The sequence below is a fragment of the Camellia sinensis genome, unplaced genomic scaffold (assembly GCF_055761805.1).
Source record: "Camellia sinensis isolate YWXY unplaced genomic scaffold, ASM5576180v1 Unanchor11, whole genome shotgun sequence".
NCBI classification, from domain to species: Eukaryota; Viridiplantae; Streptophyta; class Magnoliopsida; order Ericales; family Theaceae; genus Camellia; species Camellia sinensis.
In genome coordinates, this window is record NW_028128989.1 from 6,880,526 (window position 1) to 6,952,614 (window position 72,089).

At 36.2% G+C, this 72,089-nt stretch overlaps 4 protein-coding genes and 1 long non-coding RNA gene across 8 annotated transcripts in view; 2 read left to right on the forward strand and 3 right to left on the reverse strand.

The window, feature by feature from the left end:
• Window positions 1–5,846: 5,846 nt before the first annotated feature.
• LOC145814493 (uncharacterized) lies at window positions 5,847–7,414 on the reverse strand. Its single transcript, XM_082911325.1, has 3 exons — window positions 7,407–7,414; window positions 6,109–7,327; window positions 5,847–6,023 (listed from the first exon to the last, which is right to left on the reverse strand). Exons 1-3 carry the CDS (start codon window positions 7,412–7,414, stop codon window positions 5,847–5,849), a joined length of 1,404 nt encoding a protein of 467 aa, XP_082767451.1.
• Window positions 7,415–9,616: 2,202 nt separating this feature from the next.
• On the forward strand, window positions 9,617–18,992 carry LOC114299799 (uncharacterized). The gene is made up of 7 exons (XM_082911375.1): window positions 9,617–9,962; window positions 10,277–10,378; window positions 10,617–10,731; window positions 13,102–13,217; window positions 17,027–17,215; window positions 17,756–17,898; window positions 18,614–18,992. Exons 1-7 carry the CDS (start codon window positions 9,841–9,843, stop codon window positions 18,793–18,795), a joined length of 969 nt encoding a protein of 322 aa, XP_082767501.1. The 5' UTR covers window positions 9,617–9,840; the 3' UTR covers window positions 18,796–18,992.
• A 6,326-nt stretch (window positions 18,993–25,318) lies between these two features.
• LOC145814518 (uncharacterized) lies at window positions 25,319–26,328 on the forward strand. The gene is made up of 2 exons (XR_014357862.1): window positions 25,319–25,668; window positions 25,750–26,328. It is a non-coding gene; the product is annotated as an uncharacterized LOC145814518 (long non-coding RNA).
• Window positions 26,133–38,821, reverse strand: LOC145814517 (histone acetyltransferase MCC1-like). 3 transcript variants are annotated; one of them, XM_082911377.1, is made up of 8 exons: window positions 38,526–38,821; window positions 35,588–35,667; window positions 34,529–34,734; window positions 34,288–34,432; window positions 34,020–34,119; window positions 33,712–33,940; window positions 26,414–26,580; window positions 26,133–26,236 (listed from the first exon to the last, which is right to left on the reverse strand). In XM_082911377.1, exons 3-8 carry the CDS (start codon window positions 34,672–34,674, stop codon window positions 26,211–26,213), a joined length of 813 nt encoding a protein of 270 aa, XP_082767503.1. In that variant the 5' UTR covers window positions 34,675–34,734; window positions 35,588–35,667; window positions 38,526–38,821; the 3' UTR covers window positions 26,133–26,210. The 3 variants fall into 3 exon arrangements, with proteins under 3 accessions (XP_082767503.1, XP_082767502.1, XP_082767504.1); XM_082911376.1 differs by having other exon boundaries at window positions 34,529–34,758; window positions 38,526–38,814; XM_082911378.1 differs by lacking the exon at window positions 38,526–38,821 and adding an exon at window positions 36,074–36,406 and having other exon boundaries at window positions 34,529–34,758; window positions 35,588–35,975.
• A 15,844-nt stretch (window positions 38,822–54,665) lies between these two features.
• LOC114299800 (syntaxin-22) overlaps window positions 54,666–72,089 on the reverse strand; it is a 19,072-nt gene continuing 1,648 nt past the window's right edge. Inside the window, exons 3-7 of one of the 2 annotated variants that reach the window (XM_082911379.1) lie at window positions 71,970–72,089; window positions 71,671–71,745; window positions 71,350–71,507; window positions 71,122–71,222; window positions 54,666–55,101 (exon numbers count right to left, since the gene is read on the reverse strand). The exon at window positions 71,970–72,089 is cut by the window's right edge and continues 20 nt beyond it. In XM_082911379.1, coding sequence (XP_082767505.1) covers window positions 55,036–55,101; window positions 71,122–71,222; window positions 71,350–71,507; window positions 71,671–71,745; window positions 71,970–72,089 — 520 coding nt within the window. In that variant the 3' untranslated portion in view covers window positions 54,666–55,035. The remainder of the gene's footprint in view (window positions 55,102–71,121; window positions 71,223–71,349; window positions 71,508–71,670; window positions 71,746–71,969) is intronic. The other variant, XM_082911380.1, reaches the window with a different exon arrangement.

The window sequence follows — 72,089 nt, forward strand, 5'->3', positions numbered from 1 at the left end:
CCTATTTCAAGCACAACAAAATATCCATGATATGTTTTTTAATTAATAAAAGAATGTCATTCTTTTTTCTTTTTTCCCTCTCTATGATTTCTCTACACCCTCTCCTCTCTCCCACTACCCCCACTCATCCATTTCCCAGCCCTTACATATATTACCTCAATAAAGGAAAGAAAAGTTCTTGCCATTTTTTTTCTCTCCTTTTCTAAATATATATATATATATATATATGCTTGTTAGAGTAAGGCATCGTTTGGCAAGTGACTTTTTTTTGTCAAAAAGTCATTAAAAAAATTAAAAAGCCAACAACTAATACCAAAAAGGCAAAAATTTTATTTTCTCTCTACTTGTCATCTCAAACATATTAATTTTTTTTACATCATATTTGAGCTAAAAAATCAAAAAATTACTAAAAAAATCTATTCCCAAATGAGGCATAAGAATGAAGAGAAGACAAACGAAAGGAAAAAGAAAATAAAGGAAAGAGGGAGTAACTAACTTCACATTTTTGCTATTCCGTGAATGCAACTTCAATGAAAACATTTTGAACAAACCTTGGAAAGAGATTCCTGACCGATGTGAATAGGGACGGATCCAGGATTATGACTTTGGGGGGGCCAAAGTACGTTTAACCTCTAACAAATAAAATTTGAAGTTCAATACCAATTTCTACTAACATGGAAAAAATCAATAATGTTACGATAAAATATTGAACTATATATTCCTTGTCAACATAGTTGAGTACCAAAAGATGATTATACAATTGAGAATATTTTTTTGCCCATCTTCACTTACAAAAAGTAGTAATTATTTCTACATGCATTTATATACTAAAATTAGGCATCTTCAATTGAACTCGACGCTCTCTCATAATATCAAAAGCATGGATGATAGAATCTACATCAAACCCTCGATCAATGTCTTTTTCAGTGTACGTAATCAAGTAACTAGCCAGAAAACCATCTTCTATCCTATTGCGCAATTTAGACTTAATGAGTTTCATAGCTGAAAATGCACGTTCTGATGTAGCAGTTGAAACAGGTAAAGTCAACACAAGGTGGATCAATCTATCAATAAGAGGATAACTTGTCAACTTTTTGTTTTTGCCAACAATTGACATAACTCAGAAATGGTTGACAGCTTCTGAAACTCGGGAAGTATGGAAATATCAAGCTTATAGTTTTCCAACTGATATTTCAAATGCAATATTTCTTGCTCGGAGAAATCCATGGGATAAAATTTATTTGCAAGTTTGCAAATATCCTCAATTTTGAATGATCTATAACCATCCTTAGGATCCAAAGCTGAACTAAGAACAAGCAATTCTATTACATCTTTCTTAAACCTATTGTTTAATTCTTGTAACTGGGAATCAACTGTAACCATAAAAATATCAACTCGAACATGATGTTCCATGGTGAGTTGATCTCTTTCAGAATGAGACCGACCTCGGTCTCCTTTATAAGGACAACTCATATCAAGAATCTATATACCATGATCATTAGAAAATAATTTAATTTTCTCCAACAATGGAACCCATCCATCTTCTCTAAATTTTTAAATAAGTATCTTCGTTGTAGACACCAAATGCATTGCATTTAATATATCTTGAGATTTACTTACAAAGCTTGGCAAAGATCATCAGTAATCTCCATGATATCCCTCATAAGATATAAGATGAAGACAAACTCAAAAGATATAATGGAATCATAAACTCCATCTGCCTCAGCTCGTTGATTCGATTTGCTTCTATCATTAATTATGTTTCTTAGGACTGCAGAAGTAGCACTGAACATGTTTATCAAACCACAAATTGAGGGGGCTACTCTATATAATTTTGAAATTATCTAAAAAAAATTTAGGGGTGCGAACTCCTATAATTTTAAATTATTTTAAAATTTCTAGTATAATATATGATATTTTTCAAATTTTTGAGGGTGAGGCCGCCCCTCCCCCCCCCCCAGATCATCCTTAGATGTGAAGTATGGATCAGAATTTGTTCTTTTCTTTTATTTTTTTCTTCACAATTTTTTTTTTTTCCTGGCCATCTCTTTTTCTTCTTCTATTCCTCCCTTTCGTTCTTACTAGAGTAGAAATGTACGTAGGCAAAAAAAAAAAAAGAAAGGCAAAATGGTGGGAATTTTTCCCTTAATTTCTTAAGGTAAATAAAAAAATTTTAACATTTAAAGTGTCAAAGTCAAAATATATATATATATATATATATATATATATATATATATATGTGTGTATAATAATTAAGGAGTCAATGTAGAAGAGTAATTTTTATACTATTTTTTTGGATTGCTTTTGAGTCTAGATTGCGTAAAATGTTACGATGTAGCAATTTTTGTAAAAATTAGACAGCCGTTGGCAGTGGTGGGGCCACAGTTAGAGGGGGGTCACGTGTGCCCCTGAATTTTGGAATAAAATTTTTTTTTTGTATAAATATAAAGAAAATATTTTAAACAAAAAAAAATTACAAAATATTATTTAGAGTGAAATATTAATGACATTTTTTTAATTATGAGAATAATAATGGTTGTTTTTTTATTGAAAATAAAGATATTACGATAAGTCATATTATTATCTATGAAAATTTCAATACAATCGTGATGCCTATCATTATTGACATACAATTATAATTAATCTCAATAAAAATTTAGAATTTATTTAATTGTTAGGTACATTTGACATGTAGGGTTTATCCTCTATGTGTTTCTTTACTATTGGTTGGTGATATTATATGTCAATGATGACGTGATATTACTATTATATTGAATTTTTATTGAAATTTTGTATAAAAAATTATTTTATCATTATATAATTTATTTTAAACTTATATCCATGACTCTTTTTTTTATATATATTGTCCATGATATACTAATTACAAATATATATATATATATATATATTTTTCTTGAAACCAATCGTAAAAATTTATATGAAATATTTTGTAAAAATTTTCAATATTATAATTAATATGTGCCCCTCTGATTTAATTTCTTGACACTCCCATTAGCAGTTGGTGATTGGAGCTATATTGGAAAGAAGAACAAACACTCAAAAGGATCAAAGTACAAAATAGATAAATTTGTAAGAGACAAAGTGGGAATTCGCTAATACTTTAGGGGTAAAAATGTAATTTAACCCAATTAATAAATATCAAAAAAATGTTTTGCTCGAGAGCTTCTATATACACACACCTAATCCCCTCTTTACACATCCTTCTCAAAACACACACCAAAAAAATTAATTCCTAATTAATTTCCTCACTACACACACGGTGAGTTCCAAATGTACCCTCATACACACACACACACACACACCCGACCCCAAATACACACACCTATTGAATCTGAAGCACATCTTCAACCTTGAAGCATTCCATCACCGCTGAAGCACCTATTGAAGCATTGAAGCACATCTGCAAACACATTGAAGCATTCCATCTCCTTACCGTGTGCAACCCAGGTGTGCAAATATATTGAAGCATTTCATCCACGAAGCTGCATCCCATTGAAGCATTCCATCAGATTTTCAATCCTCATTAGATGAATTTACTTTTGAATCATCATTCCTATTCAATCCTCATTTTCATTTGTAATGTAGAGTTTTTCAGTTGGAATGTAGAGTTTGTGATTTGGAACCGTTCTTCGGAACTGGTTATCCGAAACATAACAATGTATTCGGACGTAGGAATCCGAAAAAATTCAATATTTTCATCAGTAGATTTCCGAAATTTTTACATTCATTCGATAGTCAACTTCCGAAAAAATTGAATTTGGACAACAGTCAACCTCCGAAATTATGTTTATGTTTCGGACAACAACTTCCGAACAAAATAGGTATTTTCGGTTGTGAACTTCCGAACAAGTTTTTTTTTTTTTTTTTCCCCTTCTTAATTAAAACACTTAATTATAACACTTATTATAATTTAAAACACTTATTATTTACACACACACACTCATTACACACACTCTCATTAATTTTACACACACTCTCATTATAATTTAAAACACTTATTATTTACACACACACTCATTACACACATTCTCATTAATTTTACACACACTCTCTCATTATAATTTAAAACACTTATTATTTACACACACACTCATTACACACACTCTCATTAATTTTACACACACACTCATTACACACACACTTATAATTTAAAACACTCTCATTAATTTTACACACATTCTCTTTATTTACACACACTCTGTTTATTTACACACACACTTAGTATTTTTTGCAGATAATATGGATTCTGAATATCAACAACGTGTCCCACCTACTGCTTCAAATAGACGACGTCGTGAATTGGATGTAGACCATGAACGGGGACAAGGGCGTGGGCGAGGACGAGGTCAAGGTCGTGGTCGAGGTCGTGATCCAGTTTCGGTAGAATATGATATTCCCAGTGCCAGTCAAAGTGGGGGCCAAAGCCAAAGACGAGTTGAAGGTTATGATATGCCTGACATTGCTGTGGAGGATACCTCTTTACCTGATTCTCCTCCTGTCCAGGAAGAGTACCTTACTCATGCTTTTCCAAGTGGACCGACTGATCCGTCAATACTGCGGAGTTTCAATAGTCATGTGGCTGAAGCTATTTGGCACGGGGAGGTAAACATTCCTCAGTAAAACTGAAATTCATTTGTATATGAGTGTTTTTTTTTTTTTTTTTGTGTGTGTTTACTCATCCTGGGATAATTTTAACACTTCCATTTATCTTACCCTTTATGTACTTTAATGCAAAAACACTTTATGTTTACAGGTTATTTGGGATCCATACCACAGCTGCAGAGACCGACATCCATGTAACCCGGTTACGTTCTACCATGGATTCTTAAAGTGCTTAGACGTTGTCGAACCCTATCATCCAGATAGAGTTTTGAGGCAGTTTGGCAGGGTTCAAACCATCTCAGATGCACCGCTAGCTCCCAGTCGTGTTGCGCGAGGCAACATATCTGCACGATATACAGTCATGTACAGATACTTGGATAGGATCTGGGAGGCTTGGGATAACCACGTGTTATCTGAGCAACGGAGGAGCACACCAGTTCGTCAGCCTTGGCAATGTGTACCGGGTTACATGGATTGGTATAAGAATATCACGCACCTATATGTCGAGCACACTGATGAACCGCGTGTCCATAACCATCAGGATTTCAGCGAACATGCGGATGTAATCTATTATCCTCTCTTATGCATATGTAACCTACTTTTTTTTCTGATATGTTCCCTAAAATGTGATATTCTTTTCAAATGCAGCGTATTGCACATGCACTGCAGATTTCACATCCTATTATTGATGCTGGTTATCAGGAGGGGATTCGCCATCCTTATCGACTTTACCAGGCTATCGAGAGTATGACACATGTTCTTGAAGGTCAGCACATTGACGAAGCTGGACCTAGTTCTGCTGGACCTAGTTCTGCTGGAGGTCGCTTTCCATCTTCGACATTGACATACAGTCGTAGGCCTAGGCGTAGGCATACAGTTGATTCATGACATGTTATTTTGTTACATGTTATTTTGTTAGTTGATGAATATTTTTTGGTGTTTTTTGTAAGATGACATTGTTGTAATGGTAACAGTGGTTAATATTTTCTTATTAGAATGGAATGGCAACAATGGTATTGTAATGACATTGTAATGATATTTTATTATTAGAATGGAATGGTAACAATGGTCATTGATTTTCTAAATGATATTTTCTTATTACAATGGAATGGTAACAATGGTCGATAATATTCAATCCACATTGCAAAACATAACACATCAACATAAAAAACACATCCATTAATTTCTTCCATAATTCTAACATTGTCAAATGCATACACGTGTCATGCGACAACAACAACATCAAAAGTCTCTCGAGTAGCTACATTATCATGAATAATGTCCTTGAAATCTTGAATGCGACGCACATATGCATCATCCCAGTCGACAGCGCAAGGGTGACGGTATTTTCTCCAATTAGTGGCAATAGGAGGAACTGGATGGCCTGGCTGCAACAAAACCTGCATCAAATATCAATTGACTTAGTGGTCATACCTCATAACTTCTTGTACATGCACAAACCCAATTGATAAGTTTCTATTATACCTGGATGAAATGATTTCCGTTGACAAACCCAATGGCAATCTCACGTCTATCAAGTTGAGGTACTGGCACTGTTCTAAGAGGTAAAAAGGTGAGACATTGCTGTAAAGACAAGTGGTGTAACACAAGATTGTAGCACGATGCAACAAGATGCCCCATGTCTGGCATAGTCATCCAATGTGAGTATCCAGGACTGTCTTCAAAGTATGACAATATGCTTGTCAATTCTTCAAACCTTTCATAGGACCCATAAAGTGTAATGTATTCCTCTTTGTGTGTGTGCAGCTCACCCAATAGGTCACGCCTAACTTGAGCCCAATCATCTTCTGTATGACCAATTGAAGCAGCTATAGCCCTGAAACCACAATTCCCATCTGCAGCTACATCCTTGACAAACTTAATGTATGGTTTCAACCCAACAGGGAAAGCATCAGCATATGCACCAGGTTTTATTGTTCTAGTAATGTATGCCTTCCCTTTCGGATTCACCTTCTCATTTCCCTTAACAGGTCGCTTCTTCTTGGTTTGCAGAGTAGAAGCTAATGTAGTGATTTGAGTGTCTCTAGGTGAGAAGGAATCATGTCCAGATTGCACTAACTCAAATGCACACGGGTCACGACGGGTAGAAACATTGATCTTCTTATGATCCCGAGGACGTGTTTTGGGCTTCACCTCCAGCTCAACAAGAAAAGTGCTTCCTGGATATACAATCTCTTTCAACTTCTTCAAAAGCTCCAACCGCATGGTTCTATCACTTTCATTAAACTTGTTCACAAACAACTCTACTTCTGCATGACAAGTCACCTCTGTTTTCTCTTCTTTCTTGCATATGGAGATATGAAGTTGCCTCCACTGTGAGTGTATGGTAGCAAGTGGTATAGGACGATCTTGTCTGATGTAGTCAGCAATCTCATGGGCGCAAGGTAAACCATGAGTGTGGCGAATGACGCATCCACAAGCTTCAACATCAATACCAATGGAATTGGCTCTCTTACTCTCGACAAACAAATACTCCAATGCAAAGATAGACACATTACCCCGTAGCTCCTTGAATTGAGAAGGTTTAAATTGATGTTGCACAACAGTTAGACTTTTCTCAAATGAAGCCTTGATATCAGTGTGTTGCAACTCAAGCAGACTGTGTATTTTCTCAAATGATGCCTGAAATGAGACTTGACATGAACCCAATTGTCTTTTAAGTTTTGCATGTGCACTCTCAGCCCTGTTCAATTCAATGTAAGTCAAGTTAAAATCAAGCACATGGCACTTATTAATAACACATTGAAGAAAAGTAATCTTACCGGTTCATTGTAACATTGCCACAATGCATACACGTGTCTGTCCATGCCGCCACAAATTTGTCCTTGTAAGGAACCAACCAAGTATCCATGACGTATTTGACTGCATCAGGATAACTACTGAATTCCTTAAGTAATGATTTAAGACGCTTCTCGTATTGAATTTCAGAAGATTAATACACTACAGAGTTCCACTCATGGTTGAACTTCTCCCATTTTTGCTGTGTCTCAAACATTTTCTTGCATTTGGTCAACACATTCTTACTGATATGCCAACGACATAATAAATGTCTGGCACTCGGGAATATCTTCTGTATGGTATTCATCAAGGCTAGCTCTCTGTCAGTAACAATAACTGTTGGCACAACAAACCCATCCATGACATCACGCAATGTAGCTAACACCCATGCATAGTTATCGACCCTCTCATACTGTAAGTATGCAAAAGCTACAGAGAATGTCATTTCAGTTGATGTCACTCCCACAATTTCAAGAAGAGGAAGCCGATATCTGTTGGTTTTATATGTGCAATCCATAATTAATATACATGGGAAAGACCGAAATAAGTCCAAACTGGTAGGATGTGCCCAAAACAAGTCTGTCACAGTCATCGTGGACTCTTCAGACCGATGGCGCTCAATGTAATTATACTTGGCCAATTCACCCAATAAGTGTTGCATCTGTGATCTTCCAGCTCTCTGTACCACCCTGTTTCGATGGCGTACATTGTAAATGGTTTTAAGTGTGCTTACATTGAGGGCATCTCGCTGTTTCAAGGTTACTAGGATTTCTTTTGACCGAGCCATGCTCTTTGACATATCCATTAACAATGCTTTCTCATCCTTTGATAGCCTCCCCGCATATGAATGTCCCTCAAGGTGCTCCGCAGGTGGATGATTATGCAATCCGCATACTACGGCCGATGTCTATTCATCATGTGTGGTAAACCTGTGAGCCCTCATATCAAAAGGACAACCACACTTCTTTGTACCGGTTATTCTTGATGTATTGTTGCCATCATGTTTTAACTTCTTTGTTGCTCTATATTGGCCACTTCTCTCACAAGCAAGATACATCCTGGGTCTTTTTTTCCCTCCACCATAGTCTGATGTTTTGATTACAATGACCAAACCATTTCTCTTTCCAACTTCACGTACCCAGTTGAGCAATTCATCCTTACTTTTGAATACCTACAAAGTTAAATAAATATTATCAAACATTTACATTTGGTGAGCAATTTGAAACATAATCGTTATAATTTCGTAGACTAAACCTGTTCAGTTGTGAATTGAGTGGTGTAATCTAACACAAAATCCGCGCAAACCTGACTTCCTTGAGTTGACACATATTCCTGCATGTTTTGTATAACATTACAAATTTTTAATGGCATTATAAAGATTAATTTGCAATTTGAAACTGTAAATTTGGTATGCAGTTTGCAAATTTGGAATATAAAATGGAAAAAAAAAATTTACTTCTTTCAGAAGTAGTTGTCCAAATTTTTTTTAAAATTTCGGAAGTTGAATGTTATAAAAGTTAACTTTGTTCGGACAACAACTTTCGAATTTAAATACGTTGTTCGGACAACAACTTCCGAAATTTATTACTTTGTTCGGACATCAACTTCCGAAAATACATAATTATTTTGGCAGTAGATTTCCGAATCAAATAACACAATTCGGCTCTGGTTATCCGAACGACGCTGGGAAAAAAAAATTTTAAACTCACATTTCCTTCGCTCTGCTTCACATGAACACTTATTTGCTGATTTTCAGAAGGTAAATCCTTCATAACAATGATGTTTTCCCTACGAATAACGAAGGTTGATGAACTTGGAAATGCCAAAGCCCTTTGGTTTCACTTCTAGCTCAATGAACATCATATACAGAAATTGATAGAAGAAGTGAAACCAATTTGGACAACCTTCGTCATTCACAAATTGATAGAAGAAGTGAAACCAATGGTGTCACTAGTTACACACACGATGCAACAGATAGAAACTATGAATGATTACACACGCTCCCTGGAAGAAGCTATGAATGAGCGTCTACAAGCTACACACACGATGCAACAGATGTGAACTCTGAGGTATGCATTGAGATATTTTTAATTAATAATGGTGTTTAAAACAGTAATTTCATTTAGGGATAAAATTGTAACAAAATTAAATATCATTAAGCGTGTGTATTGAGGGGTTAGGCGTGTGTATATAGAAGCTCCCGTTTTGCTCGTTCCTCTCCTGACCTGAGAAAATCTTGTCTAACTCGTATTTTGTCTTTGGATTGTCCTCTCTCTTTCATATCCTCCTTGTTTTGGTGCCAACTGCGAAGCCCATCGAATCCATAGTAGAGAGAGAGAGAGAGAGAGATAGTAGGGTTGGGTTGGACTGGATTGGAGGTGGATTAATTGAATTGTGCGAAAACAAAACAAAACAGGCATGTGGTTGGAGATCATTTGTGGTCTGGTAATCTACATATTGTGCCGTTGTTTCTTCTACGATGACGACACTCTCGATGTCGAAACCACCGATTCCAATGCCCTTTTCGCCGTTGCCACTAGGTCTACTTCCGATTCTTTCTTTCTTTCTTTCTTTTACTTCCCTTGTTATTAATCCTCTTTTCCTTTTCTTCTTTACTTTTTTTGCAATTTTGATCTTCTGTTTGGTTGCTAAGAAAATTCTGCAGAAAATATTTCATGTCATAATTAACAAACAGTAGAGGTCAAATCAAATCAAATAATAGTAGAGGTTGCGTTTTTATTTGAAACAACTTGTAATGAGATTCCATTTCTTTTAATTTACTGTTATGTTCTTTTCCTTCTTTCTTCGCTTCGCACTTCAATAATTTGTTGATTCGATTTAATTCTAACTGTAGACTCGAAAAGCTTTATGGTGGAAAAGTCTATGTTGGGCTTCGAATTCCAGACGCTGATACTGGTTCGCCACAAAATATTGATATGGTCCTCGTCACCAAGGGGTAGGTCTCAACTATGTATTCCAAAAATGTGATTGCTTATGGATAAAATGTTGGAGAAAGAGGGGAGTTATTGAAAAAGACCAATGTGATTCTTTAGCTTACTAAACTAGTTTGCCTTGCCTTGAGTTGAGTTGAGTTGATCTTTGCATTTCAATGGCATAAAACATTATTATTTTGATTGTTTTCGCTAGATTTTCCTTTGTCATAATTGGGTGCATGCTTGCATTTCTTTTAACAGAGAAGCAGTGGTGATTTCTGTTCAGAATCTCTCAGGTTTTGTATCGATTGATACCGATGGAAGTTGGGTTTCCACAGGTGGAAAAAACAACAAAACTGAGCGTCATCCAGATCCTGTATGTCTGAGTTCAAATTTCTGCTTTTGCAGTGATATAATTTGGCTTTCTTTTAGCATGTTTAGGTGTCTATCACTGCTGATTTTTATTCTTCTTCTAATAATCGACATGTGACAATCATATATGATTTTGGGATACAAATTATAAAATTAAACCACCTTTATAAAATTCTTGTGTGGAGTCCTCTCCACAACATGAGAAACTTCACATGAGGAAGGTGGAGATCCCTATTAGCCACAGTATTCTATCTGCACTAAACACATTTGTCCTTTACTTTTTGGGGGGAAGAGTGGCACACTGTGTCATATTGTTGTTTTATATTTAATTTCCTAACTTGGTCAATTAGTGTGTCTTCTTTGCTTCAGTAGCGTGTTGTAAGTGTTTGCATTTGGAAAAGACTACGACGCCACCAAGACAGAATTATTTCGAGGGTCAGCATTAATTTATTACCTTTTTGCACTAATTATGGATGGATCTATTAGGAAATAAAGTATCCCTTTGTAGATGTTGTTTGCAGATGATTTAATTTTAGTTGATGAAACAAGAGTGAACTTAAGTTAGAATTGTGGATAAATATTAAACTGATATGGAATGCGGAAGACCTAGTAGAACAAAATGGCAAAAAATGATTTATAGATATGACCCTGCTTGAATGGAACACGAAACTTAGTTTGCTTTGGTTGGGTTTGGTGATTTAAGGATTTTAGGTCAAATATGACTAAAATGGGGTGTAATTTAATTAGTATTAAAAATATGGAAGAAGGTAGAATAAAACTTGATGGGAAGAGATAATCTACTAAAGAGTTACCATTTTTGATATATTAGGTCAACTATTCATAAAGAATGAGAGGTTGGGAAGGATTTGTCCCTCAAAATTAGGACTGAATGATGAAGTGGAGGAGTGCATCATGAATTTGTGTGAACATAGGATTCTTATTAAGTTGAAAAGAAAGATTCATAGTACTACTATTAGACAATTAAATAAAAAATTTAATAACAATATGTTTAAAAAATGAGTGTAGCTAAAAACAAATTTTGAGATGGATGAGTTGTGCTAAAATAAGAGATAGAATTAGAGAAAAAATGCATTAGGGAAAAGTTAGAAGTGGGAAAATTAAAGATAAATAAGGGAAAGTCGTTTGCAATGATTTAGTCTTGTGCAATATAAGGTAACTAACGTGTATTTAAGGAGGATGATTTGATAGATGTCAAGGGTGATAAAAGAAATAGAGGATTGCTATGGAGAAACATGGGCTGAGTCCATAGAAAGGACATGATTGTCTTAGATTTAATTTAACTAAGGATGTGACTTCTAATCGAACTAATTGGAGGAGATGAATTTATGTAGCTGAGCAAAGGTTTTAATTTACAGCACTGCTGCCATAGCAGTGGTGATGGTGTAGTTTCGTGTCTAACAGATGTTGTGTGGAGGCAACGAAAATCATAGCTATGAATTGTTTCTTCTCCAATCAACTTCGCAAAATCATACTGATACATTTTTTTTTTCCCCTGCAGAATTGCATTCATTCAGATTTAAGAGGGTTTTAGCAGTTTTTGTTTTTATAAATTTAGAATAAACTTAAAATAGAGTGTCTAGAGATATAGGCGCTGTTTGGGAAGTTGGGTTTTGGATTTATTTTTTTATTTTTTTTTTTCACTAAAAGACAAATTGGTTACAAAACCAAAAAAAATAAATCCAAACAAAATATCACATCAAACCCCATAATCATTTCACTTTTTCTCTCACAAACATCACATCCAATCACAAAAAAACCCAACTATCTTCCCAAACACAAAAAAAAATTCTGTAATAATATCCTACAACTAAAAAAACCCACTTCTCAAACACCCACATAATATAGTGGGTGTTGGAGAAAAAAGTAACAAGGGGTATGTTGATGTGATAAAGGACGTGTATGATAGGATTCTAACTTTAATCATTTGAACAGTTATTTTGAACTGCCATCCCTACACCTTAATGTTATTTTCTACACTCTAACCATTATTCAGTAAGCATCAAGCCACTTGTTTTGAACTTTGAAGTATGCTTGAGATGATAATTCTCTATCACTTATGTTATTTGTAGACAATTAACTCTTGCTATGCTTACTGAAGTGTAAATTATGATCAAATGAAATAACTCAAGTGAGGACTGAGGAGAGAAAAAATTGAATACTTGAGTACGTTCCCTACTCCGTTTACCACCTTTTCCAGGAACCTATCAACTTGTAATGTTAACAATGGTTCCAATCATTTGTGATAGATTCAAGATTTATAGCTGAAAAATTCACACATAAGTAGGATGATGTATTTTGTCTGCTCTTGTAACATTTTTACCTCACACTACATTTGGGAATTTATGTATCTCAGGTGGCAGAAGTTAAGCGGCAAGTTGCTATTCTTGAATCCTATCTTGAACAAAGGGGAGCCGCTCTTCCAGCGGAATATATGTCTTATAAAGTTGTCTGTCCCAACCCAAATTTCCGGTGTGCATCAAACTCTTCCCTTGGATGTGTTTGTACCAAAAACTATTGTTTATTGATTCTACTCAAATTATAGGGTTCTGATTTCTTCAATTTTCTTGATTACTTAATGGATTTATACTTGCTCATCCTGAACTTGTAGTTTGTGCATTATTGCTGCATTCTTCTCTTTAAGAGTTAATGATTTCATTGCCCTAAAATTGTATCAGTAACACTAAATTCTGATTTACTTGTTAATCAAAAAGCGCCAGAGTGCTTTTTTTTTCTTCTAAGTTTTGCTTAGAGAACACCATGAAGATGTGGCTTTTGGGATTGAGGACATTTTTATATTGATAAAATTGGTGATAAATCCAATTTAGATTTAAGACATTAGGTCTACACTTTGTGAGAAATCCTGTAGGATATTTTGTTTCCAATTTTACCCTTTGACTTCTTTTTTTATCAGTTTGACTCTTTATTGACTATCTGTTCAAATTTTTTCCCTATCTATTCAAATTTTTTACCCTATCTATTCAAATTTTTTAGCCTATCTGTTTAATTTTTTAACCTTTCAATTCAAATTTTGCTTATCTACTTAAATATTTGTCCAAATAAAATTCTATCTATCCAATTATTTGTCTATATATCCAATTTTTTGCCTATCTATTGAATTTTTTCTCTTATTTGTTTGAATATCTGTCCAAAATTTTATTATCTGTTCAATTTTTATTTATTTTTTCTATCTATTGAAATACAAGGAAAACCAAACTCTATTTGTTGAGCCAACCCAACCCTATCTGTTGCAATACCAAGTCAAACCAAGCCTTATTTGTTCAATTTTTTGACTTGTCTATTCAATTTCTATATCTATCTGTTAAACCTACTCTCTCTCTATTTGCCAAACCAAGCATATCGATCTGCAATCTAGTTCATCATCAACATCAACAACAACAACAACAACAATACATCATCATCATGCCAAGCTATGATTAGGAAAGGGGAAAAAAAAAAAAAAATCAGAAACATAAGCTTTGTACATTCAACCAACCAAGCACATGCTAAAACTTCAACGTCCATAAGGATGTAGAAAAACATAATTATATTCCTGGACAAAAATAGATATAACATATATACCAGATCCGATCTAACAATTTAAGTACAGTCATACATGTATATCTGCTTATATATTCATACTTGCACAAAATTTAGTAATTTATGGATCAACATTTTAAGGCACATAGTGAACAATTGAAATTCAAAGAATTCTTCCCTTTGAACCATAGCACTGTTGCATATTGCTTGGTGCACATCTAGTACAAATAAGAATATTATAAACAATCACAAAGCTTATCATAACTAAACAGAAAATTATTGGTATAACAAATTAGCGTGTTAAATGTGCAACAAAAAAATCATTTTGACAATTCAACAACAATGAGTGGATTGTAAGATATTACTCAAATGGCCAAGAAACTAGCAGCACATTCTAGAATTAAACATCAACAAGATCTCCTACAATGAGGAACAAGAAACAATATATCCAACCCAACAAGGTAGGAAAGGAAAAACTGAACCTCAAGTCATTAATTGCAAGCTATAAAGGTGGGTCGTTTACCAACCATGGACAAATGAAGGGGCATAAAGTTCTTTTACCAATCAATTTCTAACCACAAACAAAACATAGCAATTATATTAATTTCTAAGAAACAAGGCTTCTCCTCTAACCTCCACTTCATCGTCCTCATGCTTCTTGGCTATGCTGCCATGGTCCTCTATCATCCTCGATCCAGGTCTCACCTTTGTGATTGAAGATTTGGTCGTACATGGTGATGGAAGATCTACAGATCTGGCTAGCAGGCGGTAGACTAGAGGATGGAAGGCGACGGATTTGTAGATCTAAGTGGGCTTTGGCAGCTTCGGCGGCCACGGTGACGGCGGCGACAACGAACGACGGAGGAGAACGGCGAGGATGGGAGAAGGTGGCTGCGCAAAGCGGACGGCAACTCTAGCGTTGCGGCAGTGGCGGTGGCGCGGAGAAGGAGAGAAGAGAGAGAGAGAGAGAGATGTGTGGATTGTGATTTGTTTGTTTTTGACCGTATATATGATATATATATATATATATAAGGGTATGTTGGTCATTTTGCTTGAGTTTATCCTTTTGGACAAAGTGTTTCAATGCCTAGACCTTTGAACAAATAAAATTAAAATTTGGACTTTTGAACTGAGTACCTTTTTATATTTAGTTGACTCCCTATGATACAAGGACACCAAAGATCGTGTCCTGGTGTTTGACATATGTCGGACACAGGCACACGGCACCAAACACCTTCCAGACATATGTCAAACACGCTAGAGAAAGTGGCCCCTTTTTTTTTTTTTCTAGTCAGGCAAGTTCGGGACATGCAATTTTCATTTTAAAATTTTTTAATTTATTTATTGTTTTCATCTAGAGTAGCATATCCAAGGTTCATGAATTTGATGAGACTAACTATTTGACATAGAATAAATATATAATATTCAAATATATGACATAGTAAATATTTTAAAATGTATATGTTTTGCATGTGTCCCTCGCATGTCCGTGTCGTGCCAAGTGCCCGTTTCCGTGCCTTTAGCTTCTTTCCCTCATTGGATGTCCCCATATCAGTGCTATGGACATGGGGAAAATATTGGATTCTTAGATCTCATGGGAAATGATTTAAGCATGTCATACAAGCACAAAAATGTGATAAGTGACTAAATTTTGTGCTGTATTGAAACCACTGAACTAAACAAGGGTGTCAGCATCTAAATTGACCAAAGAAGATGGCAAATTAGGATTGGCATTGGTATATTGAAACTAGCCGATGACTGCACTATGTGGGTGTGGCTGTGGCTGTGGTTGATGCGGGCGTAATTTTTTCTATGCTTACATACATAGACACGTGCATAAGCATGTGAGAACTACACATGCCCATTGCAGTTTAAGGTGACCAATTGGATGGTAACATGTGCAGAAACTACAGAAATGACAAAAAGTATTTGGGCAATTACAATTCTCTTTACACACTAAACCATGTCTGTTATTGAAACTATTACAGTTCATTTGGTCATAGTTTTTAATAACATGGCAATTGCTGTTCATTGGAATAAGTATTTATGAAACTTTCTGGAGAAGGCACAATCCAGTGGGAGAGACGGCCTATATCACACGATATGATTGCCACTATTGAAGTTTTGCATGTATGTTTGACATTGAAATTATTTCTAGTATACTTGATATTTCATTCCAAATACTGCATTTATTAGCTGGATCTACTATATTGCGACTGGACATGAATTGTAAAAGAAACAAACACAAGGGTAATTAGGCATCCTCCATTTTTAAATGATATATCATCATTAAAAATAATAGACAATGGCATGTGAAAAAAGAGCAAACTATCTAGGAAGATATACAACCCTCTAGAATGAACTCTCGCCTTTTAATGCAGTGTTTACACATGAATGTCCATACATTGCTTCTTGGCTTTTCAATCTTACTTCAATAACTATAACTTGCATGTCAAAAACTGTAGAAACAACAAAAAAATGTTGACAATTTTACTCTATGCACCAACTGTGTAACCTATAATGGGACTCATGAAGAGCAATAGGAAGATATTGGCTGAGGAAATCTTCAAATTGAAGTTGTGTTTTGGTATGGGTAGAGGGCATGAAGGAGATCAGTGGAATTTACCATTTAATGAGAAATACAAGTAATCACAGGTGTATCATTATGCATATTTGGGGTAATTGTCATCCTTAGTTTTGGTTTGCATTTTTACTCATATATTTTTTGGTTCCACCTGTAGTTGCATTCATTCAGACTATTTTCCATCTGAGGTTGTCACCTATGAACAGTGGATACAACTGAAACCGGAGCTGAAGGGTATGTTTTCTAATTGGATCAAGGGTGCGTTTCGTGGTGGAAAGAAAGAAATACAGGAATCAATACATCAGAAGCTTAATTTTATCCTCAGCACTGCTCCAACATGGGATAGGTATGTGCCTTAAAGTGGCTGTTGTTTAAACTTGTTCCATTTGCCTAAAATGTTCTATATTTGGTGGAGGATGTCAATAGTCTTCCCATGATGTCAACTGCTGTGCAGCAGGATGGTGAAATTTGCCACTGCCTACTATGCTACAAGACTTTACTACTTGCCAGACCCTGTTGTAAGCAAGGTGTCTGGTGCTTTAAAAAAATTTAAAAATTTTAAAATTTAAAAAAAAAAAAAAAAAAAAGAGGAGAAGAAGAAGAAGCTGTGAAACGTCTCAGTGATTGTCTGGCTGGTCATTTTGTAATAGCAGTCTCATTAGTAAATCATAGATTACCAGCCAAGTGTGTCTTTGGGCTTGCCATGGAAATTTTATGAAGATGATACTGATCTGGGCATTAAACAAGCAAAGCGAGGGTTACCCAGTGCACTGGGCTTACCTTGGAATCCTGTTTGTTCTCTTATTTGTTCATGAATATTCTTCATCTTTCCTTTTGTAATTTGCTCCTTGGAGAAGAATATAAAGAGGTTTCTCACATCATGCAGGTTGGAACTTAAAGGTAATAAATACATCCTTGGAGAATTTCTGGAATTCAAGGGGAAGCATGAAGATACCCAGTCTTTGAGAAATATCAGGAGATCCAAAGTTAGTCGCCTGACTATCCAAAAGACGAGCATGTTTGGTTTAGGTAACTTCCCGACCTTCTTGTGCTTCCTAATACGTGATAGCCATGGCTGATTGTTGTAAAACATGAATCATTAGAAACATTCCAGGGTAACATGGTGCTTACTCTTGATTATTTAATCCTTAAAGCATGCCATATATGGTAGTCTGATGTTCAGCTGGTTAATTTTTTGTGCATGTGGAAATGACATCGTTTTACAGCCCTCCATCAGTGTTCTCCTCCTAAGTTATCCTACAACAGAAAAATAAGAGACACGTGAGGAACTCAAGCCATGTATTAGATTCCTGCCCCAGCCTCCTTTCCCTCACCGCTTATGTGTGGCCTGCCCTTTCAGATTATATAATCATGCCTGTGATAAAATTGAGAAACATGAAATAGTAACTTAAAATAAGCTGGGGGGATTTATAAATTATTTGACACAATGAGAACCCCGGGGCAGGAAAATGCTGTTTTATATCTGTAACCTATGTTGTTTCTGTTCTGGGGGATGTGTGAAGGAATTCTCTCATGTCGGGTAGGCTCATGATTATGAAGAGGGATTGACAAAATACTATTAATTTCGTCTTGGGATTCAATAGTCTCCCATATGGGGATATACTATGTCCAAATGAATTATTAGTCACTCCAATTTTTTTAGTTATATTGGCTCAACTGTTGTCACATATTTGCTTTATGCGTTCCCATTTTTATTCAACTGCCTGTTGTGCACCAAATGCAGCCCACTCTAAGCTCCAAGTTCTGTATTCTCCTCGAGACTACCGAAATGACGGGGCTTCACCTTCTGAGTGGAAGGAAGTAACTGTTAGATCAAGTACAGAGGTGCTGTTTCAGCCCCAGAATTCAACTAAAGTACGCAAGTTCAAGCTATCATCAATTATTTCCATGTTTCTTAGTGCCTGAAGATATTGTATCATATATTTAATTGCAAGATTCAGGAGGTAACATTTATGATGTTACACTTAAATACTTATTTTGTTTTATTGTGCATGCTGTACAAATTCTGGTGGAAAATGACTCCATATGAGTTACTTTATTTGACATGCCATCAGTTCTTTATTTTTTTCTTTCATATATTTCCACTTGGTCTTTTCTCCTTCTATTTGGTGTTTTTGTTTCGGAGTTCTCTATATTTTATCTGCTTTATGATTGAAATGTTTAAACCAGAGTTTCACAAGCATTAGTACAGCAGGAGCGGTGCATATGTTAGAAATTGCAGTTAGAATGTGGGGCATTTTTGAAGTTTCAAGATCCCAATTTTCCTTCATCCTATAAAAGAAGGGAAATGAAAATTCTCAAGCTATTCTTCCATTTGGTGGTCAAGGGTAAATTCTTAAACAAAACCAGAGGGGGCTCAATGCTTTTCTCTTCTCTTCTCTTTTCTTTTCTTTTCTTTGTTTTTTTTTCGCTGCATAGTGCATGTGATGATTAGTGGACTGCTGCCATTTGTAGTAAATCTTGAAGGTGGTGAGTGTCACCTCTTTCTCCATTTCTCTTTTCTTTTTTTAAATTTTTTATATAATTAAACACGACATTGGGTTAGGTTACTATTGTTTGACAAGGATGAAAACATAGGATTGCATTACTAATCTCAACTCCAACCTTTATCCCATGTTTGGTTGCCCTATGTATATATGTATGCCAGATACATACACCAAAAACCCAAGGTAAACGGTCACAAATTCGCCTACCGTTCTTGTTACATTTCAGCCGTTCCTTTCAAATAGGATTTAATATGATTATTATTATTGATGGGATCCATCAGCAACTGAATATTGATGGGTCAATCATAGTAGCAAACAAAGTTGTTTGATTTGATTTCAAAAACAAACGGACAAAGACACACACGCTGGGTATTTATTTATGTATTTGTTAAAGATAAGTTCAGCTTTGTGTGGACAATCAAAAAATGTTAGGGATCCAAACCAAGGAACACCAATAGACAAATTTTGGCTAATGGCATGAAGGAAGTACCCTTGGTCATGAGACACAGACACATCAGAAAAATGTGAAGTAAGAGTGATATTGTGTGAGATAATAAGATTTAACATTTTTCTAAGAGTTTTATCAAATGTCTCACATGAGTAATATTTATCTCCAAAAAAAAAAAAAATAATAATAATAATAATAATAATAATAATAATAATAATAGTATTAGCCAGCATTTTTATCTTTTTAATTTTAGTTTTTTTATTTGCTCAAAAATTAATTATAGAGTTGGACACAACCTTTTTACATAGATGTGGGATTTAATACAAATAGTGAGAATCAACTTGTGTGAAAGCAAATCAAAACAAGTGCTACGATTTCCCGCACCTCTCTCCGGTGAGGATCAATCTTTTGGTTTTCCTTGTTTTCATCCTCCGATCTTGTTGTTTTGAGGGGAGGGGGACCTATTGTAGGTCATTTCTATGTCGGCTGTGCTTTTAACCAGTTTTGGTCTTGGTTTTACTCTGGTGATTTTTGACTGGCTTTCCCCTCCCCTCACTCACTTACTCATTATCTCCTCTGGTTGTTCTATCGATCTAGGTCTGTTTCTGCCATTTCTTGAGTTTTTTGGCAGATCTATGAGGTTAGGAGCTTCTTGAAAGGGTATTTTTCAGCGTTGGGGGTGATTTCTGGCGCCTTTCTACGGTTTTTCTCTGGCTGATCTGCAGATCTGTGGGGTTGTATTTTTTTTTCTTTTTTCTTTTCTGGTGTTGGGGTAAAGTGCCTTCAGGCATTAGATTAGGAGGTGTTGGTGGTGTTTTTCTGGTGATCCTTTGGTTTTTTCTTTCCTAGTTTCTGGTGGGTTCGTCTAGTTCGTTTTGTTTCCTCACTCCTCTGCCATCACGTTTTTGGGTGTTTTCTGTGATATTTTGCTCCTCATGTTGAAGAAGGGGTTTCTTCTCAAACCCAAGAGGGCCTCCAAAAATCGCCTCTCTCGGAAGGAGAAGGGTAAAGGTATTCTTATGGAGAAGGAAGATAGGCAAGATGAGTTGAAAAGCTCTCTGTCATTTGATGACTTCCCATTTGATAAATTCCCCCATTTGGATCCATTGGAGATTGCTCTCATTAAGGATACTATGGATGATGAGGATTTTCAGTTTGTTTGTGGTTCAGCTTTGCTACATTGGAAGGGTTTCGTGGGTATGGATGACGAAGTTGGACCAGTAGACATCCCCCCAATGAGGGGTCACGACATGTCTGACTCCTTTGTTTTTAGTGCTGTTTCTGGCACGGGTGGTCCATCCTCGCATTCATCTAGGCCAGATTGTTGTGATAATGGGACAGATGGAGGTAATGGAAGCAAGCCTGAGGTAGGTTGTATCAACGAATCAGGTGGACGTCAGTTTCGAGGGGGTAAGGTGTATGGTGGTACTTTCAAAAGGGAGATTTAGCATCGTCACAAGGTGGGTCTTGGTAAGAATTTTCTCCTCATCGATTGTACATTGCGGCAAAATCAACAGTCAGTTGGTTCTTTTCACTTTCTGCACCGACCAAGTTTGTCAATTGTTGAACTCCAGCCACAAGGGCATTCCAACCCAGATATGCAACTTGACGAGGAGGCTTCATTTCCTGAAGTTCAGATGCCACCACTCGTTTCAGATGAAGTTTCGCCACCAATTCAGTCTTTCCCTCTTTCTCAAGACTCTGAAGAGCAGCTACCACCACTAGATCTTGACTCACCTTTACTTCCTGATCCTTTATCTGATTCCGTTATGGTTTTTCATGCAAGAGGTTCTAAACGAATTAGAACTCCAAGAGTGGGTAGCTTGAAGTCTGATGCAACCACCTCTGCCCATTTCTCTAGAATTGGAAAAGTTAAGGTTCCAAGACTCGGCAGATCAAGTCGGGCTCCTAGATCTTGTAGCACACATTCAAGAGAATTGCGTTTGGGCCCTATAGCTGGGAAACGTAAGAGAGAGTTGAGAATTGAAGACTGCTTCAACGAGCCCAGTCTTTTTAGACCACCTCGACGCCGAGCAATCTAATAGGAGCATGGGGCTTGTTTTTGGGCTTTGTTGGTTACCTATTTTGTTTGGTTCTATTTTTGTTTGTTATGCGTCTGTTTGGTACAGCTTAAAAACTGCTTATTTCAGCTTTCAGCTTAATTTAAACTATTTTGATGTGTTTGGTTTAGCTTATAGCTTATAACTTATAGCTTTTTGAAAGTCAGAAATCAGCTTATTCTTTGAGTGGGGCAGGAGATGCTTAATTTATAAGTCAGAAATCAGCTTATATTCATAGTTATAAGTTATAAACTGTTTAGACATAAGCTATAAACACTTTCCCACGGCTCTACCAAACAGGGCCTATGTCTGCTTGCTTGTCTATTAAATAGTGTTGGCTTGTAATCCTTATTCTATTTCTTATTAATATATTTGCTGGTTTTACTCTTTCCTAAAAAAATAAAATAAAAAACTTGTGTGAGAATTATGTCTGATTTTATGTTTAATCCTAGCAAACTTGATATGAAAATGCATAGCCAACTTTTAGAGAAGAAATCCAACGGTACCCCCACCAAAAATTTGACACCAAACGCTGAAATATAATTACATAAGGGATTAAAGTAAAATTTTTATGAAAGTTTCATAGTGAAAATATAATTTGGCCATTTTACTTTGCTATTAAGAAATGGATCCTCCTTAGTTGGTGTGCAAATAAAAAATATAGATACTAGCAAACAAAGAGCTGACAATATTTCAAACAAATATTGACCATAGTAGTGATAATATTTGAATAAATATTGACAATAATGATGATAACATTTTCTATGGCATCATTCACTAATAAAAACACAATTATATATAGTAAACATAAACGACAAAAAGACACACACAAAAAAAAAAAGAAAACACAATTAAGATTAAGGGGTTGTTTAGGGTGTCCTAAATAAGTGCACTTTTTAATTTTTTATGAAATATGAGTTGGATATGGGTTGGGTTTGAAGTGATGTGATAAAGAGGTGATGTGACTTAAATAAGATGATGTGACTCAAATAGAATAGTGACTTTTTGACTTTTTAGATTTTTTTAAGAATGCCAAACTTAGCCTAAATATATATCATTTATCTATTATTAACCTAATAATATAATTCTCATTATCAAAATGCGATATTTCGTATCAAAATGCAATATTTCATTAGTAGTTACTCAAATTTTCCAATAACTACTAAACTACTACCAGATTTGCACTCTCATTTGTTTTCCTCATTTGCAAAATCGAAAAGTTTGGGATCTGAATTGTCCATCCAGAATTTTTTGGATAGATTATTATGTGATGAAAATTAATTTGTGTAGTGTGAAGTCTATGTAAGGTGTGGTGGAAATTAAGAGGGTTTGAGATGATTTAAATAAATATACATTTTAATTTTTTACGAAAAGATGTGCAAAAAAATAAAGAAGTAATATGACCTAAAAAAATAAAAAAACATATACTTTTGTAAGAGATGCCAAATAGTGTCTAAATTCTAGATAATTTCTAGATTGATAAGGATAGATTTACAGTATTACTCTTTGCAGATAACCGCCTAACTTCCATAATTTGCTAATTTTATTTACAGAGCTCTCAAGGAACCACGTGGTAACAAGTTTGATCTACACTAATATTAAGTGAAGGTCTCGGTTGATATAATAAATCCTTACTTCATCTCATATCAAGTTGAAGTGTGTTTTTTATTTTTATTAAAAAAAAATAAAAAAGATTTAAACCCATGACCATAGATTTAAAATAAAAAGACTCATACTACATAAAGCTAAATACATATTATAATTTTAATTTTATTATTATTATTATTTAATTTTAATCTTATTTATTTGAATTATCACGTATTACTACGTGGGTCACTCACTAATTATTATATATTTTTACTTTCTAAATCATCAATCATTTCATCTATCTATATGAGTTTAAGTTGCACACAGTCGTTCCGTGAAGGTTTAATTTTACGGACAGCAAATAATATTTTAGCACGTGGCTACAAAATTTAAAATAAAATAGAACACTCATTTTAAAAGTTCCACAAGTTTAATACTAGTTTAAAGTGAGTTAAAAATTTACTTTTTAATTTTTAAATTTTTTTAAAAAATATATAAATACATAAAGAGATAATATAACTCAAAATAAATTAAAAATTAATTTTTAACTTTTAATTAAATTCCCAAATTAAATCTTAAACTCATATTTCCCTTTTCTCCGTTCCCAAATCACATCTCTCTTCTTTTGCCCTACAAGCCCCATTGATACCATCTACCATTTTCACTGGTCATTTGTCGTCTCTTCTACACCAATGCCATAGCCATATTATATTTGTTTCAATTAATAAAAATAATTTGTAAATCCATTTCTGTATATACCCATAAAATTATTTTCTCCCACAAGCACATCACCAAATCATCGCCTCGTCAACTAAGGAATTTCTCTCTCTAAAATCTCACTCCACTCTTAGAATGGAAAATTTCAAAAACAATAAACAAAATCAATTCAAGCTTCGTTTGACATTGATTAATATAGTCAATTTTTTTTTGTTGAAACTTTTTTAACCCGACCTTATTAACCTCATTTGGTTTAAATTTTTGACAATATTGACTTTTATGAGAAAAAAAATATAATAATTATAAATTGAATGTGATATTTTATCTTATTAACTTATTTAGGCCTTATTCGAGATAAACTAAAAAATCCAAAAAGTCAAAATTACTAAAAAAATTAAAAAATCTATACTATTCAATGGTAGCCTGTGAGAAAAGTCACTAAGACAAAATTATTATTTTGCCCCTTAAATTCAACTACTCAAAAATCAAAATTAAAAAGTCAAAAGGGTAAAATGATGATTTTGATTTTATTACAATATTTTATTATACATCTTTTCGTAAAAAGTTAAAAAAATTATTTCAAACATATATTTTTTTTTCTCTATTTTTTTAACTAAAAAATCAAAAAGTACAATAATATAACACATCCCAAACAACTATTTTAGTCTATTTTGTCATTTTATATTTTTTTAGCCCCAAAATGATAGTTAAACCAGAGCTCATGGTGTTTCAAAACAGAGAGGCCAATCAAATCAATCCATCACCCAATAAAACCCATATCACCATTTTTGGCCAATATATTTTGCTCATCTCCAACACACAGTCACCATCACCTCTCTCCTTCGATGTATTCACTTATTACTATATATACATTTATATTGTCTCCACTTATTAATGAGAAGAGAAATATACATGGTCCTAGAGAGAAGATGATCATGGGTAAGTTAGGGTTTATGGACAATGGTGTAGAGAGTAAGAGCGGAGAGAAAGTGTGAGTATGAAGCTCTGGGTCATCAGTCTGAAGAACGAAAGAGAGATTAGAGAGAGGGGCCTGTGTGGCTTTGTAAAGAGAAAAATTTGAACCCAAACGATAACTATGGTTGAGTTAAATGGTCCTCTTATTAAATCCAGCTAGGGGTATTTTTAATTTTGGTGATGTGGCACAAATCTATTGGTCATCTGTAAAGTGAACTTTCACGGCTCAGCCGTGTAAAACACAAAGTCCTATCTAGCTTGCTGTATAATATAACCACCATCGATCTCCGACACCACCAAAGTCCAAACCAATCGAAGAAAAACGTTCGGAACAGTTTCACAAGAAAAACAAGTAGAAGTGCCAGCAAGCCAAGCATGGGAACTGTATAGCACCCGCCAACTGGGCAATCTAACCCAACAACAACTCACTACTCTTATCGAAAAAATTGACGTTGTGGAAGGTGATGAGGCGTTGGAACTGTACTCCACCTAATATTTCCACCAGGTATGTATATATATATATATAGTTATACAGTTATATACCTACCAACTGAAATAACTGTGTATTGTTGTCTGATTGGACTAGGCAAATCTGTGTTTACCTCTTACAAGGAGAAGTTTACCAAGATTGATGATGAGAAGCGAGTGAAAGAAGCAGAGGCTGTTGAAGGAGGATATCTTGACATAGGATTCATTGTCCATTGGGTTCGCTTTGAAATCATAGAGAAAGGGGAGGATTGTTGCATCACCAGACCAATGATTGAGTACGATGTCAAGGAAGAGGCCGCTACTAATGCCTCCTGTGGTCAGCATTCAGCCACTCGTGATGATTATGGAAGCGGCTGCCAATCATCTGGTGATCAACAACAACAAAATAGTCGAAGACCACCGAATGATCAATCATCATCAACTTCAAGTATCAACATTCCTGTTTGTCTGTCCTCCGATCCATCTTATGCATAACAATTATGAAATAATCCTTTTCTGTTGTTCTCATCGAATATCAGACACTTACAAGAGTTTCATCGGTCTTTATAAAAATGCAATCTATTTTGAGTTCTTAGAAATTATTTCTTTGAATGGACATGATACAATAGAAGGGATACGGGAAGGGGAAGTGGAAGGGGAAGGAGGACCAGAAAAAAGAAAAGAAAAGAAAAGATAAGACACATTAAATGATGACCAATGATGAGTCCATATTCAACAACATCAGCAAAATAAAATTGACTACACACATTGAAACCCGGTACCTTGAGTCATAAGGATTGATCTCTTATTTTGCGTTGATGTTAGAAGGCAACAGGTTTCTTTATTATTAGGCCATCTAGAGGCCTTCTTCCCATCATTTTTCCATAGCTTTGCAGCAACCAGATTAAGCCCATTCCTCACATAAGCTGCAATGCGCGTCAGAAGCTCCCTGCAAAACAAAACATTAGATTTGACCCACGTATTGAGCACACAATCCTGACATTCTGAGCAATCCTTGCAGTCACAAGGAATCTTTTTGATAAACAGAACAAGTTTGTCATGTTATGTCATATTCATTTAGCGCAGTCATTTGGGCTCGAACCTCGACACACTACCATGTGCTTGGGCCAAGGGCAGAGCCCATGAGCTCAATGCCTAAACCTGTCTACAATACTGGGATTTTGTGGCACGGTGGCCACAACTAGGCTAGACACTTGCATCTTTAGTCTCACTAATGCAAACATTTCACGTTAATGATGTTATAGCAATGAGGCACATCTTAGCCATACTATAGAGCAAGCCAGAGAGGACGTGGCCTCTGAGCCACACATCATACTTGCCACAATTCTAGCAATAATCAAGTTTTCTTCAAACTTGAGGCAGACAATCTCAAATTTCCAGCTGGCTAAGTAACTTGAGCCTTAATCATCTGAGCCAAGCCTTAATAACCTGATGCCTCCAGCTACACCCTGTATGTTGAGACCGGATCCTCAATCCTCAGTTCTCCTGTCTCAAATTACCTCTCTACCACATCATCAAAGTCAAATAGACTAATTGTGTGGTAAACAAGTGCTGGTTTGGGACATAGTGACAGGAGGATGGAGATAGAGGATCCCGCGTGCCATAGGATAAATCTCAATCAGAGTTTTTTACCAAACCCAAGTTACTACAAAACTTATTTCCCAGATGCAGTTTGTTTTTAGTTTACTTCCCAAAATCAGGTTGTTTTTTCTGAAGTCATGTTTTCACAAACATAAGTCTGGAAAAAGTTAAAAACTACTTAGGTTTGGGAAATGTAATTTAAAATGGCATGAGTTTGTAAAAATCTCCTCAATCCACCAAAAGCGATATTGAACAGATTGGTCCCCTGCATGTATACAGCATCTCCTCATTCTCCCTTGTCCTCTTTCACCTTCCTCAGTCCCCTCCCTAGCATGTTTTCAATTCTCCCACTCATCATCTTGTGTGTACTATCTCCCCATGCAACCAACACCACTTCCCACACAACAGTTAATATAACATTCAAATAACACCCAGCTTTTTTGGGACAATAAACAAATTTTGTAAAGGAGAAGCTAAAGATGAAGCTAGCAGCACATGAAAGCAGTCATGTTGCAATATATTTTGCTCAAAGTCAGGGTGTTGAGCAGGCTCAGCCTGAGCAACCCAAGCGCTACCCGAAATTTTTTTAAGGCTTGGGCAATATATTTTTGAATTCAGTGCCAGCTTGACCAGAAATTTAGAAACCCAAATTAAAGTCAGGCCAAGCTTGGGCAAAGACACCAACAACCCAAGGCCCGAAGTGTATATCAATATTAAATATACATATAAATTATTAGCCTTTGTATGATGTTAAAATGGATTGTTAAATCATATGCACTATATTACATATATTATATACATAAGTCACACAACACAAAACCTTACCCTTTTCTTTTCTCTCACAAATTCCAAAGACCACTGCAGAGTCGCATTGGTTTCTTAATTCTCATCTCTCTCCTCTCCATTTCTCTCACATAAATTATTTATTTTGATGTTATTAATGGTTTTACCCAAAAAAAAAATAAAAAACACTACGAGTCTAATTTTAACGAAGTAATCAACCTAACTAAAAAATAAATAAATTACACATTAGTCTCTGTAGTTTAAGTAAAGTCTCACTTTAGTCCTTGTAGTCTTAATTTGAACCCTACACTTTCAATTTTGTTGCAATATGATCCATCCGTCACTTACAGTTAGAATTTGAAATGGAAAAAGACTACATGCAAAATAAGAGGGACCAAAGTAGAATTCAAAACAAACTATAAAGACTACCGGTGTGTAATGAATAAATTGCGCCAATGGTCCCTATATTTTCTTTTGAATTCCACCTTGGTCCCTCTAGTTTTGCACGTGATTTTTTTCCATTCAAAAACGTATGATGGAGAGACCATATTGCAACAAAATTAAAAGTGTAGGATTCAAATTGAAATTGTGACGACCAAAGTGAAACTTTGCTAAAACTAGAGGAGCCAGTGCTATAATTTACCCCCCAAAAAAACTAAAATTTATAGGCAACTCAGGCAATTTGGACCTAACTTGGGTTGAGCCTGGACAACTTCTCAACCCACCCAAGTTGCACCCCTACCCAAAAGTCATGATGCATGGAAAAATCCTTAAGATGATAATGAGTAGCCAAAAAAAAATTTAAGGTACAGAAAATTATTGTTTAAGATTACTAAACACTATACATTTCCCTCCAAATAATTAGATAAACCAGTTAACTTCCTAAGTACCAGTCATACTTACTAAAGGCACAACTAGGCCACAAAAAATCCCCAAACTTATTAAGGCTCGAAGAAAGCGCCACCAAGCGCCTTCAGTCAAGCCCACATAAAGCCCCCATGGCACATGGCCTTTTAGCAAGCTCTAGGTCAAAAAACTGTGCCCTTTTATTAAAAATAGTTCGATCATATATTTATCATTTTATTTTTCAATAGTCACCAATTGATATGTCTTATATTTGTATCTACAGTCTCATGTGTAGATGATAGGAAAAATTACCAATAAGAGTCTTATTTTGTTTTTAAGATTACTTTTGAGTTCTATCAAGTTTCAATATGGTAAGTCCTATTAGTCATAAAATATTCCCAAAAGGTTCATTCCTCCATAATGATGTATCTCATCCTAATTTTACCCCTTATTTGATATGAACAACAATTTCATAAATATTTTTAATCTAAGTAAAATTATATTTTTAATTATCAATCATAAATCATATTAAGTGTTAAAATCCACCTACTCTCCACCTACTTCACCCACTTAAACCTACTCCACTAAACCTAACCCACTACACCACTACCACCTCACCTACTCCACTAAACCTAACCCACTACACCACTACCACCTCCACTTCACCTACTCCTTACCTACTACACACTCACCCTCTTCTATATATAGGAATCATGAATCATTGTAATTTATATAACATTACATCAAGCAATAATAATACATACAATTTATTCTCTCTCTTTCTCTATACATTATTTCTTACATGGTATCAGAGCGATAAGATTTAAGCCTGTATTTCTTTCTCACCGGCGGGCAGCCGGCCGACACCTTTGCCTTTGCTGCCCGCTGGAATTTTCTACACATACCTTCCACTCTCCACAGCCGTAACTCTGCAAGAAGAGAAACTTCGCTCCATCATTTTCTTCCACGAATCTTCTTCGTGGCTTTCGAGCTCGTCTCTCACTATCTCGTGCAATCGATCTTTGCACTTCATCGCCACATGTGAGCAACCGTGGCCGTCGTAAACGCCGAAAAAGTGCAAATCCGCCGGATTCTGACTACTCCGGCGGCAAAGCAAGGGGTGAATGGCCACAGCGTCTTCCATATCTCTCCTCCTTCCACGCACAGAAGTCATGCCTAACTTAGGGCATTTCTGAGCCACCTCAGGCTCGTTTGTCACATTTGAAGTCGGAGATGCACACTGTTTCGCAGACGTCGTCTCTGATTCACCGTTCTCCACCAAACGACCTTCACTAATCACGCAATTCTCAACTGCTTTTCCGCACTCAGACAGCTTCGAATCTGCCACCAAAACATCCAATTTTTGATGTTTTCTACCGTGCTCTTCCAGATTCTTCTCAGCTTGGTGATAGATTTTTCATAATGGTTGCTACCGCCGCTACTTCTGCATTTTTTCCAGTTGCATCTCCTCCACCCGATTCTGGTGCCAAGACATCCAGCAAGCTTGGAGGACCTCCAGCAAATGTGGATGCACGAGGGATTAAATCAAAATCTGCTGCCACTGGGGGTTTGCAGGTTAAGGCCAATGCACAAGCCCCTTCCAAGGTAAACGGTACCAAAGTTGGTGTAATGGAGGGGCTCAAGAGTGAGGATGATTCGCCATCACTTCACCAAAGGACTTTTATCAACCAACTGTTCACCCACGTTGGGCAGTGTTACAGCTGCAAATTTGTCTTCTTATCACGTGAGGTGATGATGAGATTTGTGAATTATTTGAAGTGGTTTGAGCTGGAATGCATATCTTCAGAAAAGGAATGTGCCGGTAAACCTAAGATAAACTATGTTAATATGTTACAGTGTGTCTCTCTCTCACTTTACTTTTTCCACCACCCACAACACATTATCATCGCCATTCCCTAACCCACATGGACTTGTTCCCATCGTTTCATACAACTCATCATTCATCCCACTAGAATATATAGAATATATATATATATATATATATTTAAAAAAAAAAAAAAAAAAAAAAAATACAAATTTGCACACCAAACCTTCCCTTATTTTATTCATGTTGGGGCTCACCCCGATCACCATTTTACACCCAAAAAAAAAAAAAAGCCGGTCTTTTCTTCTTGCCTCCGTCCTGGGCGGCCCTTGACGGTGTTGCCTCCGTGTTTCCCACTCCACTGGGCACGATCACTCCACCCTGCTCCTCCACTACAGCATATGGAGGACCTCCAAATCGGAACATCACGGTGGCCTTCCGCTTCAGCTCCTTGTTTTCTGCCCTTAGCACGCTTATCTCTGCTCGCGCATCCTTATACATGCGTTGGAGCAGAGCCAGCTGGGAGTTTAAATGCTGCACCTCATTTGTCCTACTCTGCAGCCGGTTCGACAAGTTTGTGACCGCCGTCATGCTTTCCACACATGCCTTCAAAGTATACTGATTAGCCTCCACATCCGTTTGCACTGCCATTCTTTGCTCCACAGACCGCATCGGAAAGTTCAACGGAGCAAACTCCGGGGCGCTTGGTTGAGGTTCCAGTGCCACCGCACCTGTTATCTCTCCTGTTGACTCGTTGAGGTCGGGAAAGAGAGTGAGCAGACCACGGGAAGATGAGGCCATGTTCTGGGTAGCTGAACGGGAAGAAGAGGCCATGTTTTTTGGGTTGCTGAGTGTTTCCGAGAAGGGTTGGATACAGAGTATTTACAGATTGTTTCAGAATGACAAGTTCAGAGGTTTCAGTCTGGTTTGGTTTCCTCCGCCTCCGCATTGGTTTATATTGACACTGACGACGCGGCCGACACGCCGCTCTGTCGCTCACGTGCCTCGCCGCGTCTCCGGCTCACCTTTTGATGGCTCGACGCTTTCTGTCGGGCACGACTTTTGATGAAGTGGGCGCGCCTTTTGAGGGCGCAACTTTTGATGGCACGCCTTTTTATGGATTGGGCACGCATTTTTGATGGCACGTTTTTTTATGGATTGGGCACGCCTTTTGATGGCACGCCTTTTGAAAGATTGGGCACACCTTTTGAGGGTGCGACTTTTTAAGGGTCCGACAAGACTCTGTAAACTGTCCCGACACTGATTCCGGTTAGCTCCTTCAGGGGTCCGACAAGACTCTGTAAACTGTCCCGACATTGATTCCGGTTAGCTCCTTTATGGGTCCGACAAGACTCTGTAAACTGTCCCGACATTAATTCCGGTTAGCTCCTTTATGGGTCCGACAAGACTCATTAAACTGTCCCGACATAGATTCCGGTTAGTTTCTACAAGGGTCCGACAAAACTCTGTAAACTGTCCCGACATTGATTCCGGTTAGTTTCTACAAGGGTCCAGCAAGACTCTGTAAACTGTCACAACAACTGTCACAACATTGTCTGCTACAACGGTCCGACATGACCCCATAAACTGTCTTCTACATTGGTCTGACACAATCATCCAGTGTCTTCTACACCGTTATGACACCACCATACAGTGTCCTCTACATGGTTATGACACCCCCATACAGTGTCCTCTACAACGTTATGACACCACCATCCAGTGTCTTCATTAAGAAATCATAAATCACAATAATTTTATTTTGTTTTAAAAATTACTATTGAGTTATATCAAATTTCAATATTAATAAATAAGTACTATTTTCTTTTTTATTTTATAAATTATTATAAATAATAAAAAAAAGTTCAATTATTCATAATAGTATATTTTATTTTCTCATTAAGATAATTTATATAAATTTTATTTTATATCAAATTTTATAAGAGAAATATTTTTAATTGTTGAAATTAAGTAAGTTTTCATAAACAAAAGCACAAGTATAAGATTTATCGACTACTTCATGCATTGAGAAATATATGTTATAAATCTGTCATAGTATTATTTTCATAACTCTTTGGCATAAGTATAAGATTTATCGCCTATTTCATGCATTGAGAAGTATATAAATTTGTCATAGTATTATTTTCATAACTTTTTGGAATTTTAATAAAATTTAGACTTTTAGATTGTTTACACTAAAAAAATTCATAATTTGAAATAACAAAAAATGATGCTTTTTATACTATAGTCGTTTCGATCCAATTGTTATTAATATTTTTTTAATATAATATTAATCAATTTTACAATTAAAATGTTTAATTTTAATTAAGTTAAAAAAATTTATAAAATTGTTGTTCATATAAATGAAAAGGGGTAGGTCAAAAAAATATTAAATGAAAAGGGTAGAATTAGGATAAGATATACCATTATGAAGGAATGAACCTTTTGAAAATATTTTATGACAAATATGACTTAGTTGTCCATATTGAAACTTGCTAGGACTCCATAGTAATCTTCTTTTTTTTTCTTTTTTTTTTTTTTGAGAACAAAATAGGACTAATTGGTAATTTTTCCTAGATGATTATAATCAACTTTCATATTTTGTATTCTAGATTCATAAGCATGTACTTGACTACTTGAAATAGATTGTTTTTGGTGTTCAAAATTATAAAAAGGTTACAACTAGCTTTTTCATTATTGCAAATTTATGAAGGGTACTTGATTTATCTAATTCTCTCAACTGATATGCCAAAAATTTCACATTATCGTATCAACGATACATATTTCAAATTACTTTTAATTGTAAGTATGTTAATATATAATCATACATGCCTATCACATGGCGCCTTACTTGACTCAAGCTCACACTTTATGTTGTGCCTTGCGCTTGAGCTCTAGGAGGCTTTGTTGCCTTGGTGTGCGTGCATTGAATTGGGTCTTTAACAACTATGGTGCCAATTTTGCACCATTACAAGAGGGGATTCATGTTTTGACAAGTAAATTCAAGAAAAAGGAAATCATACTTACAGTGGTGAGCAAGGAGATCGACCTCCATTGAGGTAGTAGATAAACAAGAACGAATCATAATGCTGGCCATTAATGAAATAAAAACCATGCAACTTTCGTACACATTGGAAAGACATTTTCTCGTAGAAATGGATGGCTGGCATATTGTAAGAAATCACATGGAGGTAAACTGCTCGGCACGTCAGAATACTTGAGGCATAGTTGATAACCTCTCTAACAAGTGAAGTGGCTGAAAATTTAAAAACAATCTATTGGTGCAAGAATTCAAGAAGTTCAAAAAACATGTGAAGAAGTAAAAAACCTCTTACCTATACCAAAGTTTCTATAAGATTCTACCACTCCCAGTGTCAGAATGTAAACTAGTGTTTGATCTGACTTTGAGGAGTCAAAACTGAGCAAATCTTCTATCTGCAAAGCTAATGTTTACGTTAATCGAATAGAACCTCATGAAACATAAACTATAAGTGCCAGTTATGCTTTAAAGATAAGTAAATTGGTAAATGAGGGAGCAGTTCCCTTCAAGCATTTCATATGTGATGCAGAACGTCAGAAATAAACAGGTCATTAAGGACTCACCTCACTGTCTTTTGCTTGAACAACTCTTGCAGTAACAAATCCAATGAGTTCATCATTTTGACCGTTTGGTCGACTGCAGTCAACAGCTCCCCAAGATACAATGTCATGGCCGTTAACAACATTATGGAAGAACTCAGACTCGTACCTGTGAAAATCAAAATATGCTTCTTGCTAAAGAAAGCAACCACATAATCTTAAAGTTGGTCATCAAATTAGAGAGCCAAAGATGAGATCAGCTGACCTAATAGGGAATAGATCACAATGGATTTTCTCAAGCAACACTAAATCAGAGGGTCGTATACGCCTATAAGATATGGTTGGATGGTGGACACCTTTCAAGTCTACCATTGAAAATGGTTGCATTAATCCCCAGCAAAAAATTGGCATAGTTCTTGAAGAACTCCTTCCATTTATGCCACATCAGCTAGGAGGTCCATGCAGTAGAAGCTGGTACCCAATAATGTAATTTTCCTTTGCATCAATTCCAAGTGATTGCAAACCCCGCCATGCAGAGATTAAAGGTAAGAAGCTGAGCCACACACATACTACTACTAGCCATCCCAAATTAAAAGTAAATTGAGTGGGCATGATTATTTTCAAAGACAACAGGTTTGATAGCTTTGTGTATGTCAGGCCTAATGAATCATATAAACCCTATATCTCAATCAAAGTTCTAGCAGCGTACTGTCACAAGACTGCCAAAAAGTTTTTCATCCTACTTCTCTACTTCAAGGTTCAAATTTCTGGCCAAGCTTCCAAAATGTTTACAAATTCAATGTGTGGTTTCACAAATTGAATGTCATTATGTTTCCATTAGCAAAATACACTAGACCAATGCTCCTGCGTAAGAAATAAGTACAAGTAACTGGTGGTTGATTTCTCTTTTTCTCCATGGGTTGTGGAGATATTTGAAAACCTATGGCATTGAAGCCCAAACGAGTAATATTCAAAGTTCTCTATTATTTTCCTCAATCTTTCAGTGAAATAAATAAAGCACTACATCCTTCTATCATCTTAAGCAAGCATAGTAGAAACTACACATTTAATTGCAACTGCAATGCAAAAATAAGACAAACACAGATTCGTAAGATTGTAATTTATTACTCCTGATATGTCAGATAAATGACATGACCAGAGTTGCCTTTTTCTAGATGGCATCTGCTATTGGCATCACACATGAACAATGTCTGAGAGTTTAGTAGAACAGAGTTGTTTTCAATGCTACATGCTTACATGCAGAAGTGTATACCGACAAAAAGGATACAACTCTTCATAAAAGTAAAAAAATAATAAGTATTACCTTGACTCGTCCCTTGACAATCAGTTCCCAAACTAGCACCAGTCTTACTGGACTCTTAAAGCCAGTTGTTGACACACAGCCTGCAGGAGTCAACCAGATTTATCAATTTCCCAATAGCCTAAGTTCCTCAAGAAAAGAAAGAAGACACACCCATGTTACAATCCTAAAGTTGGCCCACATCAGTTAACAAATGAGCTTGCACACATGAATATCAATTCTTGGACACCCTCCCCTTGCAATCTGGTTTTCAAAGGTAAGTTATACATAAGGGTTTGCATAATTTGTTATCAAATTCGGTCACCGCATCGAGTATGGGATCAGATGCAACCTATGCGAATATGGGATCGGATGGGCCGTGACTTTGTGATTCGAGCTGTGGAGGGGCAACCTATTTATCAGATTAAAACACCTTAATATTGTGTGAGCATAGTACTATCGTGTTGAATATTGATAGGTGAATGAAGCCGCCAAAAGGGAAAGAGCTACCTTCGGGTTAATGCTGATAGAGTAGGCCACCGTAGACATCAGCTACGGAGTATGGTGGTATATTATGATCCTAAAGTTGTACCATATCAGTTAATAATGAGCTTGTCCATGTGAATATAAGCTCTTGGACACTCTCCCCTTGCCCATGTGAATATAAGCTCTTGGACACTCCCCTCGCAATCCAATTTTCAAAGGTGAATTCTACCCAAGAGAGTTATCAAACTTTTACCAACTATGTTTACCCAATGGTAAAGTATATCTATAGACGAAACACTTATCGTCCAGTGGTAAAGTTTATCAATAGAAATATCACTTCATTGTAAATTTGATCTGCTAGAATAGACAAGATCATTTCATTGTAAATTAGATCTGCTAGAAAAAACAATGCAACAGCAAAAGCAACTGCACAGAAACTGGTTACTGCAGCTAGAAAAATGCAATTAGGAGTAAGAACCAAGTGATTAACTATAAATAAAAAAAACATTCGACAAGTGTTGCCAAGAAAAGCATACAGAAATCCAGAAAATCACAAAATTAGATGACAACAAACTCCTCGAAATGAAAATGAAAGCAATTGGAAATTAATCATAAGAAAGCAATATTGACCAACAAACCAACCTCTAACGCCATTGACTTTGCTGAGCCCATTTTGATCAAATAGAAAATTAATCATAAGAAAGCAATTGTCAAAGTGAAACATTCTGCATGATGCTTGTAAAACAACTCTCAAAACCACTAGCATGAATTTAAACATTTAAGGCAGAAAGTCAGTGCATTAGTTCACTTCTTGACATACAAACATCAATTTTTGTTTCCCAGCTTAGCTAGTTATGACAAGAAATAATATACAGGATTATAGTTGTAAAGAGACCGATTGGTTTCAAAGTCTAACTAAGCTATCACAAAAGGGCATCCCTGTCATTTTCAAAAAAAGGGTTATCTAACAGCCCAGTGTTATTAAAGGCGCGCCTAGGCCCAAGTCCCATCCAGGCCCAAGGTTTGCGCCTTATAGTATTCCAGGCTAGGCGACTTCGATAAGGCACGCCTAGGCCCAAGTCCTATTTAGGCCCAAGGTTTGCGCCTTGTAGTGTTCTAGGCCAAGCGACTTCGATAAGGCGCCTGACTAGCCCAGAGCTTGCGTCTTGAGGGCTTTTTTTTATTGTTACTTTAATTGGTTTTGTTTAAAATCTGACCATTGATTTAATATGGTATAGCTATAGAAGATCCTTACTCTTATTACAAATGCCAATACATTGGGCATTCAATCCTAAATCAGTGATAGAAGAAAAATTAGCCCTAATTCCTAATCTTCGAAAAATACTAAATGTTTAACATTTCATTTTGTTTATGTTAAACCCTAAATTATTTATTTATATTAAAAAAAAAAAAAAATTTTCCGTACAAGGTGCGCCTCGCCTTGCGCCGTGAGCCTAGGCCCAGGAGACCTTGGCACTTTGGTGCGCCTATTGCCTTTAATAACACTATAACAGCCCCGTAAACCTCCCAAGAAAGAAAAAGAGAGAGAGAGAGAGAGAGAGAATAACAACAATAATCATAACAGTAACTGCATCCCTCAAGATAGATATGACATGGTGACAACAGCACTAACCATCAAGCATGAAATCTGCATCACCCAAGCCCAATCTAGAAAACAAAATAATGATGATTTGAACAAAGACAGACAAAGATTTGCCGATTAAAAAAAACAAAAACAAAAACAAAACAAAGGCAAAGATGAATCAAACAATTCAAATATAACTATCCACTACAACAAAGTATCAAACAACTGAATGTGTCCTGACAAGGCTATTTGTCTTAGGCTGCACCCATCCTCAAACCCTATCCCAATGGTTGAGTTTCACAGTTAATTGCCCAATCATATCATATGGATAGAGAAGACAGCTTCCTGAGGAGACAATGCCTAAGCCTATTATATCATCTGGAGTTGTCATCTTTACGGAGAAGTCACCAAAAACAGTCATAAAATAAACAAAATTTCATAACAAGTTCAAATCCTGATTAAACTTGTAGTTTCTTGCTAAAAAAATCATCAATCAAGTATCAGAAACATCAATTACAATTTCAAATTCTTTTTCTGCCATTGATTAACTTGGATCGATTGCTAATATTTCATATTAATATATCTAAAAACACTAATTACAAGTTCAAATTACTTTACTGCATATCTCAATATAAAAAAATAAAAAAATCCAGCCCCGATTAGAGGATAATAGCCATGTTGAACAAGCAGGAAGGATACGACAGGATCGTTTCAAATCAAATATCAAAACCATTCCATTGCCAACTAATAAAAGAATTTCACAGGACTAATTTCATGTATCAAACGAATGAATGATATCAATTAAAAAAATCCATCAAAAAAAAGGATAAATAAAATTCATTCGTTAAATTCGATAAGATCTCTACATCGAAATTGAGACAAAGCTCTTACCTCGACCGATGGCGTAATTATACCAAAGTTGTGAGTTGAGAGAGAGAGAATCAGAAAGATGTAAGAAAGAAAATAAATGCGTTAATAACCCTAGTAAATATTTTCAGGGAATTGTTGGTTTGTTTGTGTTGGATTGGATGGAGAGTGAATTGGGAAGAATTGGAATCAAACGCTTTCTTATTCTTTCTTGCCTCTCAATCTTTCCTTATGACTTTTTGTTTCTATCGACGACTTCTATTGTATCCCGAGTTTGGGAACGTGTTTCAAGTTAGTTTTTTTTTTTTTTTTTTTTTTTTTTTTTTTTTTTTTTTTTGGAGGTAGCGAACTGACATTTTTGTTGGTGGCTTAAGGATGAATACATGATGTGAATATTTTTATTTGTGTAAGATAATTATATTATGTGAATAATTGTATATGGGTTAAACTTTTAATATTATTTGTAGTGTGAATATTCACATTCTTGTTATCGTTGACGGCATCAAAGTAGATGGCATGAATATTTACATCAACATAACCATTCACATCATCAACTCAGAAGATGTGAATATTTAGATATGTATTACGAAATATAATTGTGAGTGTTTGTTGCTAGTAAAAATAAAATCTCCTTGTGTATATTATGATGCATGCATGGGCGTGGTGTGAATATTGCGTCGTTGTTTTCATTCACATCATCAAAAGTTACAACGTGAACATTCACATCATCAAATTATTAGTTATGAATATTGATTTATATGTTAAGAAATATCATATTCACACCTGTCATATTGTGTTACAATAACACTTCAAGCAATATTCACATCCATACAATAGGGCTTTAAAACATAAGAACGTGTATGATCCTTCCGTGATGTGGAAATCCACATCATGTCGTGTGTCCAAAAAAAAAATACAATCTCAATGTACATCATCAACACAAAATAGGCCTTAAAATGCATATACATATATTGAATGAAAAATAACAGTACAAGTAATGAAATAGAATTGATTTACAATTAAGCTAGTCTATTCCAATATGTCAAATCTATTGACACTAAATTGTGTGGATAACAATTTCAGGTAACTGTGATAGGTGGATACCTCCCACCTATAGGTTTTAATATTGCACTGTCTTTCTGTGATTTAGAAAAATGTGCACTAATGAGTCTCTTATTTGACACAATTCAAAGCGATTTAGGCTGTCAACAATTTCCTCACGGTATACATGCGCCCGCATGATGTAACACACTGCGGGCCTGCAATCCACCCTGAAAATGCAAAGTTGTTGTTAGATTTTGAAATTTAGGTGTGTATAATGGTTGTGGAAGATATGTACAAATTGATTTCAGACTTACGAATTTTGGAAGATGTGTACAAATTGAGGACAGATGTCTACTGATATGATTGGTTGCGATGGATTTTGGCCTGATAATTTGGTCTATAGTGGTGATGATGGTCCGATGTTACGCACCACAACCTCGATGTAGTCTCTCTGCTATGAGGGGAACAATGAAATTTCATATCAGGCATAAAGCAACATAGTGCATACGTCAAAGTTCAAATATTACACATCATGACAAGTATTATATGTATCAGTCACTTACCACTATTTGTGCTTTGTCAATATATGGGTCATATATATTAGGTCTTGGTCGTAGTGACTTATAATGTCTCCATAGATTGTCTTTGACGTCGTATATAACAATTGTCCAGTGGAAGTTGTGGTGTATTAGGAAGATAAAGTATCTCTAGCCTTGATAGTCATTGATATGTACATCAATTAGTTTATTTCTCTTGTGGGGGGTACTCTTGCATGACTTTCTGCACAAAATGGGCATACAAAGATGTACCAAGTATTTATATCAATATTCACTGTGAATGATGTGAATGTTCACATCTTTTAATTTGCCAAACAGTCCTATAATGTATTACAGATGTGAATGTTCACACCTGTTAATTTCTCAAACTTCCCAATACACAAATGTTTATATCTGTCAATGTGAATGTTCACACCTGTCATATTATGTTGTTGTTAACATTCAAATCTGTCTAGCATTTAAGTTAACAATATAAGCATATAATGTTGAGATGAACATTCACACCTATTGAACATGCAAATCAAACACTGTTCATGTGAACATTCTCATCAACATTAAACATAAACAAACCAAAAGTGCAGTTGTTACCAAACATGTGTTTGTAAAGATGAATGATGAATCCTTCAAAGTTGGGTTGACCAGCCTTGTAGTTCGAGTAGAATTTCACCATATGCATCTATCACCTGCACAAACAGATGGGTGGCAGTACATTATTTATAATGTCTATACAGTCTGTGTGTGTGTGTGTGTGTGCGCGCGTGTGTGTTTTGTACACATTGACAATTGCCATAAGTTGCTATGCATTGATTCTTCCTTGATGACGTGTATGATGTCATCAAAATACATGTTTCTAATCTTTGAGTCCCTTTACAATGCAAGCAACTTGTGCATTGTGATTACAGAAAATGTGAATGTTAACATTACACAATTATAAAATGATATAAGCTATTAAGTACATATGTGAAGCTTAACATCATTATAAAAATAAGGAGGGAATTCATAGTGAGGGGATTAATAGTAAGAGGATTAAGTAAAACTGTGTTTGTTTTAATGATAGTTGTTGGTGTAGGAATTGTTAAATTACTTTTATATAAAATAATAAAACAAATAAAAAAATACAAAAAATTAAACATTAATGTTCAAAAAAAAAAAATCTAGTCCGCTTACTATTTTTCTAATACCACCTCTATCTCTTCCAACCCAATCCCCCTTCCAACCTCTATCTTAATCCCTTCCTCTATCATAATCTCTTCCCCAACTCTACAAACAAACACAACACTAAATGGGTCCCACCTCTATCCTAATTTCATCCCACCCTCTACACCCCAAAACAAACGGGGCCAAAATTCAATCTAAATATGTATGATCACTTACTCATCATCGTTGTTCTTGTGCAAATTTTGGGCCTTCTACTTGTTGAGTTTGCTCATGTTGGCCCAAGCTTCAGTTTATTGGTTAATGTTAACTTCTTGTAATTTGTTGGGTGCTTTTTTTGTGGATATTTGTCTAAATCTTGTACAATTTGGACTGCATAGGATTGTTCTTCAGCTCCCTCTTTCTTTCTTTTTTTGACCAGGCAAGTCGGGATATTAAAACTCATCCAAGCGGTGCTCTTTCCTTACCTTCTGCTTGATGCGCTTTACCCTAGATGGTGGGCTTAGAATGTGTTCCAGTGCTGCAATGGGATGCTTCTTAACACTGTCATGAGCCTTTTATGCTTCGACTTACGTGATAATGTAGACGGACTAATCATCGTAAAGGTCTTGAAGAATTGTTTTTTCATATTCTAGGTTGATGACCAATTTTTTCAACCGCTGAATTTTTGTATCTTTCCACTTGATGCAATTCTTGATGTCTATGTCCATATTGGATAGGCCCCGATTGGTCGAATAATTTGGCTTCAAGGGCAAAGATCACCCTTGCCCTCAACTTCCACGATTCTTCCAATTGTTTGTATTTTGCTTTCCATTGTCGTACGAGACCCCAAATTTTTTGGTTTTCTTTTATAAGTACATCCACAATGTCCAGTTCACTTGGTTGTGCTATGATGATACCTCTCTCGGTATTGAGGTTGTTAAAGCTGGTGTTGATGTCATCTTTAACATCATTTAGGTCCATTGTATCGCCAGAAATTCCATCACTGTTGTCACTGCCTTGATTGTCTTTGCTTTCATCGTCATTGCTTTTATCTTGTTTTGCTGGTGCACTTGACAAAACCTTATGTTTGGACTCCATATTCAATTTTGTATGATGGTACATTTTTGCTTCAATTGTGGATGCCATCAGCTCGCCGTCATATACCTGAAATTGGAAACATTATGTTAGTTACATAGTTCCATGTCTCACTATGTGAATGGGCATAATATTTTTGGTTATACTTTTACCTCATTTAAACCAAGCTTCGCCAAAGATATGGACGTCATGTTGGTATGTAAGGCTGTGAGGTCCCACTTCACACACTGCGTAATGACATTAGGTTTGCGGGGTTGTAAGATGGTTGTGTGCTCACACAACCAGTACTGAAATAAATAACAAACATCAGTAATGTGAATGTTCACATCAATAAACACTGATGTGAATGTTTACACCAGTGTCTACTAATATGTGTTTATCCATTACTGAACAGTAATGTGAATGTTCACATAATTGATGTCAACTTTCAGACCATTGCCTAGTAATGTGTGTTCCACATTTGTTTTGGTGCTAACATGAGCAAAACACTAGTGTTAATGTTTACATTAATACACATTGATGTGAACAACAACATAATATGGCTGATTGAGAAATTAACAGTAATGTGGACATTCACATTATTATACACTGATGTGAATGTTTACACCAGTGTCTACCAATGTGAGTTTATCCATTAATGAACAGTAATGTGAATGTTAACATCATTGATGTTTACAAAATCAAATCCAAAAACAACAATAGTAATAGGGCAATGTAAATATATACATCGGTAATCACATTATGTTATCATTGGCTGAAAAACAGAGAGTGGAACCAACAACATCCAACAACACTAACAAGTCTGACATTGACGTTACAATGTGAATATTTACATCATATTCTATCACATTTTTGGGGTGAAGATTAGGGCTTCTATAGACATCAATAATCAATAATACCAACATTGACAGTAATGTGAACATTCACATTATTATACACTGATGTCAATGTTTACACCAGTGTCTACTGTTGTGAGTTTATCCATTAATCAACAGTTATGTGAATATTCACATTATTGATGTTTACAAAATCAAATCCAAAAACAACAATAGTAATACGGCAATGTAAATATATACATCGGTGATCACATTATGACTGAAAAATAGAAGGTGGAATGATATTGCTTACTTTTGTTCCTCATTGTGGGTGGGTACGAAAATCGATGGACCACACTTGGTCGACCGACGGGAAACACGGAACAACAAACCACCCTCCTTCCGATGTAAACTTTCGCATCGGTGAGATGAAGTGGAATAGTAGTGGCCAACAACATTGGACGATGGACGACGACGACGGTGGTAAGGCAATGTGAATCTAGGGTTACGGTTTGAGAGTTTTTTGGAGTCAACGATGAGATTTTCTTTGGGAAATCAGTGTTTTGTGGATTGAATAAATGGAATAGGAATGGTTTGTTTTCAAAATGGAATAGACGTGGGAGAAGTGAAGGGAGGGTAATTTTGTCCTATACAATGAATAGACCTAATGGAATAATAAAAACGATTTGGGTTTTATGGAATAAAACTGTTAGGAATAGGATTTATGAAAAAAGAGCCATTGAAAATATCTCCTATTATCATACTTTAAATCAATAAAACTTACATATCTATTACATATTTAACTTGCATCATAACTTACCTAAATAATAATAATTAAAAACAAATAGAAACCACAGCTAAATTAAATTTAAAAAAATAGAAACCCACAACTCCATCTAAATAAATTGAAGACAAAAAAAAAAATAGAAACCACACAAAAATAAAGAAGATAAGAATTTGGATATGGATCTCAAAAAGATATAACAATATCTGAATTTGAATTATGATTTAATAATATAATTATCTATTTTTTCGATGTATATCTATCAAAGTTTAAGTCACTTAATGCGGCAAATTAATCAATTTGCTAAAATTATTGATTTTTTTAATTATTTTAGAAATAATAATTAACTCACATGTTTATCACATAAATTTAAAATATATATATATATATATATATATATATAAAAACCACAATTCCATCTTAAATAAATTGAGAGAAAAAAAAAAAACAAATAGAAACCACACAAAAACTAAAAACAAAATATAAGAATTTAGATATGAATATCAAAAAAATATGACAATATCTAAATTTGAATTATGAAAAGTCTTATTTAAAGAATAATCTGATTAGTCATCTAATCTCCTAGACTTTGCGGGCACTGGCAGAGGAGCTAACGGACTGAGTTAAGTGATGTCTAAGTTGTTGGAGCTAACATTCTCCTACTCCATAAGTTTATTTGTTTTTTATTTTTTTTCCTGTGTGATTCTCTTTCTATGCTGTTGGTTTGGTTTTGGTTTTTGTTTTGATTTCGGTTTTAAGGAGATTTATGTATTTGTTTACAGGTTTACATGGTGGAAAAGAATTATTGGTGATTATGGCTGCAATCGAAGCATCTATATCCGTTCTGTGCCAATAATTTTGATCGAATTTTGTTTTTTTCAATGAAGACCATAAAATTGAAGTAAACAAAATGGGTATCAAATTTTTTTATTTTTTATTGTCATTTTATTTTATAAAAAATGTGAAAATTTATTGAGAATTCAAGATTTTACTATAATATTAGATTTTTAAAACTTTTAAATATCATTGTGTTTTTTATTTTTACCCTCTTTCTATCTCATTATATCATTACTGCTATTTGTTAGTTTGTTAATTATAATTTAATTAATTGAAAATGAAAATTTAATATAAATTTTCATATATATTATAGTTAATTTGCTACAGTTATAGTTGTATAGAATAGCATAATATATAGGGATAATATCTAAATATAATTTCTATTTTTTATGTGATTAAAATAGTCCATGTTAAATAGTATATAGAAGATTTAGATGACTTCTTTCATCTCCAAAAACCCCCCAATCTATTTTTTTTTTACTTTTTAATTTTTAAAATTGAAACATCAATTGTTTATGTTCATAAAACAAAACTAATAAACACATATCCAAAAGCTACATATTTTTTTCCTTTTTCTTTTTTTTTCTTTTTTGAATATGTAGATATTTACAATAATGTTTGATACCTCAAAATTTTTTTCATAATCCAACTTATAATGATGTAATCATGAGTGTCAACTTTTATACAAATATGAGAAGAGAATTAATTAAATTATACATTTTAACCAACCACATACTCAAACTTTCATTATTTGAAGATGTTATTTCACTATAATTCCAATTAAGAGAATCTTCAACCCTTAATATTTTTTTATCAAATTATAATTTGAAAAAACTTTTAAAAAATGAAAATGTTGAAAATTATTGTTTTTTCCATCAAAATTGGTGAAAAGGAAAAAAATTGCGATAAGAATGAAAGTTCTTTTAAAAATTGATAAAAATTTAATGAAAAAGTTAAAGTAATTCATATCAAATCAAAATTTTTATTCAAATTTAAAATCAAATTAGATAATAAAAATTAAAAGAAAATGATGAAAGTTTAAAAACATTTTGAAACCTTCTTATTCTTAACGACCAAAAATTCGTATGTGTATTATATTCATATTGTATTTTTATGAGAGTTTTTTTGATAAATCCTCTTTCTAAAAGTTTTATTTCATTCAACTCATATTCTTTTTGACTATTCCATTAGATCTTATTTAAGGTAAGAAGAGTAAAACACCCTCAATTTCTCATACCCCCTATTAATGTTGATATTTAAGGTTGATTGTCATTATGTTTTGGTAGTTCCCAGGATGTTGACTGTCATTATATTCGTATTAATTTGAAATGAATTTTTGTCATTATGTTGTCAATTACATGATGTGAATATTCACATCATGTAACTGAAATGAATAATCACATCACTATATTTACATTAATTTGAAATGAATTTTTGTCATTGTGTTGTCAATTACATGATGTAAATATTCATACTAAAACATATGAATGTGAACATTCACATCATCACATTAGATGAGAGAGAATGTTCACATGTTGTGAATATTCATATCACTACATGTTGTGAACAAAAATGTGTTGTTAATTAAAAATATAATGAACGTTATTTTTAATGTGTTGTCAATTAAAAATAAGAAGGTTCACATGTTGTGAACGTTCACATTACTACATTAGATGAAAAAGAATTTTTCAAAAAGGTATTGTGAACGTTCATATCAGATAAGAGAGAATATTCACATTATTTTTAATATGTTGTCAATTAAAAATATACTCACATTATATAATAATATAAAATAATAACATCAATGTTATTTAATTTGTGTATAAAATTTCCTATGTCTTGGTCATTTCCCTTCCCTCTCCTCTCTCAACATTAAATATAAGGTGATAAGGGTCTAAGAAAATAGTGTAAATCAAGAATATGGACTTTATGAAATAAATGCATGGGATTAAGTGGGTTAGAACACTTTTAAATGAGATTTATCAAGGGCAAATTATAATAAATGTTCCTATAGTTTGAGGCTTGTGTCACTTTGGTCCTGGCTTTTCAATTGTGACACATTTGACTTTGAATTTTGAATCTTGCTTTAAATAAGGACAATTGAATACACCATTGCTCAATTTCAAGGGCAAATTCGTCAATTTGATAAAATATAAATTAATTTGACAAAAATAAATGTCAAAAAATATTTTAAAAATTTTAAAAATTATTTCTACCCACTAGTGATAAAATTATGTAAAATTAATAAATCTTTTACATATTTATTTATTTATTTATTTTACTAAATTAATTTTTATTATGCGTTTGAATGATGATCATATAATGGGTGCTTGTTTTTATTTTCCTTAAATTAGTTTCTATTTTTCTAAAAGTCAAATATGACGATAATTTTGATATCATTATTAACCAATCCATTAAATAAAAAAATTCAAAACTAAAAACATTTCATATATTAAATATATCGATTATACATTTAAAGCCTAGCAACTACCCATTACATGATCATCATCCAAACGCATAATAAAAATTAATTTGGTAAAAAATAAATAAATGTGTAAACTCCATTAAATAAAAAAATTCAAAACTAAAAACATTTCATATATTAAATATATCGATTATACATTTAAAGCCTAGCAACTACCCATTACATGATCATCATCCAAACGCATAATAAAAATTAATTTGGTAAAAAATAAATAAATGTGTAAACGATTTATCAATTTTATATAATTTTATCTTTAATGTGTAGAAATAATTTTTAAAAATTTAAAAATATTTTTTGATATTTATTTTTGTCAAATTAGTTTATATTTAATCAACTTGACGATTTTTCCTTTGAAATTGAGAAATGGCATATTCAATTGTCCTTATTTGAAATAAGATTTAAAATTTAGGGTCAAATGTATCACAATTAAAAAGTTTGGGACCAAAGTGACACAAGACTCAAACTATAAGGACCGTTGGTGTAATTCGCTTATTTATCAATAAAAATCCTTATAATTTATGAAATTGAAATAAAAATAAATGTAACTTAAATTATTAGATTAATAATAGAAACATTATATTAATTTATTATTAAATATCACTTTACTTCACATTATAATAAAATTGTATATTTGTCTTAATTATAACTTTTAAATTTGTATATTTCCAAAATAAGAAGAGGTATGTCATAACTCTTTTAATCAGGTTTAACTTTTTTTTAATACAAATTATCAAAATTGCACTAAATATATTTATATATATATTTTTAATTTTTTTTAAACTAATAAGTTAAAGAGTTATAAACATAAAAATTAACTTATAAATTTTATATATATCACAAGATAAAATATTAAATTATTTCAAAATAAATATAATAATTTTTATTTGTTAATTTATAAAGTCTCATGCATAGTAGGGTTACCCCCAGTAATTGACTATATTAAAAAGAAAATTGAGATCTCACTATACATGACTAATCATTAATGATTTCATGTCAAAACTAACGTGAAGAGACTACCAAATAAATTTTGTTCTTTCTAATCGAAGTCCTCCTTATCAACATCTCTCTTATATCAATGAACAACACATAAGTTATTTAGGGTGTGTTTAGTTTGTGTTTATAGAGCAGTTTTTGAGATAAAAAGTACAAAAAATTTTTGATTTGTCTTTTTTTAAAAATGGTTTTGAAAAATTATTTTGGAGAGAGAGTTTTAAAAAAAGTGATTAATTTGATGTGTATGAGAGAGAGAGTGATTTTGAAAAGTACGTAACTAAACAAAATTTTGAATTTTTTTTTGAAAAAATTTGTTTGGTGTGATTACTCTTAAAAATTTGTTTATAGAGAATTTTTCCCAAAAATTTTTCTGAAAAACAAACCAAACAAGGCCTTAATTTTTTTGTTACAAAAATATATTACCATTTAGTACAAAGGGGCAATTTGAAAAGCTAACTAAAAATTAACTTTTACTTTTAATCTATTTTAAATCATATCACTCTCACATTTTCACACATAAAAAGACAAAAAAATCAAAAAATTAATTTTTAACTAACTCACCCCTAAATAATTTGAGGGGAAGTGTTGATCAACAAACAAGCTATATAATTGTTGACTTGACACAAGAAATGACAAAGGGGAAAATAAAAATTTAGAATAATAATTATAAAAATAAAAAAAAAAATTGGAGGGAAAGAGTATAAAAAAATGTGAATGACACTTCTGGCTTTCAAAATTGGCTTTCAACTTCAAAATAATATAATTTTTGACATTTTGGTAGAAATGTTTGTTTTAATTGGTTTGAGTCAATTTGACCCAATTTTTTGATTTTTTAGTTAATTTAGGCCAAGTTTCGCATCTTTTCAAAAAGGTAAAAAGTCAAAAAATTATTCAAAAAGTTAAAAAGTTATCACTATTCACCAAAAAAATATTAAAAAATTAATTTTTCACACAGCCATACAACTCAGCAATCATGTATATTGTACGGCTGTGCAGCGTTTGTTAAGAAAAGTAGCACAGTTTGGGTGCAATTTTCACACACTGTTGTTGGGCCCGTGGGAGCCTATCATGGGTCCCGTTTGGATAATCTGAACCGTTCAATATGTAGAACTCGTCGAGTACTATATGTTTGTAAAATACACATTGATCGGATATCGATAACTACATGATCAAATCAAGTTTGTACAAAAAAAATGGATGGTGTTATAATTAACGATTGAAAAAAAATAAATCTGATTAGATAGCTATCGATATCCGATCAACGTGATTTTTTACAGGCATATAATACTCAACGAGTTCTACACATTGAATGATTCAGATTATCAAAATGGGACCCTTGATGGCTCCCACGGGCCGGACAAAACCATTCAGTGCAATGCTCGAAAAGTAGCCAATAATTTCTTACCATCAATTCAATCCCTCAAATTGTACGGCTGTAAACACACATTTCTAATCTTCTCCTATACACTTCTTTATACAATTTTTTAATACATATTTTTTCATAAAAAGTCAAAAAGTTAACCCAAGCATCCATTTTTTTTCCTCAGCTTTTTAGTCGAAAAAGACAAAAAGTGCACTTATTTAGAACACTTCAAACAACCCCTTAGCCTAGATAAATCAGTTCTATTTGGAAAGAATTTTTGATTTTTTTTTATTTGGATGTGATAGTTGTGATAGAAAATGTAAAATGATTATGATTTGAATGTGATATTTTATCTAATTAACTTATTTAGTTTATTTTATTTTTTTATACTTATTTAGACAAAAAGGTAGTTTCCAAACGGTAATTAAATAAACTTGTCAACTGATGTTGATTATAATTCTTCATTTTGATAGGGACTTATATGACCATTCAAATTCCTTTTAACTAATCTAAGGGTGTTTGGCAACTTGGTAAATGCTTGGGGGTTAAGATTCCAAATCTTGAGTTCGACATTTCTTGGGCCAATTTCTTAAGCGTAGCGCAATTGATTAGGAGGTTAGTCTCAAGTTGTTGTTACCATAGTACTTGGTATAGGCATAATACTCCCCCGCTGAGAGAGTCTTGACTTAAGCGAAACTTATTTTGGGAAATTGGGGCAAGTTCCCAGGTTATAGTCTCCTTACTCGGAACAGACAACAGGACACCTTGGTAATTTCTGCAAGGGGCACTACTTAGGACGGACAAGTTCCCAGGTTATAGTCCCCTTACTTAAAATGGATAATAGGACACCTTGGTAATCTCTGCAAAGGGCGCTGTTTAGGACTTGTGGAAGAGTAGGGATGGCAATATCAACCCAGCCCGACGGGGACCCGGACCACCTCGTCCCAATGAATAGTTTTTTTCCCGAAAATTATTCCCCATAGGACTGGGGCTAGTATTGAAAAATACATCCTCGATGATTTTCGGGCCGGGGACGGGGATTAATTTCTCGGCCCTGACCCCGCCCCGAAATTTGTCCGAAGCTTCCTCGCGTAAATACTACCTATTAGTTGTATTATAATTTTATATCTCTCACTTTTATATATCTCTCACTCTGACTCTCATCTCACTTTTTCACTCTCTCGTTCGTCTCTCTTTCACTCTCTCAACTCTCTGTCTTTCGTTCTTCTCTCTCTCACTCTCTCTCAATTCTCGTTCTTCTCTCTGTTAACTCTTTCATTTTCACAGTCATCGACACGGCGACACCACCACTACCGTTGGCTCGACCTCCTCTCTCTCTTTTCTTCTCACCTTGGTTTCTCTCTCTCTCTCTCTCTCTCTCTTTCTCTCTCCACTTCGTTTCTCTCTATTCTTCACTGCCACCATCACCGCCACCGCCACTGCCACCGCTACCGCCGCAGAAGGTTTGTCTCTCTGTCACTACCACCGAACCCACCGCCATAGCTAGCCACTGTTGATCTCGCGCTTGGTCATTGGCGTCGCTCAAATCTGTTAGATCTGAACTCAGATCTGTTAGATCTGTTATCTCTCTCTCTCTCTCTCTCTCTCTCTATGTGATCTGATCTGTGTACTCAGATCTGTCTTTGTAGTACTGTTTTTGAAAATAGATTTTCTTTTTTTCAGATTAATTTTTTTTTTAATTTAAATCTGTGTATACATATTGATTTGTTGATGATGATGAAACATATTCACTTTGCTTGGTTCCCATTTTTTAAAAACAGTTTTCAGAAAATTCTACACTCTTATTTTCCGTGTTTTTTTATTTTTACTGAATTTTTTAAATATTTTATCCAATTTTTTTACTTTTTAGACACACCTAACATAAATACACCTAAAAAGTAAAAAAATTGTAAAAAAAATCTTTTAAAAATTCACTAAATACCAAAAATACAAAAAAAAAAATACAAGAATTTAGTACATTTTTTGTATTTTTATGTATTTCTTAATTTTTAAAAATATTTTTTCACAATTTTTTTACTTTTTAGACACATCTAAGTAAGGTGCATCTAAAAAAGTAAAAAAAATGTTTAAAATTTTAAAAATATTCACTAAAAACAAAAAAACACGAAAATCAAAAAACTCAGTTTTCAAAAAACTTAATCCAGAAAACTCAAACCAAACATAGTGATTGTTGTTGAAAACAGATTTTTTTTTTTCAGATTATTTTTTTTTTTAAAATTTAAATCTGTGTGTGATCTGATCTGCGTACACATTGATTTGTTGTTGTGTTGAACAAAATTCAAAAAAAAGCTTGGGGATTTTTCGGGGTCAGGGAAACTCGATCCCCGTTAGGAGAGGGGGACGTGGACGGGGAGTTGATGGGTTCCCTCGCCGGGGATCGGGGGCGGGGACAGGAATTGTTGAGCCTTCAGGGATCGGGGACGGGGAGTGTAGTCTTCGGCCTCGCTCCGGCCCGTTGCCATACCTACGAGAGAGTGAGAAGATTTTCCTGTAAATCATAGAAGATGCATCATGTCCTTAATTGACACGCACATAGAGTTATAAATAAGCTGAATTGAGTTAGGTAGTAACCATTTTAAATTTGATTGATTTAAAAACTTAGGAAAATGTTTGGTGGCCACAAATTCTGTGGCTCAAATGGCCCGAAAATGTCAAAACGAGCCATTTGAGCCACAGAATTTGTGGCCACCAATCATTGCTGAAAAACTTATTTGACTTTCAAAATATATTCAAACTTAATTTGTTAATCTGGGGAGGCGATCCCAAACAAATTTTGATTGAGCCAAAATTTGAATGAATTTAAATTTTGTTTAATCTTGAATTATTTATATAATAAGTCAATCTCAAATGAATTTTTAGTGAGTTAAACATGAGTAAAGCTTAAATAATTTTGGAATAACCAATCTCTATAATAATTGATTATATTCTTAAAGTGAATATTTTAGGGTCAAATTATAATTAAGGAAAACATTAAAAGGACGTACTAAATTGAATAATGCAGCACCAGGTTATCTTCAAATGTTGTATCAATTCTCACTATTGTTGTGTTTTATTTATTGGGGAAATTACTAATGAGTGGTACTGTTAAAAAATTATTATAGATTGATGAAAAAAAAATTCATACCTTTAATTATTAGTACTCATAAAATTTGTCACGTATATGTAATTTTTTTTAAAATTTATCTTGCGTTGAATTTTTTTCTTATTTATCAACCCACTAGGCATATTATGCCTAGTAGTCAAAATGCCTAATGTAACTCGAATGCACTAGGTGCATGATTATGTATTTTGACTAAACTCACATTCACTAATTACATGTAACTAGCCTTCAAGATTAGGCAAAATGTATTTAATCATTAGGATTATTTTCCTCTATCTTTGTTGCTGACGTGGCATTCTATAAAGTTAATAATATTTTGATGAATAGGTAAAATAAAGAATATAGTTGGAATAGAAATATGAAACGGTTAATAGATAAAATAAAATATATATTTTATAATAATATTTAGATAGGTAAAATGTATATTAGCGTTGGAGATAGTGTGTTTTGATGCTAATGTCGTTAGAAAAATGTTTGGTGGCCACAATATTCGCGGCTCAAATGGCTCGAATTGACCAAAACGACGTCGTTTTGTGTCCAAAACGACGTCGTTTTGGTCAATTTGAACCATTCGAACCTAAAAAATTCGGGCCCTCTATCATTGCTGATGTCGTTAATAAGGAAAAGTCAGAAGTCTTAAAGAGGAGAGAGAGAGAGAGAGAGAGAGAGAGAGAGAGAGAGAACTTGTCATTGTTGCAGCTTTAGACGTGCTTGTGAATAGTTCAATAAAATGATAGTTTGATTATATGAACAAAACAAAATAAAAAATAGTTTTTGAAATAGAAGACTTGACTAGAAAATGGAGGAGTGTATTTGTTGGACACGGTTTAGTTGATTAAAAAGTTGTAAATTGTTTATTTTGTTCTTAAATTTTTTTGTAAGAAATTATTTTTAATAATTATTTATTTTATAATAAATTGTTTATTAGTATACTATTTTAGTGTGGGTTGGAGACATCCTAAATTGACACACCTGGTGTAAAACCCCCGACCCACATTATCTGAAAGTTGATTGCCCGCAAAATAAATAAAAATAAAATAAAAACTGCACCAAACAGTGGGAAGCAACTCACTTTTAGAATTAATCAATAGATGGCAATATGAGTTGTGGGAAGCATCAGGAACACATCTTTTTTATATAAAAAAATAAATAAATACAAATTACAAAGCTGTTCTAATAACTGCTCTAATGCAATGTTAAAATATGATTAACCGTTCTAAGATAGCCAAAAAACAAAGGTGGTGTCTCGAGTGCCTCATGCAAGCCTCTCAGGTCAATCTACATTCTGCATTTCAATGTTTCAAGGACAACTCTACAACATGACTGCTTGATGCAGGAATCAATTGCAACACTCATCTCTAGCTGCAAAAACGGGGAAGGTCCACCCTCTATTCATGTACACATGCCTCAGTCTACCCAGGCAACAAGAAGGTGAATGCTATGATGACCAAGTTTAAGCAAAGGCGGCTTCTTGCGATCAAATGAAAATTTTGCAAAATTTCACATTTTTTTTTTAGGTACATCGGAAAATAAAAGAGGGAAAGGAGGCTAGGCCCTCTCCCTCGAAACACCTAATATATCGGCTACCAAAAGGCCCCGTATCTCCATCGGGGGTTCATTTACAACAAGTAAATCCTCCGGTTGCTCCGCTCCAAATTTCGCGAGAGCATCCGCACATGTGTTCCCTTCTCTCAGAATATGTTTGATTTCGCATGCACAGCCTTGCATGATGATTCTTGCGTCTTCTACTAAACCCCGGAATTGGAAATTATCTCCCGAACTCTCTGTCATCAGCCTTGCATGATGATTCTTGCAAAATTTCACATTTATTGACAGCATAGAGTTCGCATTAGTCAGCCTCATGGTAACAGATGGCCTGCCCCACTGGTGTAGAACCAGAAGATGAAAAACAGCACAAGAACCACAACTAGGGTTTTTGGAAAAATATTTTCAATCAATATTAATTCACTCAAAAGTAAAAATCTTCCTTACACCATCCACCATCCAAATACACATGTTCCATAAATCAATAGAAAAATAGAAAACACGAAATAAATAAATCTCCTAAATTAGTATTTGACTTCTAAAGACTTCTCTTGCGCCTAAAATAGGTGTTCCTTTCTTCTCGTTGATCAGTATCACCCACATTTGAAACAAACCTGTACATAGGCGATCAACCAGGAATCACATCATGTGCTTTGTGGTCGGACCAGATGTGATCATCTCAAGTCAGGCAGCATTTTGGTAGCAGCTTCACCAAAGAATCAACGAAAAGGGCAGCAATTTAAGACCAACATTGCTGGTCATGCTACCACAACTACAACCACAATAAGAAGAATGATCCCAAAGATTACCAACATTAGACATGTCTGCATACCAAAAAATAAAAAGGTGAAAAAATTTCAAATATTTTTCTCAAAAGAAAAAAGAAAAAAAGTAAAAGGTTATGCGAGATGTCACACATTTCTACAACTTAAAATAAACAGACTCACTCAAATTAGCTGCATGAAACCAACTCTGTTACTTTCAATTAGAATTTACCAAAACAATTCTACTCGATACTTTATATAGTTTAAAGATGGATGGCTATATGAACTCAGCTTTAATAAGTTTCCAATGAAACAAAAAACTCCACCATGTAATGCCAACACTGCCAAGGGCTAGAGTTACTCAAAGTGTAACTATGATGGTCTAAAATTAATACATAAAACCATAGATTGTGTTTGGTAGGTGCTCAACTATACAATGGAATAGGTACAAGGTACTTGGTTTCAATGCAAAAACAAGCTCAACTGTAAATTGAAAATTTTCAGAAGCAATGTAACTGAAAGAGAAAATAAATGAGGTATATGTATATTGAATTTGTTGTGTAATTACAAGGGGAGCTTAGCTCGCTTCTTATAGCCTATGCGAGGCATGCGAGACGCGAGGCACGGAGCCGAAAGCATAAAGCAAACAAACATAATAATAACAACTTAATGCTAAAGTATACAAAGTAATAACAACTAAAGAATAAACAATGCTAAAGTATAATAATAGACTAAACAATGCTAAAGTATAATAATAGACTAACATCCCCCCGCAAACTCAAGGAGGGAAAGCATCAACCAAGTTGAGTTTGGAAACAAGATCAGTGAAGCGGCCAGGAGGATGAGCTTTAGTGAAGATATCAGCGGGTTGATCGATGGAAGCAATAGGGAGAAGGTGGACAGTACCACAGGTAACATGCTGGCGAATGAAATGACAATCAATCTCAATATGTTTGGTGCGATCATGAAAAACATCATTGTGAGCAATTTGAAGAGCACTGTGATTGTCACAAAAAAGGTCAGTAGCACCAGAGGAGGGAACACCCAGATCAGCAAGAAGCCAACGAAGCCAGAGAAGTTCCTGAGTAGTATCAGCAAGAGCACGGTATTCGGCCTCAGTACTGGAACGAGCAGTAAGAGATTGTTTCTTGCTGCGCCAAGAAATAAGAGAATCACCCAGAAAAAAGCAGAACCCAGTAGTAGACCGGCGGTCAGTAGGATCTCCAGCCTAATCAGCATCGGAAAAAGCACGAAGCCGGAGAGAGGAGCGGGCGGAATAATGAAGACCATGAAACATGGTGCCTTTGAGATACCGAAGGATACGAAGTAAGGCAGCATAATGAGGGGTACGAGGAGCCGACATAAACTGGCTGACAATATGAACTGTATAGGCAATATCAGGACGAGTAACAGTGAGATAGACAAGACTGCCAACCAGCTGACGATATAGGGTAGCATCAGAGAGAAGAGTGCCATCAAGAGGTGTAAGACGACTCTGAGGCTCGAGGGGAGTGGAAGCAGTCTTGCAATCCGTAAGACCAGCACGGGTGAGAAGATCAGAGGTATACTTAGCTTGAGAGATAAAAGAACCCGTAGAATCATGGAAGATTTCAAGACCCAAGAAATAGCTGAGAGGACCAAGGTCTTTCATCTCGAAATGGTGGCTAAGAAACTGTTTAAGGCGAAGAATACCATCGATATCATCACCGGTGATAATCATGTCATCCACATAAAGTAAAAGCAGGGTGGTCCCTTGAGCTGCTTTTCGGATAAAAAGAGCAGTATCATAAGAGCTGGAGGTGAAACCATAGTCATGAATAGTAGAGCTGAACTTGGCAAACCAAGTGCGTGGAGCTTGTTTGAGACCGTATAAGGCACGCCGAAGCTTGCAGACTTTATGAGGTGGATAAGTAGACCCGGGGGGAGGTTGCATGTAAACCTCCTCGAGAAGAACACCATTAAGAAAAGCATTGGTGACGTCCATTTGATAAAGATCCCAGCGGCGGGAGGTAGCAACAGCAATCAAGCTGCGAACAGAGGTGAGACGAGCAACAGGAGCAAAGGTCTCTTCATAGTCAATACCATATTCTTGGTTAAATCCTTTGGCAACAAGGCGGGCTTTGTAGCGCTCAATAGATCCATCAGAACAAGTCTTGATTTTGTATACCCATTTGCAGCCAATGGCAGACTTGCCAGGAGGAAGATCAACAATGTCCCAAGTATGGGTTTTGGCTAATGCCTGCAATTCAGTAGTCATAGCTTGCTGCCAAAGAGGATTAGAGCGAGCCTCACGATAGGAGGTCGGTTCATAAGTAGAAAAAGCAGTAGAGCCAACAATAAAGTCACGAAGACGAGTAGAAGGTTGTGTTACCCGGCGTGGTCTAGCAGACGGAGGAGGAGCCAGAGGAAGAGACTCAGCAGGAGGGGAGGAGTCCGAGGAAGCAAGAGCAGGACCATCAGAGGGAGCAGGGGCATGGGACAGTCCAGCAGGCAAGGCGATCTCGAGAGAAGCTGGCGTGGGTGGTGGAGGAAGATCATCAGAAAATAGATCAGTGGAAGGATCAGTAAAAAACAGAGAGGGTGAGGGAACGGACAAACGGAAGAGAGAGAGAGAGAGAGGAAAACATTTTGTGTTCCCAAAAGACCACATGACGAGAGATACGAAGTCGTTGGGAGAGAGGATCCCAACAACGATACCCTTTATGTTCAATACCATAGCCCAAGAAGCAACAAAGGCGGGAACGAGGTTCAAGTTTGGTACGTTCATGAGGTTGGAGAAGAACAAAACAGGCAGAGCCAAAGACCCGAAGGTTGGTGTAAGGAGGACGGGTGCTGTGCAGACGCTCATAAGGGGTGTGATTCTGAATGACAGGTGTAGGGATACAATTGATAGTGTAAGCAGCAGTGAGAGCTGCCTCTCCCCAAAAATGTTCCGGACAAGAGGAAGATAGAAGAAGAGCACGAGTAGTGTCGAGAATATGCCGATGTTTCCGTTCAGCACGTCCATTTTGTTGAGACGTACCGGGACAGGAACGATAAGGTTGAGTACCATGACTCTGAAGGAAGGAAAGAAAGTCAAAATCTTTATATTCCATGGCATTGTCGGAGCGAAAAATCTTAATAGTTTTAGAAAATTGTGTGTTAACCATTGCAGCAAAATTGTAATAAAGTTGTTTGAGCTCAGAGCGACTTTTCATAAGGAACAACCATGTAAAACGGGAAAAATCATCAATAAAAACAACAAAGTAGCGGGCTCCGCCCATAGTGGGAGTAGGAGAGGGTCCCCAAATATCAGAATGGATGAGATCAAATGGTGCAAGAGAAACAGAGTCACTTTTATTAAACGACAAAGCAGGTGGTTTAGCAAGTTGACAGGACACACAATCGAAAGCATCAGAGCTGACAGGACCTAAATGACCACTAGAAATTAAAGTTTTTAAACGACCAGCAGAAAGATGGCCTAAACGACAGTGCCAAAGCTGAAAAGGAGATAAACGAGGAGCAGTGGTAGCAGTGGTAGGAGCTGTGATCTGAGAGGAATCCGGAACATGAAGATGGATAAGTTCGTAGAGGCGTCCATGCTTACGGCCTATCCCAAGGGTTTGCCCCGTCCGAGGGTCCTGCACCAAACAACCAGTAGGAGAAAAGGTAACAGTTAGACCATGCTCACATAATTGACTAATGGAGATAAGATTTAAAGTGAGAGCAGGCATAAGATAGACATGAGATAAAGATAAGTGAGAGGTGGAAACAGAACCAACATGACTTACAGACAGAAGAGACCCATTAGCAGTATGGATAGAAGGAACATGAGGAGTAAAAGAGATAGGAGTAAAAATAGTAGAGTCAAAGGTCATGTGATTACAACAAGCGGAGTCAAAGTACCAAGAAGTGTTACCTGCGGTGACAGACAAGGCAGGAGAGGAAAGGGTACCGGATTTTTGCCAAAGATGTTGAAACATGGCTTCGACATCTGTGTGAGAGAAGACTGGAGTGGAAGGATCTATAGGGACAGGGGAAAGTAAATCCTCTGAGGCAGCAGCAGCAGTGCGTTGAGCAGGGAGTGATTTAAACGGAGGCCCAGAACGATGTGAGGTGTTGCGGGAAAAATGCCCGGGGGAAGGACCATTGCGAGAAGCACGGGCGGGATTGCGGAAGCAATCTTGCTGAAGATGACCAGGACCAGTCTTGTTGCAAAACCGACAGAGGCGAACAGGACAATGAACCAGAAGATGAGTCGACGGAAGACTGCGATTTTGACAGTAGTTGCAGAAGGTTGACTTCTGGGATGAAGGTGGGGAAGGAGAACTCTTAGTCTGGGGAGTAGCAAGAACAGAGTCCACAGGGTGCGGATGGAGAGTACCAAACCGAGTTTCCTCTGACAGGAGTTCAGAAATTGCTTGCTCAAGAGTGGGTAAAGGAGTGCGATGGAGGAGAGATGCTCGTACGGGCTCAAAACGGGAAGTAAGAGCCATGAGAAACTGAACCAAGCGATGTTGGTCACGGTAAGTAGTAAACAAGGCAGCATCCTTAGTACAATCCCATGGAGGTTCAGAAAGAGCAAGCTGATCCCAAACATAATACATTTGGGAGAGGAAATCATTAATGGTCTGAGTTGTTTCTTGGCGCATACGGTGAAGATGACTCAGAAGCTGATATTGGTGCGCAAGGCCAGTAGTCTGATAGCGTTCTTGTAAAAAATCCCAGATGTCCTTGGCGGGAGAGGAAGCAGAGTCAAGTTGGAACCGACCAAACTGAAGGCTGATAGATGTAATAGAAGTATTGAGAAACCAGGTAATGATCTGATAGTTTTTACTATCCCAATCCTCCAGATGATCGATATATTTGACAGCGGAGTCCGTGGTGGCAGCGGAGTCCGTGGGTGTAACAACCCTCATACTGTTTACCGATTACTGACTGATTGATTACCGATTACCGTTAAACTGAATTGATTATGACTGATAATTGGACTGATTAAAGTACTGAACTGACTGATTGAAATTGGAAACCGAATTGATTGAGTATATGTTAGTTAAATTGCATTTTATCTGTTTGACCGTATGATTATCTGTTCATGCTTATATGTTTAAACTGCTAATTGAAGGCCTTATCGGCGGCCTTATCGGCGGCCGAATTAGAAATCGATTGATGTTCCGTGACCCTCATAATTAATGTGATTTTATGGTATATTTATCTGAGAACTGATTAGGTATGATTAAATTAGATTAAAATAAGCCAATTAAAGAGTTTGCCATATTTACCATTTTACCACTATCTCATATACACACACTTGAGCCTTTTACACTCCACGTATGTGATCAAACCAAACTTTTCTTCTCCCATTCTTGCACTCAACCGACCCAAGAGGAGAGTTAGAGAGAGAGAGAGAGAATTGTTCTAGAGAATTGGCTTGAAAGGCTTGAAGAGATCATAGGAGATTTGCCTAATTGGACTCCTAAACCTTGAATACAAGCTCTAGGTAAGGATTTTATCTTCTCATTCTTGTGTTTGAACTGGTTCTTGTATGGTTCATGTCTAGTTGTAGAGCTAAGTCATGAATTGGTCCATTAATGGTGAATTGAAGCTCAATCTTTGCATGCATGTTTGTATTGTAGATGTTTGAGTTGTTTTCATGGCAAAAGGTTACATGCATGTTCATAATCATGTTTAAGTCCATGATTTCACCATGTTTTGAAAAAGAATTGGCTCCTGAGAGCATCAATTGAAGCTTAAGTGTTGCATGCATGTACATATATTGAAGTTTTGAGGTGGTAGTTCACCATACCTCACATGCATGTCCATCTTTTGGTCATACTCCATGAGTTCATCTTATCTTTGAAGGTTTGAGCTCTTTTGAAACAGCATTAAAGCTTTGAAAACGATTTAAGATCATGCATGTCATGTTTGAAGATTGTTCTTGAAAATGATTTGAAATTGGGTTTGAATTAAACACCCTTGGGCTTTGATTTCTTAAAAATTGAGCTTTGAAACATGATATCCTATGTGTTTTTAAGTGTTTTCCAGAAAATGGGCCCAAGAGGATTGGTTTTGATGCTTTTGAGCTTGGTTTTAGACCTGGAGATCGAATCTGGGACTTCCAGATTTCAGTTGTCCGCTCGAGCGGGGGAAGTGCCGCTCGAGCGGGAAAATCGAGCTTCCAGCATCTTGCACTGTTTTACAGTCCGCTCGAGCGGAGGATTGGGCGCTCGAGCGAAGTCATGTCTCAAGCTCGAGCGGGCGTCGAGCGGAGATTTCACCCGTCCAGTACTTTCACAGTACGCTCGAGCGGGAAAGTTTACGCTCGAGCGTGTACCTTTGTTGCATGTCCGCTCGAGCGGGTAAACCTGAGCTCGAGCGGGACTCTGTTTTTCTGAAAATGCTTTTAAATGTACATCTTTGCATCCTCATCCCATTCTAGGCATTCTTAGGCCTAGTTTAAGACATCTTGTTGAGGATATAGACGTAGAACACACCGAGGCATTAGGGATTAAGTTATTATATTTCCCAACTGTGTAGCTTAGTGTGTTCAACTTGTGAACTGTGTAGGGTTGGCGACTGGGGAGACACGCTCTAGCATACTGTAGCCCGAACTCTGTGAGTAACAATTGTGTAAAGATATGTTCAACTGATTATCTTTTGAATACTGAACTGAACTGTTTACTGAACTGGTATTACTGAATGAATGTATGTCCTTTATTTCTGAACTATACTGTGGCATCCTTAGTACCTACGGTTTACTGTACTGTTACTGTTACAGAGATCTCTGTCGGTTCCCTCGTGGAGCCACTACTGTTTACTGACTGATGGCCATCATTACTGTTCGGTCTTTTAAGACCTACTGTTACTGTTATGCTAATGGATGTACCACATATGACTGTTTACTGTACTGAGCAACTGAATTACTGATTGAAATGAACTGTTTTCATTACTGTAAGGACATTCATTCTAAACCCCTTTACGCTTTATGTTATTCACTGGGCTTTAGCTCACTGCTCATATATATATGTAGGTGTACAGGCACCAGACCGCAGCTAGAGGCGTCAGGGTTACTCCAGTTTTGTCAAGCCAGCCTTTGTGCCTCACTGCGAGGTTCCGAGCCTACTGTTAAGGCTTAGGGGTGTTTTAGAATTTCCCCCTTTTTGTACTGTTTCACTGTTTTGTATAGACTGACTGTTTACTGTACTGTTATACAGGGATTAGGTCCCTGTACTGTGTGACTGTTAATTTTGTATACTGTGTTGTACAGACGGAATGTTTTCCGTACTGTTATGTGGGGTTGAGTCCCTAGTTAAATGGATGTGAATATTGTGTATACTGTTCTGTACTGTTTTTGTATAATGTATGAAAAGCCTTTTTGCATACAGACCGTCACAGCTCAATGGACACTATTTATTTACTGTATTGGCTTCCGCCAGGCCCTGTACTCTGTTTCACTGTATTACTGTTCAGCAGGCCTTCGGTAATCTCGGATTACTGGCCGGTTACGGTGCTAAACCCATAGGGCCGGGTTTGGGTCGTGACAGAGTGGTATCAGAGCGATACTTAACCACGAGTTATACCGCACACACGTGTCCAAATGAGCTATAGGGTGTCCTAGAAAAGTGATTAGGGCATTTCATGAACTTGAAAAGTGTGTGGTTAGGTTATGACTGAATATCTGCTAATGTGTTAAACTGGTAAACAAATGACCGCTTATGTTTAAAACTGTTATAACTGCTTATAGTGAAATGGATAATGCAAATGAACCTGAGTCCTCATCTACTGAGGCAAGAATGGAAAGAATGGAAAGAATGATAGAACTGATAACTGCTAGACTTGAACAACAGAACCAACAGCCTCCTCCTCCTCCTCCGGTACAGCCGGAACTTAATGTGAATGTGAATGATGGGGACATAATTGCTTTGACCCAGAAGTTCAGCAAAATGAAACCGCCATCCTTTCAGGGAGGCCTTGAACCGTTAAAAGCTGAAGCTTGGGTTCTGGAAACAGAGAAATTATTTGAAGTGTTTCCGTGCTCGGAAGCGAACAAGGTATTGTTAGCTACCTACACCCTTCAAGAAGAAGCTAGAAGGTGGTGGATGTTGATTCGTGATACAAATGCTGTTATGACTTGGGCTCAGTTCAAGGAGTCCTTTTTTGAAAAGTACTTCCCACAGTGTGTCAGGGATAGGAAAGTGACTGAATTTGAGCAACTGAAACAGGGCACCACGTCGGTTGCCGAATATGAAACAAAATTTACTGAACTTGCCCGTTATGCACCGCATATGGTGGATACTGAGTATAAGAAGGCCAGGAAATTTGAAGGTGGCCTTAATGTTGCAATTCTGGATCGAATAAATGTTTTGAAACTACCGACTTTTGTGGGTGTTCTCGACCGGGCATTGATGGCCGAGTCGAACATTGCAGCAGTGAAACAATCTGAAACGCCAACAACTGAATGGCATGGTAAAAGGCAGGGTTTCAAATTCAAGAAAGGCAAGCACAACCCAGCCAACAAGAAACAGAATACGGGGTCGACAACTAGCCCCAGCCAAGGGAGTGGTTTCATACCACCCTGTTCTGAGTGTGGCAAGAAGCACAAAGGGGTTTGCTACAGAATATCTGGAGCCTGCTACAGGTGTGGCAAGGTGGGCCACATGATTAAAGACTGCCCCTCTGCTCCACAAGCCAGTAGTAAAGCTGCACCAAGCGCAGCAGCATCAACTGTAGCACCAAAGCCTAACCCCAGAGCTACCGGGAAAGAGCCTGTGAGGCAAGGCCGAGTGTTCGCACTAGTACCGGGAGATGTGCAGAATACCGAGACCGTTGTGTCAGGTATTCTCTCTATCTGTACTCAAAATGCATATGTACTGATTGATTCGGGGTCTACGCATTCTTATGTATCGCATGCTTTCTCACGGAAATTGAATAGACCCTTAGAACCTATGAACTATCTGCTAGCCGTATCATCACCCGTAGGGGGATCCATGACATGTGCTTATATGTACCCCGCATGTGAAATTATTGTTGGGGATGTGCATCTGTCTATTGATTTACTGCCATTGAACATTGATCATTTTGACATAATATTGGGAATGGATTGGTTACAAAAATATCATGCCACTATTGACTGTGTGACCAAGCAAGTTGTTTTCCGTCCACCTGGTCTGCCTGAATTCGTGTTTAATGGGGTTGGAGTAGTACCTCCCCCGTATCTGATTTCATCTGTGAAAGCTGTAAAATTGATTAGAAAGGGCTGTAAGGGATATTTGTGTTCTGTACTGACTGTATCTACTGATGATAATGCTAATGTGAACTGTATTCCTATAGTCAGAGAATTCCCAGATGTTCTTCCAGACAATTTGCCAGGGGATTTGATTGACAGGGAGATTGAATTCACCGTGGACGTGATTCCCGGAACACAGCCAGTTTCTAAAGCTCCTTACAGAATGGCTCCAACTGAACTGAAGGAACTGAAAGTGCAATTGCAAGAACTGTTAGATAAAAAGTTCATCAGACCTAGCACTTCGCCATGGGGTGCTCCTGTTTTGTTTGTCAAGAAGAAAGATGGCTCACTGAGACTGTGCATTGACTACCGTGAATTGAACAAGGTAACTGTAAAGAATAAATACCCGTTACCGCGTATTGATGACCTGTTTGATCAGTTACAGGGTGCTAAAGTATTTTCCAAGATTGATCTTAGATCCGGATATCATCAACTGAAGGTTAAGCCGGAAGACATTGATAAAACTGCTTTTAGAACGAGGTATGGACATTACGAATTTTTAGTTATGCCTTTTGGAGTCACGAACGCACCAGCTGCTTTTATGGACCTCATGAACAGAATTTTTAAACCGTACCTTGATGACTTTATTGTTGTATTTATCGATGACATATTGATCTACTCCAAAAGCATAGGACAACATGAACATCATCTGAGACTTGCCCTACAAACTTTAAGAGAACAGAAACTGTATGCTAAACTGTCTAAATGTGAATTTTGGCTTGACCATGTTATGTTTTTGGGGCATGTTGTTAGCAAAGATGGAATTTCTGTTGATCCGCAGAAAATTGAAGCTGTAGTGAACTGGCCTAGACCGACAAATGTGACTGAAGTCCGAAGCTTTTTGGGATTGGCTGGATATTACAGAAGATTTGTCAAAGATTTCTCCAAAATTGCTCTACCATTGACTCAGTTAACTCAAAAGGGGACATCATTTGACTGGACCGACCAAAGAGAATCTGCTTTCCAGGAGTTGAAAACTCGACTTGTGACTGCACCAGTTTTGACTTTACCCTCAGGTACGGATGGTTATACTATATTTAGTGATGCTTCTCATAAGGGTTTGGGATGTGTTTTAATGCAGAATGGGAGAGTTATTGCTTATGCTTCCCGACAACTGAGACCACATGAAAAGAACTACCCGACCCATGATCTGGAACTTGCTGCAGTAGTATTTGCACTGAAAATCTGGCGTCACTACCTATACGGGGTAACATGTGAAGTATATACCGACCACAAGAGTTTGAAATATTTCTTCACACAGAAAGAACTGAACATGAGACAGCGGAGATGGCTAGAACTGATCAAGGATTATGACCTACAGATATTGTACCATCCGGGAAAGGCCAATACCGTTGCCGATGCATTGAGCCGGAAATCGATTGGGAACTTAGCATGTTTGCTCACAGGACAGAAAGAGTTGCTTTGTGACCTTGAAAAATCTGAAATTGAAATTGTTTTGAGAGAACAAGGTGGAACCTTAGCTGCTATTTCTGCTCAACCGGCACTGATTGAAGAGATTAAAGAAAAACAGCAACTGGATGACTTCTTGAAGAAGATCATCGAAGAAAGAGAATCTAAACCGAGACCGGGATTCAAATTTGAGAATAATGTACTGAAATTTCAAGAAAGACTGTGTGTACCAAATGATACTGAACTGAAAAGAAGAGTTCTGCAAGAAGGCCACAATTCGAAATTGTCTATCCATCCGGGGAACACGAAAATGTACCAAGATCTGAAACAGAATTTCTGGTGGCCGGGAATGAAGAAAGAAATTGCCGACTTTGTGTCCAAATGTCTTCATTGTCAACAGGTCAAAGCTGAACATCAACGACCTGCCGGATTATTGCAACCCTTACCTATACCAGAGTGGAAATGGGAGCATATCACGATGGATTTTATCGTCGGATTGCCTCGCTCCAGAAAAGGTATGGATTCAATTTGGGTTATTGTTGATAGACTAACCAAATCTGCTCACTTCTTACCTGTCAAGACGATTTATAATGCGGACAAATTGGCTGTTATCTATATTGATGAAATTGTTAGACTGCATGGAGTGCCTGTGTCTATTGTTTCTGACAGGGATTCGAAGTTTACATCGAGGTTTTGGCAAAGCCTACAAACTGCACTGGGTACTGAACTGAGACTGAGTAGTGCCTATCATCCTCAGACAGATGGCCAATCTGAAAGGGCCATCCAAACTCTGGAGGATCTACTGAGAATGTGTGTCCTTGATTTTCAGGGAAACTGGGAAAGTCACTTGCCCTTAGCTGAATTCGCCTACAACAACAGCTACCATTCGAGTATTGGTATGGCGCCTTTTGAGGCATTGTATGGCAGAAAATGTAGATCTCCAATTTGCTGGGCAGAAGTTGGAGATGGGCCTTTGCTTGGGCCCGAGATTGTATATGAAACAACTGAAAAAGTGAAACTGATACAGCAAAGATTGAAAACTGCACAGAGTAGACAGAAAAGTTATGCAGATGTCAGAAGACGGGACATAGAGTATGAAGTGGGTGATCACGTTTTTGTGAAAGTGACACCAATGAAAGGCCAGACTCGTTTTGGAGTCAAAGGCAAGTTAGCACCGAGATACGTCGGACCTTATGAGATTATTGAGAAAATTAATCCGGTGGCGTATCAAGTTGCGCTCCCTCCTGAAATGGAACACATGCATAATGTTTTCCACATTTCTATGTTAAGAGACTATCTTCGGGATCCCTTCCATGTAATAGAGCCTACCCACGTAGTGTTGAGTGATGACTACACATACGAGGAACGGCCTATACAGATTGTAAACAGACGGATCAAGAAACTGAGGAACAAAGAGATCCCGTTAGTGAAAGTTGACTGGCAAAACCATGGTGGCATGTATGCCACTTGGGAAAGGGAAGATGACATGGCCAAAAGATATCCTGAACTGTTTCCACTGAATCCTGTTTTCTTCCAGAATGAAGGTAACTCGAGTTTAGAGGACTAAACTCTTTATAAGGAGGGGAGACTGTAACAACCCTCATACTGTTTACCGATTACTGACTGATTGATTACCGATTACCGTTAAACTGAATTGATTATGACTGATAATTGGACTGATTAAAGTACTGAACTGACTGATTGAAATTGGAAACCGAATTGATTGAGTATATGTTAGTTAAATTGCATTTTATCTGTTTGACCGTATGATTATCTGTTCATGCTTATATGTTTAAACTGCTAATTGAAGGCCTTATCGGCGGCCTTATCGGCGGCCGAATTAGAAATCGATTGATGTTCCGTGACCCTCATAATTAATGTGATTTTATGGTATATTTATCTGAGAACTGATTAGGTATGATTAAATTAGATTAAAATAAGCCAATTAAAGAGTTTGCCATATTTACCATTTTACCACTATCTCATATACACACACTTGAGCCTTTTACACTCCACGTATGTGATCAAACCAAACTTTTCTTCTCCCATTCTTGCACTCAACCGACCCAAGAGGAGAGTTAGAGAGAGAGAGAGAGAATTGTTCTAGAGAATTGGCTTGAAAGGCTTGAAGAGATCATAGGAGATTTGCCTAATTGGACTCCTAAACCTTGAATACAAGCTCTAGGTAAGGATTTTATCTTCTCATTCTTGTGTTTGAACTGGTTCTTGTATGGTTCATGTCTAGTTGTAGAGCTAAGTCATGAATTGGTCCATTAATGGTGAATTGAAGCTCAATCTTTGCATGCATGTTTGTATTGTAGATGTTTGAGTTGTTTTCATGGCAAAAGGTTACATGCATGTTCATAATCATGTTTAAGTCCATGATTTCACCATGTTTTGAAAAAGAATTGGCTCCTGAGAGCATCAATTGAAGCTTAAGTGTTGCATGCATGTACATATATTGAAGTTTTGAGGTGGTAGTTCACCATACCTCACATGCATGTCCATCTTTTGGTCATACTCCATGAGTTCATCTTATCTTTGAAGGTTTGAGCTCTTTTGAAACAGCATTAAAGCTTTGAAAACGATTTAAGATCATGCATGTCATGTTTGAAGATTGTTCTTGAAAATGATTTGAAATTGGGTTTGAATTAAACACCCTTGGGCTTTGATTTCTTAAAAATTGAGCTTTGAAACATGATATCCTATGTGTTTTTAAGTGTTTTCCAGAAAATGGGCCCAAGAGGATTGGTTTTGATGCTTTTGAGCTTGGTTTTAGACCTGGAGATCGAATCTGGGACTTCCAGATTTCAGTTGTCCGCTCGAGCGGGGGAAGTGCCGCTCGAGCGGGAAAATCGAGCTTCCAGCATCTTGCACTGTTTTACAGTCCGCTCGAGCGGAGGATTGGGCGCTCGAGCGAAGTCATGTCTCAAGCTCGAGCGGGCGTCGAGCGGAGATTTCACCCGTCCAGTACTTTCACAGTACGCTCGAGCGGGAAAGTTTACGCTCGAGTGTGTACCTTTGTTGCATGTCCGCTCGAGCGGGTAAACCTGAGCTCGAGCGGGACTCTGTTTTTCTGAAAATGCTTTTAAATGTACATCTTTGCATCCTCATCCCATTCTAGGCATTCTTAGGCCTAGTTTAAGACATCTTGTTGAGGATATAGACGTAGAACACACCGAGGCATTAGGGATTAAGTTATTATATTTCCCAACTGTGTAGCTTAGTGTGTTCAACTTGTGAACTGTGTAGGGTTGGCGACTGGGGAGACACGCTCTAGCATACTGTAGCCCGAACTCTGTGAGTAACAATTGTGTAAAGATATGTTCAACTGATTATCTTTTGAATACTGAACTGAACTGTTTACTGAACTGGTATTACTGAATGAATGTATGTCCTTTATTTCTGAACTATACTGTGGCATCCTTAGTACCTACGGTTTACTGTACTGTTACTGTTACAGAGATCTCTGTCGGTTCCCTCGTGGAGCCACTACTGTTTACTGACTGATGGCCATCATTACTGTTCGGTCTTTTAAGACCTACTGTTACTGTTATGCTAATGGATGTACCACATATGACTGTTTACTGTACTGAGCAACTGAATTACTGATTGAAATGAACTGTTTTCATTACTGTAAGGACATTCATTCTAAACCCCTTTACGCTTTATGTTATTCACTGGGCTTTAGCTCACTGCTCATATATATATGTAGGTGTACAGGCACCAGACCGCAGCTAGAGGCGTCAGGGTTACTCCAGTTTTGTCAAGCCAGCCTTTGTGCCTCACTGCGAGGTTCCGAGCCTACTGTTAAGGCTTAGGGGTGTTTTAGAATTTCCCCCTTTTTGTACTGTTTCACTGTTTTGTATAGACTGACTGTTTACTGTACTGTTATACAGGGATTAGGTCCCTGTACTGTGTGACTGTTAATTTTGTATACTGTGTTGTACAGACGGAATGTTTTCTGTACTGTTATGTGGGGTTGAGTCCCTAGTTAAATGGATGTGAATATTGTGTATACTGTTCTGTACTGTTTTTGTATAATGTATGAAAAGCCTTTTTGCATACAGACCGTCACAGCTCAATGGACACTATTTATTTACTGTATTGGCTTCCGCCAGGCCCTGTACTCTGTTTCACTGTATTACTGTTCAGCAGGCCTTCGGTAATCTCGGATTACTGGCCGGTTACGGTGCTAAACCCATAGGGCCGGGTTTGGGTCGTGACAGTGGGTGCGGGGATAGGTTTGCACACATCCCCAGTGATGATGCGCCAAAGTTTCTTTCCTTTGAGAAACCCAGACATAGCTTGTGCCCATAAGACATAGTTAGTCCCGTCAAGAACAACGGAAATAGGGTGGTGAGAGGAGTCAAGGCGATCCATGAGGGCAAAATCGTACTTTCGAGGTGGAATTTAAAAAATCCGAGGGTACCAGTGAATTCAGAAGGTCGAAATTAGGGAAAAAAGAGTGAACTGACCAAAAAATAGGACCAGAAAGGCACTAAATGGGCTGGTCAAAATTTGGTCAAAGGCGCGGCGCACGTTAGCAGAGAGGTGCGCGGCGCACAATAGCAGCGGACAGCAGGCGGCGCACGAAAGCAGGAGGGCTGACGTCGGCTGACGCAGAAACACGCGGCTCACGTTAGCAGAGGAGGCCGCGGCGCACAGTAGCGCGGGACAGTGCAGAGGCGCGTAGAGCGCGTCAGAGAACGAGAATGCGTGTGACCTTAAGTTCCGGCGGCGCGTGAAGGCGCGTGGAACGTCTTTTGGTGATGAATTTGGTGGCGGTGGATTCGTCGTGAGGAGACGAAGAGACTGGTGTGGTTGAAGAGGGAAAACAGAGAAGGTCGAGAGATGCAACAATCTGTCCAAATGTGATGCAGACGAGAGACACAGCAGTCTGCGAAGAAGAAAAAAAAAATGTAGAGACTAGGCAAAACACCTGTGCTCTGATACCATGAAAGAGAAAATAAATGAGGTATATGTATATTGAATTTGTTGTGTAATTACAAGGGGAGCTTAGCTCGCTTCTTATAGCCTATGCGAGGCATGCGAGACGCGAGGCACGGAGCCGAAAGCATAAAGCAAACAAACATAATAATAACAACTTAATGCTAAAGTATACAAAGTAATAACAACTAAAGAATAAACAATGCTAAAGTATAATAATAGACTAAACAATGCTAAAGTATAATAATAGACTAAACAATGCTAAAGTATAATAATAGACTAACAGTAACTAAAAACATTGACAAGCATGTTATGTTGGTGTTATGCACACAAAACAGAGTACAAGACAACAAAAAGAGAAGTATCCTTGTTTATCTCTCTAGACAACTACGTCTAGATGACATTTTCTATAAAATTTAAACGATAAAGAAATTACAAAATTAATAAATATTTACCATAGATGAATTGGATCTTTGGATCTTCGATGCTTTTGCCAGTTGGCAAGTAGCTTGTGCGGTTCCAGCATGAGAGCTCTCAATGTTCGAGCTAATGTCATCTGAAAGAAGATAAAATGGAGATCTTGTAAAATTAGAGAAAGCGTCAGTGTGTACAAAAAGAAGATTTTTTTATAAAATAAATTTAAGCAGAAGAAGAAGAAGAAATTTTTAAAAAAAATATCTTACCGATCATAACTCCTTGCTCATGAACTAGCACAGCCAGATCCTTAAAAATCTCATTCACCTCACCAATCTCCTGTTGAATTTCTTCGATCCCTTGTTCTCTTTCTTCAATAATGGCTTCATTGAAAACAATATCATTCTCCAACATTGCCACCTCCTGTCTGCACTAAATTACATTGCTCCAGAGGAGCTTAATATATATAATAATAACAATTCACACATGATACAATGAATCATTTACAACAAAAAAAAACCATTGTAGTAGTCTCCATATAATTGCTACATAGTCAGGCCTAAAGTTTCTAGCTAAGTTCAGTTGTTCACCTTTTAGATTGCACAAGAAGAGCTAACTGTTCATGACTCTTCGCTGAATCTATCTCCAGCTCATTGCCATTGTTGCTGCACAAAATTTGATCGAGGACATTAGATGAAATATTCCAAGTCAATCAGCGGCAAATATGTGTGAGACATCAACTAATTACTCCTTAGAATTTAGCAAGTGGCAAAATGAATAACAGAGTCAAGACTTTGTGAAATTTCAACCAATACTGATAATATTGGCCAACTCATCTCAATATTTAGTGAAGAAACTAAGACCCTTATCACAAATCTAGCCAACGCACCTGGGCAGAAGAACTTCCTTAGGAACAAAAGGAGCATATGTTGTTTCCCTCTCGGCTGCAAGCCGTTGAGCCTTCTGAAATTCTCTAAGAACTGCCTGGAAATCTTTTGCCAGCTTAGCA

Bases quoted from the DNA above. Each gene is read 5' to 3' on its own strand.
- LOC145814493 (XM_082911325.1), bottom strand. The intron at 6,024-6,108 runs GTATAATAGAAA...TATTTGATGCAG, and splicing joins ACGGAAATCATTTCATCCAG to GTTTTGTTGCAGCCAGGCCA.
- LOC114299799 (XM_082911375.1), top strand. From the start codon at position 9,841: ATGTGGTTGGAGATCATTTGTGGTCTGGTAATCTACATATTGTGCCGT. The intron at 9,963-10,276 runs GTCTACTTCCGA...TTCTAACTGTAG, and splicing joins CTTTTCGCCGTTGCCACTAG to ACTCGAAAAGCTTTATGGTG. The intron at 10,379-10,616 runs GTAGGTCTCAAC...TTCTTTTAACAG, and splicing joins ATGGTCCTCGTCACCAAGGG to AGAAGCAGTGGTGATTTCTG.
- LOC145814517 (XM_082911377.1), bottom strand. From the start codon at position 34,674: ATGCCAATTTTTTGCTGGGGATTAATGCAACCATTTTCAATGGTAGAC. The intron at 33,941-34,019 runs GTAAGAGGTTTT...TTAAATTTTCAG, and splicing joins TTATAGAAACTTTGGTATAG to CCACTTCACTTGTTAGAGAG. The intron at 26,581-33,711 runs GTAAGTATGATT...TTTGTTTTGCAG, and splicing joins CGATCTCCTTGCTCACCACT to GGAGCTTCTGACGCGCATTG.